At 34.0% G+C, this 72,089-nt stretch overlaps 1 protein-coding gene and 1 long non-coding RNA gene across 2 annotated transcripts; both read right to left on the bottom strand.

The window, feature by feature from the left end:
- Window positions 1-19,496: 19,496 nt before the first annotated feature.
- Window positions 19,497-37,901, bottom strand: LOC114330783 (protein hook). The gene is made up of 2 exons (XM_028280191.2): window positions 37,431-37,901; window positions 19,497-24,983 (listed from the first exon to the last, which is right to left on the bottom strand). The coding sequence occupies exons 1-2, from the start codon at window positions 37,780-37,782 to the stop codon at window positions 23,458-23,460; spliced, it is 1,878 nt and encodes a 625-aa protein (XP_028135992.1). The 5' UTR covers window positions 37,783-37,901; the 3' UTR covers window positions 19,497-23,457.
- A 29,351-nt stretch (window positions 37,902-67,252) lies between these two features.
- LOC126893440 (uncharacterized) lies at window positions 67,253-70,619 on the bottom strand. Its single transcript, XR_007701181.1, has 2 exons — window positions 70,216-70,619; window positions 67,253-70,067 (listed from the first exon to the last, which is right to left on the bottom strand). It is a non-coding gene; the product is annotated as an uncharacterized LOC126893440 (long non-coding RNA).
- Between the last annotated feature and the right edge of the window lie 1,470 nt (window positions 70,620-72,089).

The following is a 72,089-nucleotide window of genomic DNA, read 5'->3' on the forward strand; positions in this document are numbered from 1 at the left end:
AGTACATTGCTTAATAAATAAAATACAGTTCATATTGTTTAATATATTTACCGCTGAATTTAAATTTTTATAAAAATAACCATGGAAAGTGTATACGTTAAGCAAGCGGAGATAGGAGCAGAATTAGCGAAACTAGTTTCAAATACTAAAAAGGATTCTCAATCTCGGAGGACTCAACAATACATCCGGGATAGGCAGGAAAAATTAGAAGAATATTGGGCAAAATTTCTGAATAACCACGAAAAGCTGCTAGAAGGAGGTATAACGAAAGAAAAATATTTTGAAACAAAATACCATGATCAGGTATTTAAGACATATATTGAGGGGAAAACCCTGTTGGAAGAATATGGAAGGGTGCTGAAAAGAGGAAAAGCACCGAAAGTAAAGGAGATACAGATAAGGAAGCAAAGAATCGAGGAATTATTACGGCCAGAAAATGAACAAGATTTGCAGGAGGATGAAGAGCTGCAGTCAGAGTTAAGAGAATACATGGAAAAGGTGAATACACTAATAATTGAAGCAGCAGTAAATGAGGAACTAGACGCTATAGATAATGGAGAAGTAGAGAGAATAAATCAACTAAAGAGGAGAGTCAGGGAAACCTTGAAGAAAATAAGGCCAGGAATGCAACGGCCAGAAAGCACACAGAGGAGGGACGGTGTGACATTACCGCAGGTAAAAATCCCTGTGTATGAAGGCAGGTATGAAACGTGGAGAACTTTCCACGATCTGTTTACAAAAGTAATACATGAAAACGACCAGTTATCAAACGCAGAAAAAATGCAGTACCTAAAAACTCAACTAAGAGGGGAAGCCAACAGAATGATACAACACTTAAACATATCCGAGGCCAACTACGAAGTGGCCTGGAACATGCTAAAAGATAGATATGAGAATCCAAGGATGATATTGTTTAAATTGATAGACAGGATGCTACTAACACAGGAAGTAAAGGAATCTTCTGCTAGAGCATTGAAATCACTACATGACACCTTCCACGAAAGTCTGGAAGCCATAGGAGGGTTAGGAACAGACACGGAAGCGTGGAGCCCATTGGTAGCCCGAATTATCATAACGGAATGGGACAATGAAACCAGGAGGCTGTACGAAAACCACGTTGGAGACAGTAGAGAGATACCGACGTACAAATCGACACAAACATTCTTACAGCGAAGATTCCAGACACTGGAACTGCTGGAGTCAGAAAAAAGACAAGAGAAGCAAGGAGGATCTGGGAGGAAACCAAGAACACGTTGCGTGATATGCAACGGAGATCACGGAGTACCGAACTGCAGAGAATTTCAGGAACTCAATGTAAGAGACCGAAACAGGATGATAAAAGAAAAAGGATTGTGTGCAAACTGCCTAGCACATAAAAAAGAAAAACAATGTTATGTACAATATAGGTGCAGACACTGTGGCGGAGACCATCACCATATGTTGCATTATGAGAAAGGAGCCACAGGCAACAAAAGAAACTCCAATGAAACGAAAGAAGAACAAACACAAGAAAGAAATGGAAGAGATTCGAATAATAGAAGAAACGGGTATCAAGCTAATAGGTACAGAGGAGGAAATAATAATCCATACAACGCCAGAGAACAAAATAACGGAAGGCGAGAAAATACACAAGATACCAATGGGCATAGGAATATCAACGACCACCAAAGAGGACAGAATTCAGTAAACTGTGCAAGCCATAAGGAAGGTGAAGCATTACTAGCGACAGCTGTTGTACGCATAAGAGATGCGAAAGGAGATTCACACATAATGAGAGCATTAATCGACCAAGGGTCACAATGCGCATTTATAACGGAACAAGCTGCGACGACGCTAGGAACAACAAGGAAGCCCATACAGGCGACCATATCCAGGATAGGCTCGTCAGGAGAAAAAACAGCCAATTGGAGTATGAAACTTTTAATCGAAACTCATTACGAAAGTGACTTCGAGATGGAAATAGAAGCACTAGTATTACCGAAGATAACAAGGAATTTACCGGAACAGGATATAATTCTACCGGACTATAACGAGAAAAATGCAATACTGGCAGATCCAAGATATTACAAGGTAGGGAAAATAGACTTACTACTAGGAGTAAAAGAATACAGTTACATATTGACAGAAGGGATGCACAGAATAAGTAATGGACTCCTGAGTCAAAACACCAAACTAGGATGGATAGTTTCGGGGATAGCACGAGAGAAGGAGACTACAAAAGCAGAAGTATGCTGTATGATATCCAGACAAGAGATGGACATACAAATAAAGAAATTCTGGGAATTAGAAGAAGTAAATCAGGAAACAAGTTTATCAGTAGAAGAACAAGAATGTGAAGAAATGTATCGACAGACAGTAAAAAGAGATGAAGACGGGAGATACGAAGTGAGAATTCCGTTTAAGGAAGACGTAACAAAGCTAGGAGAATCTAAGCAGCAGGCATTCGCCAGATTGATGCAACTAGAAAGGAAGTTTGCAAAAGACAAACAGTTAGAAGCGAATTACAGACAATTCATGAAAGATTATGAAAACCAAGGTCATATGGTAATAGCAGAAAACCAGGGAGATGGGTACTACCTACCTCATCATCCAGTGAGAAAAGAGGACAGTACTACAACGAAAATAAGAGCCGTGTTTGATGCATCAAGTAAAAGCTCATCGGCAGTAAGCCTGAATGATATTATGCACACAGGGCCGAAATTACAACAAGATTTGACAAATATACTATTACGATGGAGATCCAATAAGATAGCATACTCAGCGGATTTGGAAAAAATGTTTAGACAAATCAGAATGGCAGAAGAAGACCAAAAATATCAAAAAATTTTGTGGAGAAAGGACACAAAGGACCCAATACAAGAATATAACTTAACGACGGTGACATACGGCACGGCCGCAGCACCATTTTTAGCGTTGAGAACAATACAGCAATTACAAGAAGACGAAGGAGCGAGGTTCCCGTTGGCATCGAAAATTGTAAAAGAAAACATGTATGTAGACGATATACTAGGAGGAGCGGAGACAGTGCAGGAAGCAGAAATAGCCCAAAAGGAATTAATACAACTGTTCAGAAAAGGAGGTTTCATTCTCAGAAAATGGTTGAGCAACGAAGAAAAAATAATGGAGAACGTACCGGAGGAAATGAGGAACGTAGACTCCAAGGCATTCAAACAAGAAGAAGTACGGAAAACGTTAGGAATACACTGGTCCCCTAAAGAAGATATAATCACATTCAAAATAGGGATAACGACAGCAAAGAAAATAACGAAAAGACACGTACGTCAGAAGTAGCAAAACTATACGACCCACTAGGGTGGATAGCACCTGTAGTAATTCAGGCGAAAATGTTCATACAGGAATTATGGGAGCAAAAAACCAGTTGGGATAAAGAATTAACTAGCAACCAACAAAGCAGGTGGAATACATACCAGGCGCAATTAGTAAATCTGGAGAAAATAACATTGCCCAGGTGGAACAACTTAAGCAAGACAAACAGAGTAGAACTACATGGATTTGCAGATGCATCTATGAAAGGATATGGAGCGGTAATCTACTCAAGGGTGTTAGGCCCAGAAATCAAAACGAATCTAATGATAGCAAAATCGAAAGTCGCACCATTGAAAGGAAAAACGACATTACCGAGGCTCGAGTTGTGTGCCGCGGTGCTATTAGCAAATTTAATGAAGAAAACCCTACAAGCATTGAATAGGGAAAACATTGAGGTATATGCATGGTCAGACTCAATGATAACCCTGGCTTGGATAAGGGGATCATCAAAAAGGTGGAAAATGTTCGTCGCCAACAGAGTAGAGAAAATAAGAGGCGTTATAGGACCGAAAAATTGGCATAAGGTAGATACGAAGGAAAACCCAGCGGACATCCTCTCACGTGGAAGTACCGCATCAGAATTATTAGAAGCAGAGCTATGGTGGAAGGGACCAACTTGGCTGACTAGTAACAAAACTTTAACGCAGGAATCAGAAGAAATACCAGAGACAAATGAGGAGGAAGTCAAAACGAAAATAACGGTGCACACGACAACGATAAAGGAGGACATATGCGAGAGATTCTCAAATTTAGAAAGAATGAGAAGAGTACTTGCATACTGTAGGAGATTTGCAGACAAATGCAGAAAAAAGAAGGACAGTGGACAAAGTCAGCTGACAGTCCAAGAATTAGAGGAAACGCTATTAAAGGTGATAAAGCACACACAGCACGCCTACTTCAAACAAGAAATAAAGAAGCTGGAGAAGAAACAGCAGTTAGACAAGAAAAATAAATTAGCGTCATTGGTACCATTCCTGGATAGACAAGGAATTCTAAGAGTCACCGGAAGACTGAGACACACGAATCTAAAGTACGGAGAAAAACATCCGATAATTTTGCCAAAGGATAGTGCATTAACAAAGTTACTTATAGCAGTTAGTCACGCAAAAAATCTACATAGCGGATTACAACAAACACTACAGTATATAAAAAGGAAATACTGGATAATCAACGGCAGAAGAACCGTGAAAGATCATCTAGCAAAATGCTTAAGGTGCAGGAGGTATAAAAGCCAAGCAGCACAACAATTAATGGGAGATCTACCGAAAGACAGAGTGAATTCGAGTCATCCCTTTACTAACACAGGGATAGATTATGCCGGGCCAATAAAAATAAGTACCACGAGAGGCAGAGGACAGAGGAGCTATAAAGGCTACATCTCAGTATTTGTGTGTCTGTCAACGAAGGCAGTACACCTCGAAGTAGTAAGCGATATGTCTACGGATGCATTCATCGCGGCGTTCAAGAGATTTACGGCACGCAGAGGACAGTGCAACAACGTATACAGCGATAACGGAACCACATTCGTAGGAACAGCAAATTTGTTGAAAAAAGAAAATCAAAAAATAGATGACGAGATAAAACAAGGATTACTGGCACTAGGTACCCAATGGCATGTCATACCTGCATATGCACCACATTTCGGAGGACTATGGGAGAGCGCAGTGCGGATAATGAAATATCACTTGAAAAGAATCATCGGGGAAACAGTTCTAACATATGAAGAATTGAGTACGGTGCTGACACAAATAGAAGCATGTATGAACTCGAGACCATTATGTGGGTCATCAGAAGACCCTGAAGGGAAAATAGCCCTGACACCAGCTCACTTCCTTATAGGGAGAGAAATTATATCACCAAATCGGGAAGAAGAGCTTACGACTTATTTGAAGATGCCGACGAGGTGGAGATTATTGGAGAAAATAAAAAGAGACTTCTGGAAAATTTGGAAACAGGAATACCTGCACCAATTACAACAGAGAAATAGATGGCATAAGGCGCACTCTAACATAAAAGAAGAAGAACTGCCACAAGGGGTCGAAATACGACGACAGCCCATTATAGAAACAGAAGTCAGTCATGACGACAGATATATAACAGTCATCGGCTATTTCATAGTGACAGGGAAAATTAAGTACAGCATGCTGAAAGTCACGGCCATACCACTTAACGTTGAGGGGTCGGTGTTGCGCACATTTGTCGCCCCAAGGAATCTACTGGTCGTAGATTATAACACACTGCACTACTTCGAATTGACCGCAGAAGATAGGGAAAGATGTTTACTGTTGACAAAGACGCAGATAGCGTGCTCACCAACGGCTATAAGGAACATGGATACCCAACCAAACTGCATACTTGAAGAAATTTATGAGCGATCTAAGAATAGCACATGTCCAGTGGTAGCCAGGACAATACAGACAGCTCAATGGAGTAAGATGGGTACCCCCAACCTCTGGCTCGTTATCACGCCAGTCACGATACACATATCCATTATTTGCGATGGAAATCGGAGCGAAAGAGTACTGGAACGAGTCACATTCCTGAAACTTTCACCCAAATGTATCGCCCAAACGAAAAATATTACATTACTCCCCACTAGCAGTGGGATGGAGAGAGCGGTAACAAGCTACCTGAAGGCGCCAATCACTCCCGTGGCCCAATTGGTGGCGAGGACACCCCGCAGGTTTAACATGCCTCTAAACACCTACCTGGACATACCAGGAGGAGAGCTACGTCACGCGTTACTTGAGGAGGAAAGTCTAGAACAAGAAATGACGCATACGCAGTGGCAATCGATTCCAGAATCTAATTGGCATTATTTTGTAGCCACCGGGACCATCACTATAATGGTAATAATTGGGATACTCACGTTATGGAAATACCGTCCTGTTGTACGACTATGTCGTTCAGGGAATCCACATACTTAGACTAACGAACAGGAAGTACCTGTATTAAGTAGTAATCGGCATAACAATGTACCGTCGACTTCAAAGGCCGACATCCCACTCTCCACATTTTCATCCAATTGCCCTAATTTTAATCTAGAGATAGAGTCGGACATTGATAGCTAGAGTACGGTTGGAAGATTGTTGATTATTCTTAAACTATTTATTTATTAACATGTTTGAATTTGACTATTTTATGTAATACTTATATGTAAACTTTGAGTATTGACACTTGGGCCAGTTTTTGCCCGATTCCGCAGTATGTCCAATATCAAATATTCAGTATTCATATCCGAAATTGGACAGTATCATTTTATCACCCAGTAGATCGAATGCATTTATTTGTTATTAAACACACACACGTAATTAATTAAATTACATACACATATGGTCAATTATCAATAATATAATTTGGACATCAGCCAAAAGTTGCTGACATAAGATAAACAATTTACCTTAATTAGATACACAAAATCACGCGGGGCCCGTGTTTACATTGACCCAATTTAAACTTATATAAAACTAAGATCTCTTGTCTAGAAATTCAATTATTATTAATTCATTAACGCGAGTGATTGTCTTCAACGCTCATCATTTAAGTCTCTACTCAAAGTACCCCGGGTCAACATCCATAGTGTAAGTCTCATCAATAAACTCTGCTACTATTATTTGGTGTTTCCATCACAACTTAAAGACCATCTACACTGAGCCAACGAAGGGATATTGTTCAGTGACCTCTATTCACCATTAAAGTATTTCCGTTTCCCAACGAAACACCCTGTATATGCTAAACGGTGACCTATATGGAATTCGAATTGAGTTGGGGGCAGTTTTCATCATCTTTCATCTTACCCGGCTAGACCCTTTGTTTTTATTTTCGATTCTTTGAACAGTTTTTATTTTTTAATTATTGTATGTATGGCGGATGCACATTTCCAAGTTTTTTAAATTTAACTAATGCAAAACATCTGTATGTATGGTTTGTTTAACAGTAAATGGTTTGAATTCAATTAGTGAGGTCGTAAATATTATTAAATTTATCTGACCTGGCCCATTGTTAAGACCCACCCGGAGCGATAAGCCACCGAGGTAGACAGAGTTGGTCTTTTGCAATTAACACTGACTAGACGGTACTCCCATAATAAAGCCTAAAATAAATTTTACCTGAAACCGGGCCTTTTATACGGTTAATCCGGGCTGTTTATAGTGGTAACTAATTGAACTTAACCATTTACTGTTTAACATACCATACTAACAAATCTTCTCTTTGTTACAGCATCCAGTACCGTGTCGTTATTTATCGGTAAAGGTAAGAGTATTTATGTCTGGTGGAGATAATGAGATACCTATATAAAAGTTTTAATAATAATTATAAAATGAAATACAAAATTACTGATATACTAATTTAAAGATCAAATATTATAATATTTATTAAAGGTAGGGACTCCACAGAGTAAGAGTGAGAGCGAGATTTTGATAACTATGAGATATAAGAGTGGATCATTGACAGTTTCTAAGTGGTCAATAAGCGTAACTAATCTGTGAGTCTTTCGAGGCCGGGGTAAGTTGTTCAAGGCTGATCCGGGTGCTGCCAAAAAGTTGTCTAAAAGAGAAATTTTGATATGAAGAAAGAAGTGGAAGTCAAGAAGTGGAATAAAAAAAGATCAACGAAGAGGAGCAAGATGGAATCGCTAAAATGTAAGAAAATTGCATTACAGCAGCACAAATATTGTAAATTGATTAGGAATCATCAAAATTTCTTGTTTAGACAATTTGATGGATAACTAATAGAAACTGTTTGGTGATGGTATGCATTTATGTCAGAATGACTTGGTCGCCGCCGGGATCAGAAGATATCCGGAGCGATTCACGCGAACGAGGTTTGAAAAGATGCAGAGAAGCGCCAGTTTACGAGTAATGTATGCTGATACAGACCAGCAGAATAGGAGATATGGTTCTACGTAGATTTTTTGTAAAGGTAAGTTTTAACAGCCTTCTTATTGAAGTTATAAAGTAGATGTTTTTATTACCTCATTTGAAAATATTCATGAATAGTTTCCACTTTGTTTGATGTGACATTATATCACCCTTTAAAAGTGGCAACAGCAGCGCAGTGGCTATGTTATTGGCTTAACAATAGGGTGAAAAAAATATTTTTTGAATATAATGAAATATAAACTTATGACATAGTTCTCTATCCGGGAGAGTTGAACATCGTGTTGGTATGAGATAAATCTAAATTAAAGGTTGAATGGGTTGCATATGTGAGTTCATTTTAAATGAAGTAAAGAAACACAGACTTACTCACAATCATTTAATTTACTTCGACGACCGGTTTCGATCTCTACAATATACAGATCATGTTCAGGTCGGCGTTACAAGTGATTAAATGCTACAATTAAAGAAAGCCAGAGTTAGAACATTGTCTGGTTGTATCAAAATGCTAATAGAAAGCCCAAATTTTGAAAGGTATGTAAATGTTGACATTTCAGAACAACAAACAAATACATACGTATGCACACATATGAGCAAACAGGTACTCATAAGCACGCACACGCGTACAGATGCATGCCGTTACAAGGGATGATTTGTAAGTTCATCAGTAACATGTTTAAACCTCCAGATTTACCAAGACATATTAACTGGGTCTTTCTCATAACTAATACATCTATCTCTATTCCACATCACACATCTGCCTTCAGGATCCATTCCAATTCACTGTGTTTTGACCTATGTAGCATGTCCGCTTCACCTAGCTATCCTACTAGCATAATCTGGACGTTTAAACATGTTACTGATGAACTTGCAAATCATCCCTTGTAACGGCATGTAAATAGATCAAAAATAAAATTTTTTTTTTAAATCTAATTTAATTTAACAAATAGTCATAAACCGCATGCATCTGTGTGCGTGCTTATGAGTACCTGTTTGCTCATATGTGTGAATACGTATGTATTTGTTTGTTGTTCTGAAATGTCAACATTTACATACCTTTCAAAATTTTGGCTTTCTATTATAGCATTTTGTTACAACCAGACAATGTTCTAACTCTGGCTTTCTTTAATTGTAGCATTTAATCACTTGTAACGCCGACCTGAAGATGATCTGTATATTGTAGAGATCGAAGCCGGTCGTCGAAGTAAATTAAATGATATTGTGAGTAAGTCTGTTATTATTCTTTTAATAATCGTGGATAAATTATAAGGACAATTTAGGTTCTTTCTTTTTTTTTTATTATGATATCGCATCGACCACGCAGGGTCATTAGCGCATTTAGGTTAATATAACAATAATTTATATAAACAATGTATATACATAAGTTAATGATGATATGTTAGTTACAATGTGGGTTTTAGATCTTTTGAAGTATTTGACAGTCTTTAAGGTACGAAAATATTTTTTTAGTATCTGTATTTTCTTCTAGGGCCTCTTTTACGGAGTTGGGTATGTTATACTTCCGTCGTTCACTGTTATATTTCGGACACTGGATTAAAAATGTTTTACCGTTAGATCACTGTTACACATTTCACACACTGGTTGATTTTTGCGTTGTATTGTAGTAAGTAGTCATGAGTAAGTCTTGTACGACCGGTACGGAGACGGGTAAGTATCACTTGTTCTCTTCTGTCTTTTATTCTTGGTTTCCAAAGATGTGGGTGTTTGTTGATTTCGTATAGTCTTGATGGGGTGTTGTTCCAAGTTTTTTGCCATTTTTGAATTATTTTTTGAAATCAATAATTTTAACATTTCTAAATGGGTATAATACCCATTTATATTCCATTAAATTAGAGAGTTGAAGATGATGTATTAATAAGTATCTGTAGATGCGTCACTGTCTATGCCAGTTTGAATGTCTTGCTTTAATATTTTATTTCTTATTCTAGTGCATTTGCCTTTAATTTTTCGATCCTTCAGTAAGGGTATATGTCAGATAATAGATCTATGACTTCTGTTGTCTCTTCTGTATACATTTTTGCGATACTCAAAGGGTCTGCTGCGTTCTCACAGTTTTCAAAAAAGTCTAATAACTGTTTGTAAGTTTATAGGGTACTTGGAGTTTGGGTTGTCGAATAATATTTTAGTGTAACTTAGCATTTCCTCCAGTGTTTTTTTTGTTGCGATATTTTTATCTGATTTTATTTTTTTCTCTATATTTATTTTGGTGTTACGAAAGTAGGTTCCTCTATAGGTGTACTAGCTGTTGGAGAGATTTGGGAGATTGTGCGTTTGTTTTGTGCTTTGTCTGTGTTTTTATGATGTGTCTTATTTTCTAGGTCGATTTTAAGAGTGTTTGTGCGAGTTTTTTGGATTGGTGGATTAGTTGTTATTTCAATCGGGTCTGTGTTTGAAAATGTATTTTTTGATGTTGGATATCTGTCGCTTTCAGTTATTGAATCTTGGGATATTTGTGGTTGTGACAAAATCTGTAGTTCTTTGTTTGTTTGTGAGGAAGTAGTTTGGTCGTTTGTGGGAGATGTTAATTTGGGATTTAGTGTGGTGTTAGGTTCCGGTTTCTTTAATATCTGGGTACCCTCTTCGTGTTCTGTTCGTGGTTGTTCTTCTAGCTGACTATATTCTTCATTGGCAGAGTTATGTATGTTCGCTTGATGGTCAGTTTCCATTTGATTAATTGGACTACTTAATGATGATAAAGAAGGACAGTCAGAATCTTGATGTCCGACCGTCTTGCATCTGGAGCAGTTTAAACCGTCTATGGAAATGTATATTCGATATGATGTATGGTCGAATGAAATTAGGAATGAATCAGGAATCGATGCATTTTCTAAAGGACTTATGAAGATTTGCCTTCTAAAGCTGAGCACGTGACTGTATTCCGGGTCTTGCATGCCTACTCGTAGAAACGTCATGTTGGAGACGGATTTTATACCCATGGTTTTTAGGTGCTCTTCAATTATGCTATTAGGTATAGTAGGAGATACACTAGATATGATTAATCTCTGGGCAGGAGTTATTAGTCTTCTTATTTCAATTTGGTTGCCGTCAATAATTACATGTTTGTGGGAGCTAAGAAATTGGTCAACTATATATTTAGACGAGAGGTAGACGCAGATGCGGTTGTTTGCGATTTTGGATGCCCAAATAACATTTTTGGGCTGCACTATTGATCCAACAGCTTTTAAATATTCAAAAACTTATATTCCTTGTAGTATGGTTGAGAGTATGATACCTTGGTTTTGTGAAGGATGTTTAAAACTGTTTAATGCTTGAGAGTAAGAGATATGTGACGTAGTCGGTGTATTTCGTGAAGTAGTAGTCATCTCCGGTTCAGCCATCGTCTCGTTGAAAATTTACATGCATTGGAACAGTGGATCCGAAGCCGGACCTGGCCACTTGACGAAATTTGACGGCAGCCTAATTACTTGAATCAGCAAAAAGTTGTTGTCGATTATCGATAAATTGGATTGAAATCGATAAAATATTGCCTTTTAACTTCTGATTTTATGGTTAGATATCAATAATGTAATTTTGTACTCACAGAATCGTTGGTTTTTTAACACACTGTCACATTTAAACTTTATCTTGCAAACAGTATAAAAATTAAATTATATTTCAACTTTTAACTACTTGAATTTATAAATTTGTCGGGACAGATTTAAAGCTGTAAGATTTGCTCGCTATCAGGGCCGGACTCCAGGTTCTTTCTTTAATTTCAGCATATATTGATTTGATTTTCCCAGTTTGATGACATGACCCTCTTCTCTCTTCTACGGTACTACAGCCAAATCGAGCCTTGGCCCTCTTTCCTCTTTATTTTTTGCCTCCATCCTTGTTTGTCTGTGGCTGCTCTTCTCCATACGCGGACTCCTAAATGTGCTTGTGCGTCGCTGCTTGCTGTGCCTTCCTAGCGCTTTCTTGGCTTTCCAACCGGTCTCTTTCCATGCATTCTAGCGTTCAGTGCTCTTTTTGGTAGTTTATCCTCTCCCATTCTTATCACATGTCCGGCCCATTGCAATCTTTGTATTCTAATGAAGTCTGACAGGGGTGTTTCCTCATAAAGTTGATAAAGCTCGTTGTTGCATCGAATTCTGAGTTTCCTCTTTCCTTCACAGGTCCTAGTATTCTCCTTAGTAAGTACTTTCTTTTCGAATGTGTATAGTTTGTTTTTTGATGTTTCTTTCAGGACCCATAATATGCTTCACAGCATGCTATTGGTCGAATTAAGGTTTTCTAGATTCTCATCTTTGTATTTCGGTGGACACTTTTAGACCGAAATATATGGAAGTGGGCAAAATAAGCTCTGTTTGTCTGCGTTATTCTCTTCCGTATTTCTCCATCTTCTGATACGTCGGCGTATATTTCTACTCCCAGGTAGGTATGTAAACTTTCCAACCGTTTCAATGTCATCTTCATGTATAATGTTTTGTGGGACGATATTTCTTCTCACCTGTATATCATTATTTTTGTTTTTTCTGTATTAATTTCCAGATCCAGCCTTTTCGTTTTTAACTCTGCGTATGTTTCCTGTGCTTCGGTTGATCAGAGGTTTCCTCGTCCCGTTTGCATTTGCCTAACCTTATAATCCACTGCCAGGTTAAACAATGTTGGTGCCAACCCATCTCCCTGCGAGATGTTGAAAAAGTCTGTCCGGTGGTTTTGTATTCGTACACATGCCCGAGTTTCATCCATTGTGGCTTTAATAAGTCTAATTAGCTTGTGTGGTATTGCCAATTCAGCCAATATAAATATAGTATAGTATGTTCCTTTTGACTGAGTCGTATGCCTGTTTGAAGTCTACAGACACATTGTGAACATCAATGTCGTGTTCCCATAATTTGCTTAAGACCTTCTTCTTCGACTAACCATTCACGTCCACATCTGAACATAAGCCTCGTCAAGTCTTCCTTTCCATTGTTTTTTGTTGTACGCTACTTGCAGCAAATTTTTCCCGGCAGTTCATTTCAGATCATCTGTCAATCTCATAAGAGGTCTGCCTCTGGATCTTTTGTGTTGGTATGGTCTCCAGGTTAGAATTGTTCTGTGCAATTTGTTTAGATCACTCCTAGCTACATGTCCAGCGTATTCCAATTTCAATTTTAATGATTTTTGTACCACATCGGTGACTTTGGTTTTCTGTCTTATCCATGTGTTTGTTTTCCTGTCCTTAAGTGATATGCCAAGCATTGCTCTTTCCATCGCGTGTTGAGTGACTCTGAGTATGTTCATATTCTTTTTTGTGATTGTCCATGTTTGTGCCCCATATGTTAATATCGGAATAATGCATGCATCAAAAACTTTAGATCCAAGATGTAGTTGAATTTGCTGATTTCTGAGTATATAATTCAGTTTGCCGAATGCTGCCCATGATAACTTTCTTCTTCTTTTTATTTCTTCCGTTTGAATTTCCCTATTTAGTATTATTTTTTGTCCTAAGTATACATATTCTTCAACTTTTTTTATAACTTTGTCGTTTAATTATTATTGTCACGGTTTCTTCGGAGTACATGACTTTTGTTTTGTTTAAATTCATTTTCAGTCCTATTTTAGAAGATTCTGTGTGTAGTTCTGAAAGCATGGTTTGCAGTTCTTGTAGGTCAGTAGCTATCAGGATTATGTCATCCGCAAATCGTAGATTACTGAGGTAGCGGCCATTGATGTTTATTCCCTTATATTTCCAATTTAGATTTTTAAACACATCCTCCAAAACTAAGGTGAACAGTTTGGGTGATAGAGTGTCTCCCTGTTTAATGGTACAGGCTTTGTGTATTCCTTTTCATTTAGGTAGTATGTAGCTGTAGCTTGGTTCATAATTTCTTTTATTAAGGTGGTATGACACAATGTTAAAATTTATACAGTTTTTAGGTACAGTTACCGTCACTATTTCAAAACCAATCTTCAACTTAGGGGTATGTACGTGAACTGTAGACTTTCTATTTTAATAGTATCTAGTTAAAATTTCCAAAGAAAGTAGTATATTTTTTATAACTGTACTTAAAGGAGTCCATGTCATAACTTACTTAGTAACTTGTAAAAATTCGTTTTGCATAATAATTTTTGAACTTGGGTAGAAAATAACTATCAGAAACGATTAACTATGCAAAAAGCTTTATTTTAAACAAAATTTCATTGTCGGTATTGCCATAATTTTTAAATTAACTGTACCTAAAGGTGAAAATTATTGTTAAAAGCTGCAATCTGGGGATTTTGTTCATATTACAGCAATAAGTTGGCATTTTTCTAGTGATAAATTAGTTCTGCTGTCACTTAATAGATGAGAAGATGAGTTCACGTTTCATTTAGTAGATGGCAGCAGTGATGTATTAAATGGCGACAGATGCGCGTTTGCCGGATTTTAAGAAAATCTGCAAACAATTGAAAACGAGTTTTGTAACCACGGAAATACGATGAATCACGCGGTTTTGTTTAGAAAAGTGGCCCCACCCCCTCCCAGTACACATTTTGGGCCTTGTTTGACTTTCAATCATGATTGTATAACGTCACAGTGTCTTAACAATACAAATATACATATTTTATGCTTGAAACCGTGACGTTATACAAATGGCTGAAAGTTAAACGAGGCTCAAAATGTCTTAAATTGTTTACTGGGAGATTATACTAGTTTTGACATAATACATAGATAACCTAAACTCTAGTATGTTATGTGGGGCGTATCTAAAAACAATTTAAGTTTTATTCACTTTCTGGCAAATTTAATTTTTATAATAACGCAAATAATGCATTGTTCGGATACAATTAGCTTTTTGTAAAGACGATGACATCGACATTTTTACACACATTACACATGCCAATGGCCATTAGTATTTGTTGAGACATTATCCTAATAAATAAATTGTAGACAAAACATGTATAATCATTGATTAATTTATGTCAAATATTTCCGTAAGTGAAAAAAAATATTGAAATTTAATGGAGTAATAATTAGATAAACCGATATGCAGACGATACAGTTGTGGTTGCTAGCAGTATTGATGAACTTCAGCATCTTATGGACAGGGTACCTATAAAGAGCGAGTGAAAAAAGAGAATATAACCTTCAACATAAATAAAACAAAAATAGACACTGGTGAGCAAAACTCAAAAACCAGCCAGACAATTGAAAATAAAAAACCAATTCAGCACTTAGAATTATATGTATACCTTGGAACAGTCGTCAACTCGAAATGGGATCAAAAAACCGAAATACGATGTAGAATTGAAAAGGCCAGAGCTACATTTAATGTGAGAAATATATTCAATCATTGCGACATATCTGTCCCACTAAAAATATGGCTGCTAAAATGCTATGTATTTCCAGTCTTGTTGTATGGAGCAGAGACCTGGACAATAACGGAAACATTATCGAAAAGGCTAGAGGTATTCGAAATGTGGGTGTACCGACGGTATCCTCAAAATATTCTGGACGACTCACACCACCAACGAATAGGTATTGCGCCGAATGGGAAAACAAAAAGAAATATCTTTAACAATTAAAAAACGAAAACGTGAACACCTCGGTCATATATTATGAGACATGATAAATATCGTATACTGCAGCTGATAATATAGGGTAAAATAGAGAGTAAACGTGGATCCGGAAGAATAAGACACTCATGGCGTCAAAACTTACGCCAATGGTTTGGACTAACATCGATCGAGTTATAGACACGCTGTAAACAAAATTAAAATTGCTATGATGATAGCCAACTTCCACAACGGACAAGGCACATGAAGAACAAGAATTAGAAATGAGATGAAAATGTAAAATTTTCCGAGGAAAAAAACTACCCGTGTTGACATTCCAACATACAAATCAATGGTATCACCCTTCAGAGTTCCCAAAGCTTCATATACCTGGGCACAGATCTAAACAGTCAGCTAGACCGCTCAAAAAAATTAGAAGACGCGTTGAAATAGCAAGATCTGGCTCCATGAACATGCTTAAAATGTCACAATAAGATTGAGAACACTAAAGTGTTATGTGTGGTCTCTATTACTATATGGCTGTGAGACCTGGACATTAAAACAGTATGATGTCAACAAACTGAATTCATTCGAAATGTGGATGTACCGCCGAATGCTAAGAATAAGCTGGACCACCAAAACTACAAATGAAGAAGTACTGGAAATAATGAACACACGTCCTCATCTGGTCAATACAATCAAAATAAGAAAGACGTCATATCTAGGACTTTTAATGCGCCATAGGGAATTTGAACAGCTTCAGGTAATATTAGAAGGCAACATCGAAGGTAAAAGGGGTATAGCAAGAAAGAAAAAATCTTGGCTCCGAAACATCAGAGATGACCCACACAACAGGGAATGACTTAATCTATCAAGCCCCGAACAGAGAGAAATTTGCCATATTGATCGCCAACCTCAATAGAGAAGGCACTTAGGAGGAGGAGGACAACGCAAGAGACCCTAAGAGGTAGTTTTCTGTCCCGATTAAACCCCGATTAGCTAACCAGGACATAAAATACCGGTCCTAAGGCTCAAAGATAGATAGAAAGTAACTTATGAAGTGGTTACGATTGATTTGATTTAAGATGATAATTAGGGGGTGATTTTCCCGAGGTTTTTGACCAAAAAAAGGGACCAACTATATTTTGAGCATTTGCTTAGTTTTGATGCTACAAACTAAAAAAAAAAAAACAAAAATAAATATTTTTTAAACACTTTAAAAAAGTTGTAATGAGTTTTCCGCGTACCTAAAAAAAGTTGATTAACAGCAAGCTGAAAATTTGTTAATAGCTTAACTTAGGTGTCTAGTCGGACAAACTTTGATGTATGGTAACACTGGAACAGGGGAAGTTTTATTTGTGGAACAGTTTAAAAATTTGGAACGTCAGACTACGAAAACGTTCCATGTATTTTGTCGGACAGAACTTCCAATTGATTGACTTTATGTCCACTTTACATCAACAATAAATTGAACAAGAAATTGACAAAGTTATTCAAGGCCAAATTTAACGTGTACAAAATGTATGGTTTGTAAAAGAAAATGAAGGAATTTGATGAAATAGAACAATTGGATATGTTTTATTTTGTCAAATTTCTTTATTTTCTTTTTATTCACGGCAAAATTGGGTGTTTTGTATAAAGTCAAATTTGACCTTGAATAACTTTGTCAATTTCTTGTTCAATTTATTGTTGATGTAAAGTGCACTTTAGAATTAGTCAGTTTATACATTTTCAGACTTATTTTGAACGTATATTTTTTCACCCCCGAGATGGGGTAAAACTCACCCTCAGGGCAAAATCTTACATCGGCACACTATCACTTTTCTTGGTTGACATGTTACCTATGTGTATGCCAAATTTCATGTTAATCCAAGCGATTATGTAAAATTTCGAGCAAAAAGTTTGATTCAATGTATATATTTACTACTTGTATTTCAAACAATTGCAAATTTCTTTATCAGTTTAAAATAAATATTTTTGACCAGGTAAAGAATTAATAATTGTCACAAAATTACAAATCACATTATTACATATATAATCTAATTACAATAAGTGATAAAATATTTCCAAATGAAACGTTTTGTATCTATTAGCATTGTTTAAAAAAAGATAAAAATTTGTCTAAGTTATACAATGCTATCTCTTAATAGTAAGAATTTACCATTTCCAGGTAAAGAATTAAAAACCCTCATCTAATAAATACAATACAAGTACGATTGAAGGCGAACGGTACCAATCGATCGGTAACGATCATAAGTTCTATTTAGTACTTGGGAATGGCAACAACGCCGTCGTTAATAGAATTAAAATTCGTCGTTATTAAAATGTTCGAATATATATACGTGCTGCCATCTACTGAAAGAATTGTTAAACGTTTAGTTCCTATGATCACCAACCATTTTGACTGTGGCGTTTACATACCCCCTTAAGTTAATATATCTGCTGTCTATTCTACAATTTTGCATTGCGTTTATTACGGCCGTGTGTTCTATAGTGTCGAAAGGTTTTTAGTAGTCTACAAATGCTATAAAAACTGGAAACTTGTATTCGTTACATTTTTCTATTAATATTTTTGTGGTTAACAGGTGATCGGAAGTTGAATAGCCTTTTCTAAAACCTGCCTGTTCATATGGTTGGTATTCATCTAATTTCCTTGTTAGTCGGGTAGTTATGACTTTTGTGAGTATTTTAAACAGGTGTGACAGTAGAGTGATGGGCCTGTAGTTTTCCAACTTTCAATTATCACCTTTCTTGTGTAATAAGATTACTTTAGAGTTGTTCCAGCTCTTAGGGACTTTGCCCTGGTGTAAACAACTGTCTATAAGCTTAGTTACAATTGCAATGAGTTCCTTACCTCCTTCTAATATCATATCTGTGGTAATACTATCTTCTCCTGCAGCTTTATTTTTCTTCATGTTTTCCAATGCTGTAGTTACCTCTGAAATTGTTACTTTTGGCATTATTTCTGGTCCAACATTTTTTATTAATTTCCGTGCTGGTCTCATGTGATCGTCTTGTTGCAGTGTTCTGTAGAGTTCCTTGTAGAATTCTTCTATTCGTTTCAGTATGTTTTCTCTAGTTGTGATTTCATTTTCGTCTTTTTCCATTAATGATATTATCTGACGTCGTCCTAGTGTCGGTCTGAAGCATTTCATACTCTTATTTTGCTCGGACTCGCTCTGGACCAGCGTGAGGAGATAACGGTCCAAACCTTCAAGTCAATGGATAGCTCAAGACCTGCTCGACTGTAAATATTTGATCCATTGATGACATGACCCAGGTGTACATAATGTTCAACATTATCTCTATGGTATGATTTTGGTATGTTCATTTTTAAGCCTACGGCTCCGGAAACTTCATTTAATTGTTGTAACATTTCATTTAGTTTCTGGATATTATCCGCTGTTAAAACGATGTCATTTGCAAATCTCAAATGGTTTAAGTATGATCCGTCGATGTTGATACCATTGTTTTTCCATTATAATTTCTTAAAAATGTCTTCTAGCACAAGAGTGAATAGTTTGGGAGAAATAGCGTCTCCTTGTCTCACTCCCGTTGAAAGTTTTATGGGATTTGCTTTTGTGCTTTCGTCCAGCTTTATTTGCATGCATGTTTTTAATAACATTAATGTATCTTGAAACTATACGTGCGTTTTATAGAGATTCAAGCACAGCCCACAATGCGATGGAGTTGAATGCGCTTTGAAAATCCACAAACGCTAAATGAATTGTAACGTTATTTTTTTTATTAGTGTTCTTACGGTGTGGGAGTAATCTGTGGTACCATGGGAAGATAATAACACAATTAATTTAAACATAAAATATATTCGCTATTACTTAAAATATATAAATTTCTATATAACTAATTTTGGTCCAGGGAATTAAAATCTCAAATCATAAAACGTATTCAGTGAATATCTTCATGATACTCTACTATTCATAATAAAAAGTCTGAATATCTAAAAATGTCATTGATAAAAACTTTTAAATTTCTAATTGTACCTATAAAAAAATTATTTACTACAAATAGGTATAAACCGATAGAGTGCCTAGAATACATTTCGTGGTTAGGCAAAATATACCTTATCCTAGACTAATAATGAGAAGGATACATAATAAAAACAAATCTAAAATATAGCTATTTAATACCATTTATCATAAAATAGTACAACAACCTGTTCAAAGTCAAATAGTTAAGTTTTATTTATTGTTTAATATGTATCTTTAAATATATCACAACAATATTAAGATTTTAATGGAGTATATATAACATTTCATTTAAAAATAAAAGAACTAGAAAATAGCAGTACTGTTTATGAGATTTGTATAACTGAACAGATTTAACTAAAACCCTCAAGGTCATTTGCACCGCATCAACGCACGTCTGTCGTGTCTTTTCCTCGCGGTTGCAGATAAATGGGTTTTACTGTACAATAGCATTTACATAAAACAAATAATAAAAAAGTGAAAAACGTATGAAAACGGTAAAAAGTAAAAGCACAACCAAAATTAACGCAAATATTGCAATTTTGTATTCAAATTAAAACACTCCTGAGAACATATCTTGAAGAAAGAAGTGGCATAGACTATTGATACAGTTAAATGAGACCTCTAACTGTAGATCTTTTTATACTTAATCTATTACATCTACTCTTAGCGAACAAATTAGTATATATTATAATGTAATACAATATATAATTCTTCATCTAACCTAATTGAAATATAAATATAACTTCAACATAATTGAAGTATAATATGTACAATTAACATTTTCCCAGGGGGAGATTTTTCCTACTGTATTAATACTGAAATGTGTGTTACTTGTTTATTAAAAATAGTTTTGTTTACTTAATTATTACAAAAAGTTTATTTCACTTGCTTCAACTATCACTTATTTTCTAGCTCTTTTAATTTTGGCACTCAAAAAGGTTTTGAAAAGTTTTTAAGCTCCCTATTTTACTTTCACATGAGACACATATTTCAAAATAGATAAAATAACGTTAATAAAAAAAATTAAAACATTTTTTTGGTATATTATGTTATTATTGATAAAATTTAAATTAGTAATTTTTAAAACATGTTCCAGTTTTTGGTTAATATCTCTGTTGTCTTAGGCACACCTTATTCTTTACCATTAGTACCAAGAATCAGTGGGTAGTGGGTATACTAGTGTTCCAGAATAAAAATGTGTTATGACTATATAAAATATACGACATATATATCGCACATCCGTTCAAAAGTGTATTAACTCAAAAAAATTCATTTTTGTGTTTATCTCACCAACAAAATGCAGCATGAATCATCATTTTCCTCAAAAAACTATAATATCGCAACCATAAAAATACTTCATAGTCCAGGGTAATAAGGTTTTTTCCATGACACTCGAGCAGCCAGAGTACTAAAGCGTTTTTTCGACAGGTAATACCTATAAGAGTAAATTGTAACTATTTACTGCGTAGAATCTGGCGGCCATTTTTATTTATAAACAATTAAGTGTCAAAAAATGGCATTTTTCCCTTTTTTTCAAATCAATGGAAAACAGTGAAACTTGGGTTTTTTTTAGTACAAATATCTTTGAGATTATGGAAAAAGCTTTAAAATGACGTATTACAAAGTTTGATATACATACTCATTTATTGTTAATATAATTGCGAAAAAAGATCGGAATTGCAAAAAAAAATTAATTTCGCAATATCTATTGTAAAAATTAGTGTACAGCTTTGAAATTTTTGTCATATAAGGGTTCTTTGGTGCTTAATATGTGATAAAAATTTCAAAGCGATTCATTCAATTGTTTAAATTTTATTCAAATTGTTTATCCCAGAGAGCATTTTTTTTATAACGAGTCAAAAAAAATGACGTTAGAACCATTCCACAGGTGTCAAATGAAAGAGCATGAGCTATATTTTCAACTTGGTTTAAAAAAAGCGAATAAAAAATGCATTTATTAGTAATAAATAATTATGCAAAAGTATCATAAATCTTTCCTTATAAACTTTTTATTTTGTTATATAAGAAATTATATATAATTATTACAATTTTTTATCAATTATGATATAAATAACATTACTTGGTAGTTGTGCACTTAAAACAGGGTAAAAAAGTTATTTTTTTGGAAAAAGTTATTCAAAAAGTTTATAAGGAAAGATTTACGATACTTTTGCATAATTATTTATTACTAATAAATGCATTTTTTATTCGCTTTCTTTAAACCAAGTTGAAAATATAGCTCATGCTCTTCCATTTGACACCTGTGGAATGGTTCTAACGTCATTTTTTTCTGACTTTGTTATTGCAAAAAAAAATGCTCTCTCGAGCATTGCTGAGATAAACAATTCGAATAAAATTTAAACAACTGAATGAATCGCTTTGAAATTTTTATCACATATTAAGCACCAAAGAACCATCATTTGACAAAAATTTCAAACCTGTACACTAATTTATACAGCAGTTATTGCGAAAATAATTTTTTTTGCAATTCCGACCTTTTTTGGCAACTATATTAACAATAAATGAGTATATAAAACTTTGTAATATGTCCTTTTAAAGCTTTTTCCATAATCTCGAAAGATATTTGTACTAAAAAAATCATAAGTTTCACTGTTTTCCATTGATTTAAAAAAAAAGGGAAAAATGCCATTTTTTGACAGTTAATTGTTTATAAATAAAAACGGTCGCCAGATCCTACGCAGGAAATAGTTACAATTTGTTCCTATAGGTATTACTTGTAGACAAAACGCTTCAGTACCCTGGCTGCTGAAGTGTCACGGACAGGGTATATTTTTGTCTTATTACCCTGGCCTATCAGTAGATGAAGCAAACCAATATGTCACAACTAAAAATTAAAGCTCATAGTCTGGTAAAAACAGGTATCATTTGAAGAGTACAGGGGAAAAACAAGGAATGTCACTTTTTCATTAATTTTGGCGTTTCTTGCCACGTGGTAGCAAAAACTAAGTGCTATCGACTAGGCTATCGATTCAGGACAATAAACAGAAAGATCAGTCTATATAAATTTTCTAAGAATTTATATCCAGGCGAAGGACCAGTATTGTCCGCATGCCACTGAACAAAAATAAGGAACGTTAACAGTTTTTTGGTGCATTATTATATTAGTAAGTTAATATAGATTCATATTATATTAAGATTATAGAATAAGAATTGCTAGAATTCTGCTAAGAATCTCCTAAGTAGTTTTTAGATATCATAAGAATTAAACCTTTATTGGTGTTTATCTCAATATGTATAAAATGTGACATTCCTTGTTTTTCCCTATACTCTTCATTTGAACCTGACAAAACTTGTGTTTCTTGTGCTAGTTTCTGGTGAAAAACGTATTAATCCACAAAGCGAGCATGTAACACATATGTGTTTTAGAATTTTTTTAGGAAAAAGTGTTGTAAATCAAATTTTTATACGACAACTGTATAATTTCAAATGAAAATGTTTTTTAGTTATTTTCTTTTAATAATATTTTTTCTATCTGACTCTAGCCCAGTTGTAACAAGTAAAATATTGACACAAAAATGAAATGTATAGTGACTAAAATAAAAAATATATTGGGATATAATCAAAGCAAATATTTTGAGTTGTTACAGTTTAGAACGAGATGTGCCATATATTATATCAACCCAATACATAAATATAATTGGGAATAATATTCTTTCCTACTAAAGTCTATAATAAATAAAAATCTTTACAACTCGTGCATAACTAGATTAAAATAAATTATTTTCACTCAGTAAACTAGCGTTACAGTACTTTTCTTATTTAGGTTTGAATCTCTGAATGGGTTTTCTTGGAGTAGGCTGTCTTTGTCTTGACAAGAAAGACTGCCCTTGTCCTCCATGTAGAACGCTTAATCTCTCATCCATACTTTCTCTGTGACAATTCAGACTTAGTTTATTAAAAGCGGCAGTAATCAGTCGCTCTTCCAGTTCTTTTATGTTAGATTGCCTTAGTGAAGCGTTATCAGAATCGCCATTGGATTTGAATTCAAGTTGTTGTGCTACTTCACGAGCTCTTCCAACATTTCTGTTGTATTTAGTTTGTAAAGATTGTAATTCATTGTCTTTAGACGCTAAAGCTTCTTGGTAGGCAATTATTTTTTGCCTATACTCTTTGACTATTGAACTGCCACTAGAAGTTCCTTGAACTTCCGATTGCTGTGTCTTAAGCTCTTCCACTTGTGCTTCTAATTTTAATACTGTCTGATTTAGAGTTCGATTTTTTTGTTGAAGTTTCTCGATTCTGTTAAGAGCACTATCGAGTTGTAGTTGTTTTGATTCCATTTCTTGACTAGAACTTCTAAGCGTTTTATTTTCTTTTTCCATAAGCTTAAGTCTTTTCTCCATTTCTGTTGGGGTCAGTTCTTGGGAAACAGCTGCTCCACTTTCCCTTGGACCAAGTTTTAATTCTTCGTTTTCTTCTTTTAAAGTATCCCTTTCTAGAATCAATCTTTCCTTTTCTCCTTGTAAACTAATTAATTTGGCTTTAATTTTATCCAAGTTAAATTGGGCTTTGTCAGCTTTTTGAGCTTCTTCATCAAGTTTTTGTTGTAATTCTACTATTTGGTTTTTGTATACCTCACACTGTGCTTTCCAAGTACTGTTTTTTGACAATTCTTCTTCAAGTTCCATATTTTTCTGGATGTATTCCATTTGTTTTTCTTCTAGCTTTTGTAGATTTCTCTTTATATCCTGGTAGTTTTCCAGACGCTTTTTATACGAGGCCACTGTTAATTCGAGATCCACAACTTTTCCTGCAGATTCTGTTAGGGCATCTATTTCATCTTTCAGTTTAGCTGATTCATTAGCAGCTATTTGAAGTTCGTTGATCTTTTCTTGGTAGGTAAGAATTTGTTTCTCTTGTTCAAAAAGTTTTCCTTTAAAATCTTCCCTTATCACTTCAGATTTAAACAGCTCATCTTTCAGGGATTCTAATTGCTTCCTTATGTTTTCTTGAGGATTCTTAGCCTCCTTTTCGATTAACATCTGGTTTTGTTCATGCAGTGACCTCTTTTCATCTAAAAGAGTTTGTATTTGTTGTTCCAAAGTTTCTACTTGTTGTGTTAAAGCTTCTCTTGACTTATTTGATGATTCCAAGTCACTGACTAGCTTCATAACTCTTGTATCACTATCTAAAATTAATAGACTTAAACCTGAACGGCCTTGTCCCCCTGTTACCTGATCCAGTTGTTGGATTGCCTGCATAATGTTTTGTTGAATAGATTCTTCCATGTCCATTATCATAGTAATATATTCTTGTTTCCTCTCACAATTTATTGCACAACCTGGAGCAAAAATTTATAATTAATAAAACAAACTTTTCCTAGAGGTAATAACAAATACACTGCACGTCAGAGAAGACGGGCACCCCACAAAATGGGTAATTTTAGATGTCTTGAATTTCCTAAACCTGTTGTCCGATTTAAGTGATTTTTCTAATATATCTTTGCAATTCTTTCACAATATCGCTGTAATAAATATTGTTGCTAATCAGATAAATTTTCATTGTATACCGGGTGTACCAATCAAACTGTGTTTTTTTCTCAAAGTTCTCCACACCCTGTGGAAGACTCTAGCATTTATAAAATACTGAAATTAAAACCCAGCTATATCCTCAATATTCTGCATGAAAAAATAATGACCGTTTGCTTTCTAAATTATGTCAGTAAATGCTTCGTTTCCAAGATACAGGATGTTGAATTTTTTCTTACAAACTGACGATTTATTTATTGCTCTAAAACCGGTTGAGACATGCAAATGGAATTTGGTATGTTTTAAGAGGTAGTTATTGCGCATTTTTATAAAGCAGACAGTCATTATTTTTTCATGCAGAATTACCCCTTAAAGCTTGTCGCATTTATTTAAAAACATACTTGATGAAGATGATGTATTGATGAAGAACATGGCTAGTTGTTAAAGTACCTAACTTTTTTATTATCCAACATAAGCGAATGACATCAAAAAACATAATGTTAATAAAACCTGAATCTATAGTTGGGTTTTAATTTCAGTACGTATTTTATAAATGCTAGAATATTCCACAGGGTCACGTGAACTTTGAGAAAAAATCACAGTTTGATTGGTACACCCGGTATACAATGACAATTTACCTGCCTAGCAACAATATTATTATAGCGATATTGTTAAAGAACATATTAAAAAATCACTTAAATCGGACAACAGGTTTAGTAAATTCGAGACATCAAAAATCACCCATTTTGTGGGGTGTCCGTTTTCTCTGGTGCTCAGTGTGTAAACTACAGTTAGAGGTAATAACAAATATAGGCAGAAATGAGCTGAAGACGAAGGGCCTGAACAATGAATCTTCAAGAACAAAATATAAGGAACTCCATTGACAAGTAAAACTACTATGTAGAGATGATAGAAACAAGAACTTGAATAAATTGTGTCAGAAAGTCGAGACACATCAAAATAAAAATGAAACCAGTGACATTACTGGGCATATAATATGTCCTGTATACCTCATTTGCCACTGTGCGTTACAGAAGAGTTGACGCAGCCAATTGTTAATGTAATATGAGGTCTATTTGTCTCATAATGCAGCCAAGGTGTTAAAATAAGGTAAATCACACTTGGGTTCTCCCCCACATCATGATATTATCAAGGCAGAAGAGAGACGCTAACAAATAAAACAAAATAATTCAAAGATGGAGGTCAGGCTGCGAAAATCTAATGATTTTAATCTGATCGTAAAACAACAACCACCACAACTGAGGCGCTCAGAGCAACAGTGGCCTAACGTCAGAAATGAAGTTTTGCGATAAATGCAATCTTTGCAATTGTACTTCCATTATGCTTATGGGATGGCGCTACAAATTATGTAGCGCCATTTAGCCAAATATAGAGTTAAGTTGTGTAGAGCCTTGTTAATTCGAAAATTTAGTGTTGCTGCTTTTTTTGATATATATTAATCTAATAATGCTCAATTTGTGGGTTAGGCCACTGTTGCTCTGAGCTCCTCAATTATAGCAAATAATATTCAATTGGAGCCAATAATTATAAGACTAGAAGTGGAAGCAGCACTCAAAAAACTGAAAGAGCGTAAAGTACCTGGTATAGATCAGGTTATTTATTTATTTATTTACGGGCCTTACCCATTATTACAAAATAATTTAAGAGCTAAAATATACATTAAACCTCAAAATAAATTATAAAAATATGTAAATATGTACATTTAATTAACATCACTAAATATCAACATATCACAGACAATGATAACATATCACAGATAATAAATTGACAAATATTTGAACACTTAACACTAAATCGCCTAACTACCTATAAATATACTTATAAATTTATAAATTAGTGTTCTACCCTAAGCCTTAAATCCCTAACAAAGCACATAAAGCATCTTTGACTTACACTGAAATCAATGTTCGGAAATAAGTTATGGGCTGTAAGACCTTGAACTAAAACTATTATACTTTACATTAGTTCTACAACAAGGTTGTTGAAACATGAGGTGAAATCTAGTATTCCTTGATGGCACTGCCAAACCAATAGAGTACAGTAGATCTGGGCAATCAGCAATACCATTAAAAATTTTGTAAAGGTTCTGTAAGTCCTTACATTGCCTGCGAATCTGAAGAGGAGGGAGACAAAATCTTGTGTGAAGTGAATCATAGTTGTAATGGTAGTTATCAGGGGGATCCACTCCAGTGTTAAAGGCCAAATACACCAAAAACCTTCTTTGCACTTGTTCTAATTTGTGTAGATGGCATGTATAGAGGGGATTCCAGACTGAAGAAGCATATTCCAACAGGGGTCTGACCAATGAACAATACAATAGGCGGATTGCTGAGAGATTTTTGAAATCTCTTGTACATCTCTTGACAAAGCCAACCATTTTAAGTGCTCTAGAAACAATCTCTGCGATATGCAATTTGAAGTTTTTATTTAAGTTATTGTAGAAATGATCCTGGCAACAGGTAAAGAGGGGTAGACATAATCTACAGAATCTGCCAAAGCATATGGCAAACACATGTCACTGGATGAGTGGACCACTTCAGTTTATTTATCAATCTACAAAAAAGGATCCAAAGAAATATCGCTGCTTTGCAAGAACGTAGGCTTAAGTCAAAAAAGACATAGGCATAACCAGGGGGTGGTTTTGGGGGGTTATAACCCCCCCCTTTTGGATGTACTTTGAGCTGTATACGCTTAACACCATTATTATTCCATACCCCCCAGAGACCTTCAAGTAGACGTAACCCCCCTTAGGATCATCCTGGTTAAACCACTGAAAAAAGATGATTTTAGAGGAGAGGCATTTTAAAATTTTATGGATATGATTATGAGCATAACTCCGAATAAGTTGTTTAATTAACTTTAAAGAAATTACCTATACAATTTTGTTAGAAATATACAGTAGGAAAAATGAAAGAATACCCATGAACGAACATATAAAACACGCTGTATTTTCCTGTCACCGTGTCACACAAAAAATTGGCCAGCGCAAGTACATGTAATAATTATTGTTACATGTACTTGCACTGGACAATTTTCTTTGTGACACGGTGCCAGGAAAATACAGCGTGTTTTATATGTTCGTTCATGGGTATTCTTTCATTTTTCCGACTGTGATAACTAGATAAATTTATAAAGTGTTTTTGTTAACCCCTATTACATTTGAGTCTTTTTTCCTCAGAAACATTTACTTCAACTTTGTTAAAACGCTGACCTAACTAAAAAAGGGTTCTTATTTTAGAGAGAATTTTCACAAAAACTAATCGTAAGTATAAGATCGGTCGTCCTTGACGAGAAGTAAACACACAAATTGCTTCACATTCTGCACTATTCTGCGGCATAACTAACTTGGGTCTCTATTCATACAAAAATGTTTTTAAATAAAGTATTTAACTAATTTCGCGCTAAACAATTATAGACACTTGTGCCATCTCTTAGCGACTACTATTATTAACGTCATATGTCTTTATTTACGCGATATACTTTTATTTTTAGTAGATCTGCATTAATAAGTCAATTTCGTCAAATTTTGACTTAAGCCTACGTTCTTGCGAAGCGGCGATATATGACAATTTATGGCCAATACATTGGAATAATTCAGACTCTACATTAAGAACGATCTTACGAAGTGTGTTGCCAGAGAAACTTTCTACTAAGAGAAGAGACAAAGTGATCATATCCAGATTGCTACTTGGCCATACTAAGATCACCCATGATTCTATATTAAACCTTCGATGTGTTATGTGTGTGATAGTGAACTAACAGTACAATAATATTAACACGTTGATGGACAGTGTGTCAAATGTATAAGCAAGTGTTGTGACACTATATATATATTTTGAAAAGTAGAATAGCGAAATTGCTGAATTTCTTTTGGTGCTTATAGTTTATGGATATAGTACTTAACCTATACTTCTTTGGATGTGTCGTGACAGTATAAATTTGTTCATATAATGTTTATATCTGAAAGCCAACATTTGCTGATTCTTTGACAGAACTTCTTATTTTAAAAATGTAGTCTATAGATGTTGTGTCACCTTACATCAATGGAAATTAAACGTCTGTAGATGTTCTGTCCATCAACATGTTAATATACTGTCCTCTCTATGTACTAGAACAACAACTAAACAGTTACCTAATGCCTTTAAAGCAGTGGCGGCCGGTCAGGGTCGTCAGTGCCGACCCACACATTTATAGATATAGATTTTTTAAATATTTGTATCTATGAAATAAAAAAAAATCTGTCAGATAATACAGACTAAATTTTATTCATGGTTTTTAAAAGGATTTGATCAATCCGAGCGTTAAGTGATCCCTGCGCATAACAGACTTCTCAAAAAATGAATGATCCGAGCCATTCATCTGACTTTTCGGCTAGCCGTCCCCAACTCATCCGTAGCTTGACGATTTACACGTAAAACTCAACGAAATAACAAGTCGATGAGCAAGCGAACATTACATTCTCTCCGTGGGCAATAGCAGATACGGCATGGCAGGTTAAGCGGCAGGTACGGCACATTTCGGTCTGCCGGTCGGTGTTTCATTTGGAAGCATGCATCGGCAGAAATTGTCAAAAATAATCACGCCGTTTTACGTCGTTTAATTAATACTGTAATTTTTTTAAGTTGTCAGGAATTATCATTTAGTGGACATGATGGATCGAAGCATTTGTTAAAAATCAAAGTAATTATAGAGAATTAATAAAATTGTTTTAGAAATACCTATTTACTTTCTGATTCGAAGTGTATTCGTAATACAGAATGAACTAATACATATAATCAAATAGTTACATTTTGAATAACGTTGTTGAATCTGAGATTTAGAAAACCATTTGCTTTTCGCTGGAAGTAGATGAAACTTCTGATTATCATGTCATTCACAATTATCAATTATTGTTGTTCGATACGCGTTACGTGGTAATATTTATGAGAGGTTTTTAGGTTTTAGAGATGTGAGTAAAAGCAATAAGGCAGAATATATTTTTGGTGTTTTAAAGAACAGATTCAAATTTTTTGACATCAAAAATAAATTGGTAGGGCAAACTGGGGCAATCTTATGACGGCGTTGCTGTGATGAGTGGTGAATTGAATGGTCTCCGGGCAAAAGTTAAAACTATTGTATCACAAGCTTCCCATGCAAATAAAAAATTACTTAAAAATAAGTTATTGAGTAAGAAATCAAAAATGAAAGTATACAAAACAATAATTCGACCGACGATGATGTATGCAGCAGAAACTCTTAGCATGACAAAAAAACAAGAGGAAAACCTTAGAATACAAGAAAGAAAAATACTAAGAGCAATACTAGGACCAATAAAAATAAGTGACAATGAATTTAGACAAAGAACGAACCTTGAGCTACTGGATGAAATTAAGGAAGATATAGTGTGTAAAATAAAACAGCAAAGAGCAAAATGGCTAGGACACATATGGAGATCCGGATCAACTACGACGATATTCTCAATATTGGAATGGACACCAGCTGGCAAGAGAAGACGTGGAAGACCAAGATCTACATGGTTACAAGAAGTAGTAAGTGATCTCAACAAGGCGGGCATACGACATTGGAAAGAAAAAACCAGAGACAGGAAAGAGTGGAGAAAAATAACCGAGAAAATTAAATAACGAACATGAGGACTGATCTACCTCAAACCATAGATCTAGAGAGCGTAACCCCTAAAGGGGTGTTTAGTCACTATATATATATATATATATATATATATATATATATATATATATATTTAAAAACATAAGATGTAGATCTTTGAAACACACTCAGTGAACCAAAGATCCAAGGTTATTGGTTTAACGACCACTCGTACGAAATCAAATAGATGAAATAGAGAATGTGGAAAAATCCCCTTACGAATAATTCACACATCCACCATTTCGGGCTGGGAAAAATTTTTTGAATAGAATCAAAGATCCAAACACTAGTTCTTAGAAATGTGTTTCGCCCTCTTCAACCTCTCTGGGCTCGTCGGTAAAGACAAGAGGATGAATATCTTTAGACACATTCTAATCAAAAAACAACATTCGAGACCTAGACATAGAAGGTGCGTAAGTCTACGGCAAATCCGACAATGACAGTCTCAAGTTTTAATTCCCTAATTACTTAAAGTAAGTAAAATATATGTTTAAAAACATAAGATGTAGATCTTTGAAACACACTCAGTGAACCAAAGATCCAAGGTTATTGGTTTAACGACCACTCGTACGAAATCAAATAGATGAAATAGAGAATGTGGAAAAATCCCCTTACGAATAATTCACACATCCACCATTTCGGGCTGGGAAAAATTTTTTGAATAGAATCAAAGATCCAAACACTAGTTCTTAGAAATGTGTTTCGCCCTCTTCAACCTCTCTGGGCTCGTCGGTAAAGACAAGAGGATGAATATCTTTAGACACATTCTAATCAAAAAACAACATTCGAGACCTAGGGTTGAAGAGGGCGAAACACATTTCTAAGAACTAGTGTTTGGATCTTTGATTCTATTCAAAAAATTTTTCCCAGCCCGAAATGGTGGATGTGTGAATTATTCGTAAGGGGATTTTTCCACATTCTCTATTTCATCTATTTGATTTCGTACGAGTGGTCGTTAAACCAATAACCTTGGATCTTTGGTTCACTGAGTGTGTTTCAAAGATCTACATCTTATGTTTTTAAACATATATTTTACTTACTTTAAGTAATTAGGGAATTAAAACTTGAGACTGTCATTGTCGGATTTGCCGTAGACTTACGCACCTTCTATGTCTAGGTCTCGAATGTTGTTTTTTGATTAGAATGTGTCTAAAGATATTCATCCTCTTGTCTTTACCGACGAGCCCAGAGAGGTTGAAGAGGGCGAAACACATTTCTAAGAACTAGTGTTTGGATCTTTGATTCTATTCAAAAAATTTTTCCCAGCCCGAAATGGTGGATGTGTGAATTATTCGTAAGGGGATTTTTCCACATTCTCTATTTCATCTATTTGATTTCGTACGAGTGGTCGTTAAACCAATAACCTTGGATCTTTGGTTCACTGAGTGTGTTTCAAAGATCTACATCTTATGTTTTTAAACATATATTTTACTTACTTTAAGTAATTAGGGAATTAAAACTTGAGACTGTCATTGTCGGATTTGCCGTAGACTTACGCACCTTCTATGTCTAGGTCTCGAATGTTGTTTTTTGATTAGAATGTGTCTAAAGATATTCATCCTCTTGTCTTTACCGACGAGCCCAGAGAGGTTGAAGAGGGCGAAACACATTTCTAAGAACTAGTGTTTGGATCTTTGATTCTATTCAAAAAATTTTTCCCAGCCCGAAATGGTGGATGTGTGAATTATTCGTAAGGGGATTTTTCCACATTCTCTATTTCATCTATTTGATATATATATATATATATATATATATATATATATATATATATATATATATATCACAAGCTTTATTTACTCACTATTATGCGCATATAATGAATTTAGTTTTACATGATACGTGTAAAAAAATAAAGAATATCGTCTTTTCTTGCCAGTTTAGCTCACCTAAACGGATTACTGCTTTAGAACAAATTTGTTTCGAAAAAAAGCGAACAGTTTGTCAGACGCGATGAAATTTTAAATCTCGGTTATTTTTATCTAAGCAGATTATCTCTGGTAGTTTTAGTATCTGTAGCAGATTTTCGTGAACAGCTTTTGGAAGTTTTTGATTTTATTATCGAAGGCGATGATTTTGAAAGTGGCGATACCTCGATCCGTGAAGCAATCGGTTTGAGAACTTTATTAAATAATAATTACTCTTTTAATATTCTTTTAAATATTTTTAAGACAGAGTTTGTCCAAGATATTTCTTGTTGATCAAAATCAGTCAACTGATATTATTTATTCCAAAAATAGAATACGAACGCTGCGCTGGTGCAAAATCTCAGAGATTTTCGTAATGATAGTAGTTTCCAATATATACGCAGTGACGTTTTGGATTCGCTTGATATTTCCGAACCATCCCAAAAAAGACAACGATATGAGACATATCTCGAAAAACGAGTAAGTATATCTTGAAATTTTGGATACCTACTATTATATGCAAATAGATACTCGGTTTTCGAATTTTGAAGATTGGCAAATTTTTGACCTCTTTGACGATTCAAAATTTAAAAGTTACCTTCGCCAAAGAATTTCCAAGATATTTATTATTACAAGTTAGGTACTTAAAAATTATGCCGATCCAAATATTTTCAGAAAGTGGGATAAGTTACAAAATATGTATGTATAATTCTATGTAGTAAGTACTGCAATTCATTACAACAAACTGTTCATCAATTTTCTTATTACCACCAATTTCTGCCTCAAATAAACGGGATTTACCCTGTATCAAAAGAATCAACACGTATTGTCGAAACACCATGAAACAAGAGAGAATGTCAAGTACATCAAATAAAAAAAAAAGCAAAAAACAACAAAATCTCCTATGATGATTTAAGCCTTTTAGTTTGATGGTATACCTATATGAGGAGACAAAAAACCTTGCCAACCCTGTCTCCAAGGCCACGAGCCGCCATTGCTTTAAAGTATGTTTAAGTGAAAATAATCCGTAAGGCTCTCATTTTTTTATGTGGCATAGGACTGATTAACCAAATTTAATATTAACTTTGTAATTTGAAGAAAATTGTAAATAAAAAAATATGCGACCATTGCGTTTATACCTCAATCTAGTAAAGTCATGCTGCAGATTATCGTAGAAAGACTCAAGATGTTTTCCTGGAGAAGAATGTTGTAAATACTCTGGACTGCAAGAAGAACCAACCAATCTATTCTTAGACAGCTGCACGTTACAAGAAGGCTTTGAAATGTTGTGACAGAAAAAATTACTGCTTTGGTCCTGTGGTGTGTAAAGATGGTCTGGAGAAGCTAACATTACAGGTACCACAGCTATTTCTCAGTTAAAATTATTTTTTTTTAATTAATTGGTTTGATTTAGTTAGAGCATGAGACATGACAGTTCAAATAAAACACTAGATAACTATAGAAAATGTAATGGCAACATAAATTTAAGCCCCTTTTTACATAAAAATATTAATGTTAATTTCAACAGTTTATAAGAAAAAAGTAGGTAATTAATTAAAAAAAAATAAACCAGAACCAGCTGTTTCCTTCACATAAATATAAAACCTTGTTATTTTAGTCCCCTTTTTAGACCCATTTAACCCAACCTAAATTGTACCTTGTTTCTTCTTGTTTTCTCCCATACCATCAAATAAAATCTGTTACTGTCCTTTTTTTCTTCAATAACAAACCATTTGCCTGCATAAACACACTGAAATCTTCCTTAAATTTGTCAAAATGTCAAATGGTTAAACATCAAATATAAAACTGCTAAATCGCTAAATGTAAATGTACTTCTCTTACAACTTCTTCAAAGCCCCAGCATCGATAAACACATACAATTATTGTATGTACTACCGGAACACCCTTTAACATGCAAAAGGGTCCATTAAACAACTCTCAGCCTGGCCATTAACAAACATCAAATTAATCTTTAGAGGTTTTTTCAAAACAAATCTTCATGTGCCCCAAATTTCCAGCACACCAACGGAAACCTCAACAAAAGAATTCCCAGTACATCCCATCAAAGGATTGAAAAACTACCATTTCAATTAAAAGAACTGGGAATACAAATCGCTGACCAGGCTTAAGTGCTTTCTCAAAAATCTTTATTGAAAAATAATGAACATTGTTGTTTTGCTACCAAGGCATTCAAAAAAACATTCTACAACAAAAATCTTCTCTCACTAACTCGTACAAAAAGCATATGCATCCATTCATACAAACTATACATCCTACAATGACAAAATAATCAGTTACAGTAGAACGTCGATTATCCGAATGTCGATCAACCGAACGACCACTTATCTGAACTCCCAACTTGTGTAAAAACTCGATTGAAAATGCCTAAACGAAAGCGTATTGTCCTTTCTATGAAATTTTTTAATGCTTAGAAATCTTCATTTTGTTGCAAATACAGCACTTTTTTGTTTAATTTCTATCCTATTTGTCACTAAAGATATTAAATAAGGCTTTCATTCGAATATGGATAAATAATATTGCTATATCAATAGAGTTCGATTATCCGAACACCTCTGTCCCCCAATTAGTTAGGATAATCAACGCTCTACTGTACTAAATAACCAAAACTCAACAAACGTTACTACCAAATTTTCAACAGTAATACAGGGCAGAGCCGTACAGTACGTCTTTTCAATATGATGCAAGTCTTCGAAATGCTGCCCCTTAAATATTATTGAAACTTATTAAATATGAAACTACAATTTCTTTTAGAAACAAAACATACTTTAAATTAAATGTAATATGTATTAACATTACATTAAGTAAAATTTACAAAAATTATAATTGAGCCCATGAGAGCCAGAGTGGCCTAACTGATTTTAACATTACTTTACATAATTAAAGAAAATGATCAGAAGCTAAAAATGTCCGATTTTTTTAGTAGTTTTATGTTAACCAAGAATTATTATTGGTCAACATAAAATTACTAAAACAATCGGACATTGATAGCTTCTGATCATTTTCTAAAATTATGTAAAGTAATGTTAAAATCAGTTAGGCCACTCTGGCTCTCATGGTCTAAATTTTACCCTTCTGACTTTAATTTTACCAAACTCGTCAATTAAATTGGTATAGACCAGTGGGGATAGATAGGTGTAGCAGCTAGTGAGAACACTATTGAAATAAGTGTTAAATTGTTTAGTTTTGTTTGTCTTAAGGACCTTCGCAAATAGTTTTTAATAATTTTTAATTTTGAAAAACTGTTTCCCCATTAGCTACCGAGACAGGGAGTGTTCATAAAACTCTTAGTGAAACAACAACATTTAGTTATAAAGAAATTAGGTAATTTTGGCACAAATAGTTCAAAATCTTTAAGGGCTGATTTATGTTAGGGCGGGGCGTGCACGATACGTGCCGTAGAACAATAGAAAGGGCAAGTCCCAGGCACTCACTGGTATCGCCCTGTTCCGTTGTATGATAAACAAGCCAATGCTTTTCATATCAGACGTTTCTTCAACGTGCCTCGTAAAACAGCTGTGCAGTCCATGTCCCTGTCCCAACATAAATCAGACCTAAAGGTTTCATGGAGTATGGTATCATTTGGGATAAATCATGCAATTTAGTGTGATATTTAATTTTAAATATTTTATTCAAAAGAAACTTTTTGTTAATTCTTAGTGACTTTTGGCTCTCAGTAATAATGTAATATTTCATTCTGCATTTAAATTTTTCAAAACTATTTATTAGTTTTCTCAGGATTCGAAAAAAAAATGAATGCATTTAAATACCATTGGACTAAGATTTTGCACCTACCCCCTTAAAAGCTCGTCCACAGATTTTTTGTAACCAATTAAACGCTTTTTTCTCCTGGTTCGAATTTCATTTTCAGGTGTAAATTAGGAACTTCAAGATTCGGATCAAGATTTTCGGCAATTTCATTAAATGAATGGTGGGCTGCAACAATGTTGTAAGCGACAGAATTAAGATTATGCAGGAGATGAAAAAAACATATTGACAAGCTATTTATGAACATACGGATACCAACATTGCGGTAGGAAAAACTCGGAAGGCAAAGTGTTTTTAGCCAGATTAAAAGATGCTCGCATTGGTCTTTGGATATATAATAATATTGCATTAAAACCTCACTTTGACCCAATATGTCGCTTACAACATTGTTGCAGCCCACCATTCAAATATTCATTTGGTCATTAACCATATTGTCTCTAACTTTTTATCTTTTTCTGTAGTTTCTAGCAACATTTTTGCACAATCTGACAGTTTTTTTTATTTTACTGATTATGCCGCCTGATGTGACTGCCTCGTCGCATCATAGCACTACACGGCTCTGATACAGGGGATGGTATAAGGAGTGCGAGACTGGTCAAGATAACCAACAAATTATGTGGACCACATTACAAAAGAGGTCGGAGCTCTACTAAACCCTTGCTTCAGAGTTGCAGAGGATAGAGAAAGATGGAGACAGTTCACGAGAAATCATTGAAAATTCAAGGTAGCACAATGTTTGAATTGGATGTCTGACGAGGAAGAAGAAGACTACAGTTGCAATTAAAATAAATAGAACAGACAATTCAAGAACAACATGCAAGATGAGTGGAACTTATCAATAAATTAATATGGTATGACACATTGTAAAAATAAATCAAATTTGATTTATAAAAAGGTGACACCTACCCAAAATTAATCTCAAAAGTTTAGCTAATTGAACAGGATCGTTATTCTCCCCGATCTGATTGACATCAGGAACTCCTATATCTAATACTTGTAGTGTAAGAACATCTTGGTAAAATTCTATCACAGCTTCCACAATCTTCTTTAAATTGCTTATTCTTAAACGCCAGTTGTTTGCTCCAACATCCCTCTTAATCTTTGATTCAAGTTTACTAAAATGCTCAGGCGAGATTTGAAGCAGAGCATCAACCATTCCAACTCCATCACATATTTCAGGAATGGTCCTCGTTTTGTTGGGGACGATTTTTTGTAACCATTTGGCTAGACTTTTGCACATGTCTTCGCTAGGGTCCATATTTGAGAATCTATCTATGCTGTGTTATTTATTATTTATACAGTAGGAATCATCTTAGTTCTTAGGTAATTTAAAGATTAAAATATAAATAAACAGCACACGTCACATTCGGTGTGACAAGTGACAATTGACATCGACCATCGACCGAATGTGGAACGAGATAAATCCGAAATATCGATTAATTAGTTACTTTCCGTTCACTCGACGATTACTAAGATTAATCGATTTATCTTCTAAAGTAGGGACTGTATAAATCCCGATGCACGTTATTATCTACGTCAGAGGTCTAAGTTAACATTGTTGCCAAATGACAAAAAAAATCCTGAATTCATTAAAGACCGCGTCCCACCATCAAATAATTTGATCAAACTGGTTTGAGCAAACTGAATGAGTGTTCATTGTGGATAATAATGAAAAATTTTAATTTTAAATAAAGTACAAACAAGTTAGACAACTCAATACAAAAAATTTGATCAAACTAGACTGATAGTGAGAGCACAGATTTTTAGAATTTCAAAAAAACTGCAATTGTGACGTCACTTTGACGTACTTCCTCAAGTACGTCAAGTTTGCTCAAACTGTTTGATCAAATTATTTGATGGTGAGACGCGGCCTTAATGCCCCACCTTAGCCTTTCTAAAATTCTCATGCCCCCTATGTAACATACATAATTTTTACTATTAAAAAAATGAATTGTTGACTTAAGAAACTTAAATAATAAGTTTTAGAAAGAAACCACTGGGAAATTGTTAACCGAATACAAAAAGTGCGCAATGGCGCACCTAGAATTTTCGTCTGGTGGGGGGAAGGGGTATTGGCTTGGGAACCGAAATTTTTTGTATTGTTTGTGAAAGACAACTTACATTTTCCTACTATTCTTTATATATTTTTCATATGCCCTGGGGGGGGGGGGGTTTAACCCCCCCATAGTGCGCTACTGCCAAGGAGGCTGTGGTCAATGCAACAAATACAAAGAAGAAAAATTACTGGTTTCGCTGGAGGATATTATAAATATTAAAAATTTTACAAAAAAGTCAGAGCAACCAAAAATACGCAAAGCAGTAAATCAAGAGGACTAAGAAACCAAAAAGGAGAAACCGTATTTGAAAACAAACAGATCAGCAGAATATGGGAAGAATATTACGAAAAGAAAAAATGCTATTCACTACGAAGGAAACACATTGTGATGAAGAAGTAAGGCCTAGGCCTAGGCTTAGGCCTTCTAGGTTTCCTAGGTTAAAACCTAGGAAACGGAAAAGCAGCAGGAAAAGATGGAATAGCAGTGGAATTATCTGACGATTTCGAGTTTTTCTAAGGATATATTTTTTTTTCGGACCCCACTTAACGAACTTCCCTGTATTAAGAGCCAATAATATGGAGAGGTACATTTACAAGGTCCAAGGTTTCTCCCCATGTGATAATCTGACGCGCTTGAATAACTGCAAAAATCCCGGATTGGGCTCCCCTACCATTATTACAGATCAACTTCAACTAGTAGCATATGCAGATGATCTAGTCATCCTAGCGAGGACGAAGATGGCACTTATAAAAGCAGTTGGAAAATTAGATCAGGAAGCGAAGAGAATAGGCCTAGAGATAAACCAGCACAAAACAAAATACATAACGATAGGGAAGGATGACACAACAACGCAAAAATATCTAATAACACAGAACGATTTTGAAACTGTATCCACCTTTATCTACTTGGTAGTAACAATAGGGAAAACCGGAAAAGAAAGAACAGAAGAAATAATTCTGAAAGGCTTTTGAGAAAGAAAAACATATGGAATGAATAGAAATCTGCTGAGAAGCAAGACTCTAAGTATAATGTGAACCTATATAATATATAAGATCTTAATAATACCTGTTGTTACATATGGGATGGAAACAATGAGGATTAACAAGGAAGAGGAAGATAGCCCTGAAATTTAAAAGATAAATAATGAGAACAATACCGGGCAACAATGTAACAAGAGAAAGGGAGAAATACGAATGAAAATAAATGCCGAAATTAAAAAAAAATAAAGAGAGAAAATACAGGGTGGGGCATTAGTGTGACAAAGTCCAATTACTCGTTTGTAGTAAGAGATACAAAAAAAAGTTATTTAGATAAAAGTTGGGGCACAGAGAGGACCATAATTTAAAAATATTTTCAGATATACAGGGTCACCCGTATTGACAGGGTGACACAAACTTATGTTTTTTTAAATGGAACACCCTGTATATTTCTACATTTTTGCATTCTCCTCGATGTCTTCTTTGTCAAAATATAGGATTTTGTAATATTATACGAGGGAGTTTAAATGATATTACGTTTTATTGTTAATTTCGTAGCAACACCCAGTAGAATTGTAGTGATTTGACATCAAAGTTTCTATTTATGGTCAAACTATTTTTAATATAGTCTACTATTGTTAAACATTAATAATATAGCGAAAAATTTAATATTAATATACAGGGTTGGTCAAAACTCGGAATGAGTATTTTCTGAGTTTTCTTAAATGGAACACCCTGTATTTTAGTATTCTATTGAAATGATATTTTATGGTACTTTTTAATTTCTTAGGCATTCCCTATACCTAAATGCTTTAATTTTTGAGTTACTCGTGATTATTTAATCCAAACATTAATTGCAACAAAGATTACGTGAAATTTTATTAGGTGGCTGTGCAAATATTCAATCAAAAATAATTTTTCAAAAAAAAGTACATATTAATCTAAACTGATCCTTAATTTATTAATATTGGATGAGATATCCAAATACCTACGTAGTTAAGATTGTTGGTGCGTAAAATATGAATAAAAACATACAAGATTCCACCTAGTTGGCTATGACAATAAATTGGCTAAAACATTTGACATTATAGTATTTTTATAGTTCCAGTTGCTTTGTTACCATTACTAATATTCATTTTTTAATAAGTAACTGATGAGTAACTGACTAAAATGGTTTTTGTGCTAGGAGAGTATAACAAAAATTAATAAGAATTTTTCATCAGCAATTCCCTGATACACGAAAACCAAGAAGAGATACTCTTGAAAGTATACTAAAACGGTTTCAATGAACTGGATACTTAATTTACCAGAAACCTGATCGAATAAAAACTATTGTAAATGAATAAAATGAATTAAATGTAATCCTTAGTGTAACTGAGGATCTGCATATTAGGAAGAACGTTCTTATAATCTAACTATCTAGACCTAGACTGTTGAAAGCGTTTTAGTGTACTTTCAAAAGTTTCTCTTCTTGGTTTTCGTCTATCAGGGAATTGCTGATGAAAAATTCTTATTGCTAGTAGCACATTTTTGTTATATTCTCCTAGCACAAAAATCATTTTGATCAGTTACTCATCAGTTACTCATTTGAAAAATTCATATTAGTAATGGTAACAAAGCAACTGGAACTATTAAAATAGTATAATGTCAACTGTTTTAGCAAATTTATTGTCATAGCCAACTAGGTAGAATCTTGTATGTTTTTATTAATATTTTACGCATCAACAGTCTTAACTACGTAGGTATTTGGATATCTCATCCAAAATTAATAAATTAAGGATCAGTCTAGATTAGTATCTACTTTCTGTTGAAAAATTATTTTTGATTGAATATTTGCACAGCCACCTAATAAAATTTCACATAATTTTTGTTGCAATTAATGTTTGGATTAAATAATCACGAATAACTCAAAAATTCACTTAGGTATAGGGAATGCTTAAGAAATAAAAAAGTACCATAAAATATCATTTCAATATAATACTAAAATACAGGGTGTTCCATTAAAGAAAACTCAGAAAATGCTCATTCCGAGTTTTGACCAACCCTGTATATTAATATTAAATTTTTCGGTATATTATTAATGTTTAACAATAGTAGACTATATTAAAAATCGTTTGGCCATAAATAGAAACTTTGATGTCGAATCACTACAATTCTATATATATACTAAGGATTTCCACAGTTTTCACTGTATTCCTTCACTCAACCGTTCTCTCCAGCTCTTTCTGTCTTGCCAGTCCCCTTCCTGTAGATTTCTTCTCTCAATTGCTTCGTCTACTTCATCTCTGAAGGATCTTCGGGGTCTGCCTCTCTTCCTTTTTCCTATCGGGCTCCACTCTGTTATTCGGTTTATCCACCGATTTTCGCCTGCTCTTCTGACATGTCCGTACCAGGTTAATCTCTTCTGTTCGATGTAGTCTATTATGTCTGAGTTCACTCCCATTGTTCTCTTAATCTCTATGTTATTTATTCTATCTCTCCTTGTTACTCTGCAGCTTCTCCTTAGGAATTCCATCTCTGTCGCTCTTATTTTATTTTTGGTTTTCTTATTTATTCTCCAATTTTCACACCCATAAGTGAGGATACTTCTTGTCATGGTATTATATATTCTTCTTTTTGTTTTTATGCTGATGTTCTTATCCCACAGTATCGGGTTCAATTTTCGTATGCAGTCTCTTGTTTGTCCTAGTCTATTTTTTATATCTTCCTCAGTTGTTCCTTTGTTTGATATTATAAAACCTAAATACTTGTACTTATCTGTTCCTCTGATTTGTTTACCTTCGTCTATTTCCAGTTGTTTTATTTCTGTATTCTCCGTTGTTAAGTATTCAATTTTCTTTAGGTTTATTTCCATCCCATTCTTTGTATATTCCTGTTCCAGTTTCCTCATCATAAAACTGTGCGATCACTATTTGGTCGTCAGCAAAACTTAGGGTATATAGATACTCATTCCTTACTGGTATACCCATTCCTTCGCACTTTCTTTTCCATGGTTTTAGGGTCTTTTCCAGGAATATTTTGAATAGGGTAGGAGATGTGGAGCAGCCCTGTAGTAGTCTCTTTGTCGTCTTAAATGGACTGCATATTCGATTGCCCATTTGATAGTTACTGTGTTACTTTTGTATTGTAGAGTGCCTTTACTGCTTTTATTAATCTTTGTGGGATTTCGATGTGTTCCATTGCTTCCCATAGCTTGGTTCTAGGTATCGAGTCATACGCCTTCTTAAGATTTATAAATGCCAGATGGACGGATCTATTTTTGGCCATTCGTTTTTCTATTAGTTGTTCGACCGTGTAGATGTGATCCAAGCATGCTTTCCCCGCTGTGAATCCTGCCTGGTCTTCTCCGATTTTATCCTGTATATATATTTCTAATTTTTCCTTTATGGTCTTTTCATACAGTCTACCTATAGATGATATTATGCTGATTCCTCGATAGTTTTCGCAGTTTTTTTCTATTTCATTTCTTATATATTGATGTCATATATGCTTGAGTCCATTCTACCGGTAAGTCTTCTCCATTCAGTGCTCTCTCAAACATTTTGTGTATCAAGCGGAATAGCTTTTCAGATCCGTTCTTTATCAATACATTTGGTATTCCGCCGGGGCCTTCTGCTTTTTTGTTCTTTAGTGTTTTGATCGTTCTTTTTACCTCAGCTAGGCTTAATTCGATTTCGTCATGTGTATAGATTTCTATTCCGTCTCTCTCTACTTCTTTGAATTGGGGGCGACTTTCGGTTAGCAATTTTTTATTGTATTCTTGCCACTCGTTTTCTTTGATTTGACCGATCTTGACCTTCTCTATCTTATTTCTTTGGAGTGACTTTAAGATACGCCATGACTCTGAATTTCTCGTTCCTCCTATGTGTTGTTCTATTTTTGTGCATGTTTTTTCCCATCTTTCATTTTTTTCTTTTGCTACTTTTCTTTTTACTTCTTTATTTTTTTCCCTGTAGAGTTCCAAGTCCTCATAGTTTTTTGTGTTTAGGTATTTTATATGGAGTTCCTTCTTCTCTTTTATGCATTTCAGTGTGTCTTCGTTTAATTTTGTATTTTGGTGGGTGTACTTTTGGTCTTTTTCTCCGCAAGAGGTTCTAGGGCTGCTGTCTTTATGCAGGTTTTTATGTGTTCGTAAGTCTGTTCTAATGATTCATACCTAAACTCTTCTAGCTTTTGGTTCAATCTTCGTTTGTATAAGTCTTTTATGGAGTCTTCTTCTACTAAGTTTATGTTGAATTTCTTTTCTTTTATTGAGCACACATTGACAGGTATTGCCGGAGTCGTAGATTCGTCCGTATCTCCCAAGGTCGGTTTCTGTTGGGTCCATATAAAGGGGAATTCCATCCGAGCGATTACTAGTTTGTGATCTGTGCCGCATTCTGCGCCTCGTTTTACTCTCACATCCTTTATTTTTTACACTACACACTCACACTACAATTCTACTGGGTGTTAATATTGCTACGAAATTAACAATAAAACGTAATTATCTTTTAAACTATCTCGTATAATATTACAAAATCTTATATTTTAAGAAAGAAGACATCGGGGAGAATCCAAAAATGTAAAAATATACAGGGTATTCCATTAAAAAAAAAATAAGTTTGTGTCACCCTGTCAATACGGGCGACTCTGTATATCTGAAAATGTTTTTAGATTATGGTCCTATCTGTGCCCCAACTTTTACCTAAATAACTTTTTTGTATCTCTTACTACAAACGACTAATTGGACTTTATCACACTAATGCCCCACCCTGTATAGTCAGATAGGAAAAGCGACCCAACGCAAATACGGGACATTTAGGCGTCCCGAGAGACTTTTTAGGGACCCCGGGACAAATCGTTAAAAACGGGACAATCCCGTTTTTACGGGACGTTTGGTCACCCTACCTTAGGCTAGTATTTAACAAGTTGATACCTCTCTAGTTTCCTGGTGGTTTTCTATCTCCATTTTTGAATAGTAGATTTTATTACGTACCTATCGAAAACATTCTACAAATTTAACTATGTGCTCGGTACACTTGTTTACTTACATAGGTACAAAAATATTTTAACACTACAGGGAAATCAAAGAATCGTAAAGATGTACATAAAGTTTTCTAACAAGAATTGTTAAGAGCAACTTTGATACTAAAAGTAAGATATTGGATTTTTACGTTTAAAAGAATAAATAAACAAGAATTTCTATTATAATTTTATATTGAAAAGAATTTGATCCAAGAAATACGTTTTTAAATAACAATATATAATATATTATGGTAAAACTCGTGAAACTTAATTTTTCAAAAATGAAAATATCTAAATTCAGACCCTCATACATTACCCGTATGCTCTCTAATGATGAATATAAAATTCTTAATTGAGTGGTCGTTTGCCAAAAGCTGATATGTCCATTTTTGCTACTTTTCAGGAGAGCAAATTCAAATTTCTACGACTTCCATAAAATCACAGTTTTAGAAATATCATATTTGGTTTTGAGTTTAATTTTCTTACAGCTATTCATATGAGTTTACATATATAATCTAGCTACAAATTTCATAAAAAATTTCTGTTAATTTTGCAAAATGCAAAAAATGTAATGATCTAAGTGCACATATCAGCTTTTGGCAAACATTTTTTAAATAAACTACTGGCAACATTGTAATAACATTTGGTGGATTTTAAGAGGTAGTTATTGCGCATTTTTTGACATACTTACAACTAACAATTTTTTATTCACCATTGTCGCGCTTACAGGTAATAGTCTATATATGTTTAAATAAGAAAAAGTACGCTACTGAGATATTTTAAATTAAAAATAATTTTTGAATTCCTCCTTAAATTTGTAACAAAACATCTAACTTCCCTTTTTTTCATACGATGTGCCGATTTTATGCAAAAAAAAATATGTTAACGTTTACAAGTATTCTAAATAAGTTTCTATACATTCATAATAAAATACAAGGTGTTTCTAAATATGTAGGTATGACAAACTTTGAGGGGTAATACATGAAAAAATAATGACAGTTTGCTCTATAAACATATGTCTGCAAATGCTTCGTTTCCGAGATACGGGGTGCTGAAATTTTTCTTACAAACTGACTATCTATTGCTCTAAAACCGATTGTAATATGCAAATGAAATTTGGTGGGTTATAAGAGGTAGTTATTGTGCATTTTTTGACATACAACTAAGAATTTTATATGGCCATTGGCGCGCATGCGGGTAATGATATGAAATTTTCTTAAGAAAAAAATTGTACGCCACTGAGATATTTTAAATTAAATTTCAAATTTCAATTTGTGACAAAAAATATATCCTTCCTTTTTTTTATACGACGCGCCGTTTTTATCCAAAAAATATCTTAACGCTTACAAAGTATAAGTTTCTATACATTCATATAAAAACTTACGCCGAATACTTTGTTAGCGTTAAGATATTTTATTTTTACAAGAAAACGGCGTATCGCATGAAAAATAAAAAAATATGAAAAAAAAATTTTTTAAGAAACGCTTTTCTTTAGTTACGAGTGACTAAAATTAAAAATATTATAAAAAAAATCAACTAAAAAGCAAAAAATAAAAAAATTGAAAAAATCTAACACATTCGTCAAAGAAAAGCGTGGTGCGTCTTCATCGAATAAACGGTTTTCGCCCCACGCTTTTCTTTAACGAATGTGTTAGATTTTTTCAAATTTTTTATTTTTTGCTTTTTAGTTGATTTTTTTTATATTTTTAATTTTAGTCACCCGTAACTAAAGAAAAGCGTTTCTTAAAAATTTTTTTTTCATATTTTTTTATTTTTTACTTTTTAGTCTTACACTTTTCAAACATTAATATATCGTCATGTTTCTTAAAATATGTATAAAACATATGATGTACTAACATGAAAAGTAGTCGGAATCGGCAAAAAATTTGAAACTTTATTGTTTATTTATGAAGCATAACGTAAACAATTAACGTAAAAAGTGAAATTAGGTATAGTTATTATCATTAGCATTCAAGTTTTTACATTGTAAAAAACAAGAGACATTAAGCATTTTCCATTAAAATCGTTTTTTTTTATTTAAACAATTAATAAACATAAATTTTTTTTTATTGATTATTCGTGTATTGTTCCCGCGAATGCATATGTCTGCAAATTTTCATTCATTTGCATTGGAGAAAAGGCACTCAAATTAACGTCTAAAGATTTGACGCAAACTATTGAACTAAATAAAAGCGTTTAAAAAAGAAAGATACGTCTTTTGTCACAAATTGAACGAGGAATTCAAAGTCTTTTATTTGAAATATCTCAGTGGCGTACTATTTTTTACCATTACCCGTATGCGCGCCAATGGTGAATATAAAATTCTTAATTGCATGTCAAAAAATGTGCAATAATTACCGATTAAAGTCGACCAAATTGTATTTGCATATCTCAATCGTTTATAGAACAATACATAAATCATCTATTCAAACTAGGCATTTACGGACATTTTATAAATTAAACTATCATTATTTTTTCATGTAGAATTACCCCTTAAAGTTTGTCATACTTATTTAGAAACACCCTGTAGAAACTATGTCGAACACTTAAGTACTTATATACTAAATGTACCTAAGCCGTAAATCTATATTATAATGTAAGCTTCCTAAATAAAAAAATATTGACAACATAATAGAGTTAAACATTTTTAAAACAAAATCTTTATACAAAATAAAAAAAAACTGCTCCTAAACAAACAAGATAAGTTCAAGAAATATAGAAAAAATGTCTGCCAAAAGCTGATAAATACATTTTAAGTGTACATATCTGCTTTTGGCATGCGCAATATTTTATGACTTACAACTGACAAGGGTACATATTAGCTTTTGACAAACGTTGATATGGTCATGTGGACATATCCAGATTTAAAAGTTGAGGGTAAACTACATTTTGCAGTACACTCGACATATCTGCTTTGGGCAGATGGAGCATATAGTCACACACTATTAACTGGCATGGAAAAGTGAAAATCACAAAAAGTGGACATATCAGCTTTTGGCAAACGGCCACAGAATTGTATTTCAAAAAAGCACATTACCTACCTCTTAAAACCCACCAGATTTCATTACAATGTCGCCAGTACTTTCGGCAAAATTGTAAAAACTGTGTAAAATTTTTTGTACTTTAATGCCCTATATCTTAAAAACGGATGGCATTACAAACATTTTTTACTAGGCAAACCCCAATTATTTTTCAGTTTTTTACCTATCCCAGAGACGGTGTTACTTTTTTCTAAAACACCCTGTAAATTCTCGACAACACATTCCTTTCCAATATCTGATGGCTTCTGTAGGGACTATTAGTCATTTGAACGTCAGTAGGTTACCACAAGACATCCGAATGTTTCATGAATTATTAATGAATAGTTTCATTAGATATCAATTAGCGCTTTATCCTGGAACAGATGATTCATTAACCTTAATTATTATTCAGTGGGAACTATTGCCAAAAAACTTGTTTTAATCCCAGTATTTTGCGTTAGTTCTATGGAACTTTGCTCGTTACATTTATAACTTTAAGTTTGGATTATTTCGTGTAGAAATCTATCTCTATTTTTTAAATATGATTCTGAGGATATTCTCTTTTGTCATTGTTATGTTATTTTCTATCTTAAATACAAATTTACTAAAATTTTCGATGAAAATACTTCTTTTTTATTAGAAATAACCCGCATCAACCATAAAAGGTTATTAGCAGTGGTACAATACATATTTAATTAATATAATATACAAACTATAGAGTTTTTACAAAGTTGATTTTAATTTATAATAAAATTGTTCTTAACGTAGCACTCATATTTGGTTATATAATTTAGTTTCTTTTAAAAAACCGAATGATTTTTAAAATGTTTTAAAAGGCAAAGTTTTCAACCTAAGGCAAGCCGCCGCACACCAACGAAACATGAAACGAAAAACATGAAACATGAAACGTAAAACACGTTTCATGAAAATTAAACACGGCTAAACAAATCTTGAAGTCCGCCTACCAATGAAACGAGTGTGAGTCATGCTCATAACACATTTTTATTTTCGGAAACTTTCATAAATGGCCGGATGTCTATTTGTTTAGCAGTGTTTTATTTCCATGAAACGTGATTTACGTTTCATGTTTCTTTGAAAATTTGTCGTTTGAGGTTTAATCACGTACCGGTTCCCAAATTTCTATTTAAAATTCGTTTAAAAACCGATCCATATTGCAATTGTGGAGAAATAGGAGACGCAGAGCATCAAATATTAAATTGCTCTCTAATACAAGCTCAAGTGAAAATCTTTTTGGACAAAATTTATAAGTTAAAGGATGTCATACATCCAATTAATTTAAAATTCTTATTAAATCAAAGTAATAATCCACAAGTGGTCATTTTATTATGTGAGCATATTAAAAATATTAAACTGGAAATATGAGTAGCTATGGTTAACTATCTGCTATGGTAGCTATGGTTAACTAAAAACATTGTAATAATAAAAAAAAACAGAAACCATTAAGAAGACGAATAACCTCCGCGAGGCTGAATCGGGTTTTAGTCTTACCGTAATGGAAAAGAAAACCAATAAACAAAAAAATAAAAATAAAAAAAAATAAACAAAAAAAAAACAAAAAACAAAAAAACAAAAAAAAAACAAAAAACAAAAAAAAAATATATAACAAAAAAAAATTAAAAAAGATACAAAAAAAAAGGAAAAAAAATGAATAATATAATGAAAAATAAAAGTAAAAAATGTGAATGTAAAATAATAATACTAATAATGATATGATGATATTGTAATGTATAAATCATCATCATCAATGGTGCTACAGCCCTATGAAAGAGCCTCGACCTTCCCAAGTCTATTACGCCAGTCAGTCCTATCCATTGCCAACCGTTGCCAGTTTGCTGCGCCTATTTTTCTCCCATCCTCATCTACACCATCTTTTCATCTAAGTTTTGGCCTACCCCTATTTCTACTTCCCACAGGTTGTGACATAAGGATTCTTCTAGGAGGGTTGTTATGCTGTGATCTTGCTAGATGTCCTGCATATCTTAGTCGTCCTATTCTTATAAGAGATACTACGTCTTTTCCACCAAATATATGTTTATATCTGTGGTATACCTCGTAGTTGTACCTCCTCCTCCAAATACCATTTTCACGGATGCCACCGAATATGCCTCTCAGGATCCTTCGTTCAAATATAAGCAGAAGGTTTTCATCTGCCTTGGAGATGGTCCATGTCTCCGATCCATATGTCAACACTGGTTGTATAAGGGTTTTGTATATGGTTATTTTTGTTTTTTGGCTTAAGTTTCTGCTTCTCATATGTCTACTCAGTCCAAAATAGCATTTGTTCGCTAGGATTATCCTTCGCTTGATTTCTTCTGTCATGACGTTTTCCTTGGTGATCAGGGAGCCTAAGTATGTGAATTTGTCCACCACTTCAAAGGTAGAGTTATCAACAGAGAATTGGTGACCGATGTTTATGGCTCTATTGTTGGGTGTTGATGCCACCATCTTAGTTTTCTCCTCGTTTACTGTCAGGCCCATATTTTTTGAGGCATTTGAGAAGGTGGTATACATTTCTTCTAGTTTGCGTGTTGTGCGGGCAACTAGGTCCACGTCATCGGCATATGCCAAAATTTGGGATGATTTATTAAAAATATTTCCTCTGTTGTCTATTCGGGCATCTCTGACCGCCTTTTCCAGAGCTATGTTGAAGAGGAGACACGCCAGCGCATCTCCCTGTCGCAGCCCAATATTCGTTTCAAACGCCTGTGATTGTTCGCCCTGTATTTCGACTTTGCAAACGACTTTACGCATTGTAGCCTTAACCAATCTTATCAGTTTGTCAGGGATGTGGAATTCATCCATGGCTTCATAAAATTTATTTCTTAGGACACTATCATAGGCCGATTTAAAATCTACGAAAAGATGGTATGTGTGGATATTGAATTCATTGGTTTTTTCCAGTATTTGTCTTAGCACAAAGATCTGGTCTGTTGTTGATCGACCAGGCCTAAAACCACTTTGATATTCTCCAAGAAGCTCCTCTGAATATGCACTTAGGCGACCATATAAGATGCTCGAAAATATTTTGTAAGCTGTATTAAGGAGGGTTATTCCCCTATAGTTTCTACATTCCAATTGATCACCCTTTTTGTGTAGCGGGCAAACGATTCCAAGACACCACTCTTCCGGGATTTGTTCCTCATTCCAGGCTCTTAGTATTATTTTATATATTTGATTAGTCAGGGTAGCACCTCCATATTTAATAAGTTCCGCGGATATACCATCACTTCCTGGAGATTTATTATTTCTTAGGTGTTTTATTACATCCCGTACTTCTTGAATTGATGGAGGCTCTAATGGTGTATTGTTGGTTGCTCTTGGGTTCGGTTGATTTGGATCTTCTACTTCGATGGTAAGTAGTTCTTTATAGTGTTCCACCCACCTTTTCAATATTTCTTCTTTTGTATTGAGTATGTGCCCCTCCTTATCCTTACATAGTCTTAGCCTTGGTTTGAATTCATTTCTTGCATTATTCAGAGTTTTATAGAATTTTCTTGTTTGATTTTCCTGTTTTAATGCCTCAAGTTCTTCTAGTATTCTATTTTCATAAGTTCTCTTTTTTCTTCTATGAATGCACTTCTCTTCTCTTCTAAGGTCTTTATATTTTTGTTGTTTTTCTCGGGTTTTCCTGTGCTGCATCTGTTTATATGCATCGTTCTTTCTTCTTGTAATGTCCTCACACTCAGCATCGAACCAGTCATTGCGTGATGGTGGTTTCTCTGGCCCTAGAATATTATTTGCTGCGTCTTTAATATTATTTTTACACATTTCCCATTGTTCGCTGATTGTTAGATTCTCATTAATTATGCAGTTAGTTTCGATATAGTTTTGAAACCTTTCTACCGTTTGCGGATTTTTGAGGAGTTCAATATTAAGGCGCGTTGTTTTGGTACTTCTCTCCTTCTTCACGTTTGAGATTCTAGCTCGAATTCTTGTGCCAACTAGAAAGTGATCTGAATCAATATTGGCGCCTCGATAGGTCCGGACATCCATCAAGTTTGAGAAATGTCTAGCATCTATGAGCATATGATCAATTTGGTTGTTCGTTAATCCATCGGGCGAGGTCCAAGTTCCCATATGTATTTTTTTGTGTAGAAAACATGTGCTTCCTACGATCATGTTCTTTGCGGCTGCGAAGGTGACTGCTCGGTGTCCATTCGAATTGGTATTATTATGGAGACTATATTTACCGATGTGCGGTAGATATATATCTTCCCTTCCGATTTTTGCATTCAGATCACCGATTACTATTTTAATGTCACTTCTGGGACAACTGTCATAAGCTCTTTCTAATTCATCATAGAATTCGTCTTTTTCTTCGTCTTCCTTGTCCTCTGTTGGGGCATGTACATTAATAAGACTTATATTAAAGAACTTGCCCCTGATCCTTAAGCAGCTCATTCGTGGATTAATCGGCTTAAAATCTATAACCAAATGCTTGACTTTGTTATTGTTACAGAACTTGCCCCTGATCCTTAAGCAGCTCATTCGTGGATTAATCGGCTTAAAATCTATAACCAAATGCTTGACTTTGTTATTGACTATAAAGGCTGTCCCAAATTCATGTCTAGTTCTATGGCAGCTATAGTACATGTTGTAGTTTGTTTTTTGGATTATGCCATGACCTGTCCATCGTACTTCTTGTATTGCAGTAATATCGGCGTTATATTGTGCTAATATGTCGCATAGTTTGCGGATATTTCCAGATTCGTTGAGTGTGCGAACGTTCCAGGTAAATATTTTAAGATCATTGTCCTTATTTCGTTGCATTGGTCGTCGTTGAGATTTCCGTCCGGCATCTTTAACTTTCGATTTCGTAACCATGGATTTTTCCTAAACCCCCTTTTCGGAGGGCCATTTCACCCGCTCTCGTCAGTTCCCGACCCAACTTTCCACCCGGGTTGGATACCGGATCTCCAGATTGGGTTGCTCGGTTAACAGGGGACACCAACGTGAAGGTGAGAGTCGGATTTGAGTAGAAGAGGCTAAGTGGAGTAAACTGGAATCAACTCCATGTTTTCGCATTCTACCCCTTTATCCCCCATTTATAATAAAATTGTTCTTAACGTAGCACTCATATTTGGTTATATAATTTAGTTTCTTTTAAAAACCGAATGATTTTTAAAATGTTTTAAAAGGCAAAGTTTTCAACTTAAGGCAAGCCGCACACCAACGAAACATGAAACGAAAAACATGAAACATGAAACGTAAAACACGTTTCATGAAAATTAAACACGGCTAAACAAATCTTGAAGTCCGCCTACCAATGAAACGAGTGTGAGTCATGCTCATAACACATTTTTATTTTCGGAAACTTTCATAAATGGCCGGATGTCTATTTGTTTAGCAGTGTTTTATTTCCATGAAACGTGATTTACGTTTCATGTTTCTTTGAAAATTTGTCATTTGAGGTTTAATCACGTACCGGTTCCCAAATTTCTATTTAAAATTCGTTTAAAAACCGATCCATATTGCAATTGTGGAGAAATAGGAGACGCAGAGCATCAAATATTAAATTGCTCTCTAATACAAGCTCAAGTGAAAATCTTTTTGGACAAAATTTATAAGTTAAAGGATGTCATACATCCAATTAATTTAAAATTCTTATTAAATCAAAGTAATAATCCACAAGTGGTCATTTTATTATGTGAGCATATTAAAAATATTAAACTGGAAATATGAGTAGCTATGGTTAACTATCTGTATTTAGAATTAGATAAATATTGTAAAAAAAAAATGTAAAAACATTGTAATAATAAAAAAAAAACAGAAACCATTAAGAAGACGAATAACCTCCGCGAGGCTGAATCGGGTTTTAGTCTTACCGTAATGGAAAAGAAAACCAATAAACAAAAAAATAAAAATAAAAAAAATAAACAAAAAAAAAAAAAAAACAAAAAACAAAAAACAAAAAAAAAACAAAAAAAATATATAACAAAAAAAAAATTAAAAAAGATACAAAAAAAAGCAAAAAAAATGAATAATATAATGAAAAATAAAAGTAAAAAATGTGAATGTAAAATAATAATAATAATAATAATGATATGATCATATTGTAATGTATAAATAGGGAAGTAAAATAAACATAGAGTAGTTAAAATTAATGTAAAAATGAGCAAAATCGGTTAGATGGGCGAATGGACCTAAAGGTCCGCAGTCATACAAACCCAAGAAAAAAAATGTTTCTTTGATGTGCGGGCCTGCTTTATAGAAACATTAAGAATATTGAAAAATATTAAAAATATTCCTAAAAGATATTTAATTGAAAACTTATTGGTCCATTTTCCTGGTAACACCTCCATGGCTTCTAAAAATTGCAAGCCAGATGGATGCTGCAGCGAAGAAGACATGAGGGAATTCAAAAATTTACAATTCACGACCCGTCCATTCAACTGGTCAATTCCAACGGAAAATGGACCTAGTTACTCAAAGGAGTAAAACCAATATAAAAATAAAATAAAAATGTATTCCATTTTCGTTCAGTTGCAATGCGAAGGCAAAGCCGTCCTATTTTTCACTTAGAACAGGGAGCGCAAAACAGCACTCTAAATCGACAATTTTCGACTCACAAAACTCCGAGAGCTTATCCCCGCACCGCAACTGAGGTTTATGGAGTAGGTGACTAGCGTCATCTGGCAACTGAAAGGCAAAGTTTTCAACCTAATAGAAACATTAAGAATATTGAAAAAATATTAAAAATATTCCTAAAAGATATTTAATTGAAAACTTGAACGAAAATGTGGAATACATTTTTATTTTATTTTATTAAAATTGGGGTTTCCTTGATAAACATCTGTATCTTCGGAGTTGTCATCATTTTCAATTTGTTCTAGATTTAGTTGACGACGTATTTTATTATTTTATTTATTTATTTATTCGTGTAATTCTAGATTTAATGCCTCTGTCTTCGAGTTTGGGGTAGATTTCTGTTAGTATTGTTTAATAGTCTTTTTATGTTTTCCGTGTATTCTTGTGCGATATTTCCAGAAAGCTGACTATCTCTTCATAGTTTAATTCAAACTGGGTTGAAACTTCATCAATAAATTTGCAGGTTGGATAAGTGTTTCTGTAGAAACTGTTTCTCCTGTTTTTGTATCAGATTTAGTGGCTCTTGGCTTTTTTGTTGATATTGTTTTTGGTTTCGTAAAATCTACTTCTGTGTTTTCTACGGATGGTGTACTAAGTGGAGTCGATATTTCAGAATGAGAACGTTTCGGTTTAGTAATTTCTGTATGGAGTTATTGTGAATCCATTACTTCACAAGTGTTTTCCATTTGATTCTGAACAGAATGATTTTTGTTTTCTGCTATTGCATTAAAGAAAGGAATAGAGTCTTGGTTAGTTTGAGATGTAGGTATGGGCGGGTTTGGCTGGATGGCATATTGGTACATGTTGAGGCTATATGCACAGAATGATAACAGAGGTAGCAGGTGAGTCCATCAGAAAGAAAGATTCGGTAAGATGTATTATCGAAGTCAATGAGAATTGATTCAGGAATGACAAGATTGTCGACAGGTGTATAGTACACCTTCCTAGGGAAGATTAATACGTGATTATATTGAGGGTCTTGAATTCCCACTCTAAAAAAAGACATAGCTGAAAGAAGATGAAAGCCCTTCTCAGCAAGATATTTTTCGACGATGTGATGAGGAATAGTCGGACAGACATAAGACAACAGTAACCTATTAGCAGGAGTGACTAATTTTCTCGCTCTAATAACATTGTCTACTATTTTTATTCCTCCGTGGTCTGTTAAAAAAGTGTCAACAACTTTTTTGCTGGAAAGGTAGATGCAGATTCTGCCGTTAGAAATTCGTGATGAAAAGAGTACATTTTTGGGCTGTACTAGTGATCCTATTGCTGTAACTTAGTCCTCTAATTTTAGTGTGTCTACTGCTGGTATAATAATGGATTGTTCTTTGGAAGGGAATGTAGCTGCTTTCTGTTGGCTAGTTGTAGATTAAGATGGTGTTTGTTGATCGGGTAACATTGGAGGACCCCTGTAGTCAGAAGTACCAGCCATCGGATAAAATTGTTGAATACTTTTTATTTTAATTTTCTTATTTCGTTTCATTATAGGTCTGTTCCAACCAACAGTCAAACTAGTCAGAAATCGTCAGCAAACATTTGGCCAGTGCGAGAACATAATGCAGTCATAAGTGCTATCCCCTCTACTCGTATTGGTCGATTATTCGCTGATAGTTTCTGACTGGTTTGACCGCTAGTTGGAACAAGCCTAATTGTAATTGGGTCAGTACGACTCTGTTACTTACAAAGTATTTAACTTATCGAAGATAAGCAAGAAAAAACAAGTTTTTGTTACTCGCTTTCGAATTTAAAAAACTGTATGACTGGATTGAAATTTGTAATTCTGTAAGATTTTGATGAAACCGTAAATATATTGATAAAAGTACTTACGGCAATCAAATCAAACTAAATTACTGGTTATGTTTCTTATAATTAATTTAAAGATTTACTATAGAAAAACGATGAAAAACTTGTAGACTAAATTTAGGTGTACTTAATCAACTAAGTTCAGGATCGCCAAATACTTTTATTTTAACGTTTTTTTGATTTCCATTTCCCAATTAGATGTAAATTAGTCGTGGACGACCATATAATCGAAGAGGTAATGGATTGTAGATACTTGGTTTCCTAAGGGATATAATCTGGCGGAATAAATATATGAGCACCGAAAGCACAGTCCGCATTTATAAGACATGTGTTAGACCCGTACTGACATACGCAGCTGAGACAAGGGCCGAGACAACAAAGATCAAACAAATAATGAGAACAACAGAGATGAAAATCCTAAGAACCATAAGAGGTATCACACTCAGAGATATAATTAATATAATTAATCTACGAAACGAAGACACATTGTGAGAGCTAGGCGTTCAAGACGTAGTGAGATGGACAAGAGCACGACGACGCATCCGGAGAGACCACGTAGATCGGATGGACCCTGAACGTATGGCGAAATGGGCGAAGACACAGAAGCCCAACACCAAGCGACCCATAGGAAGACCCAATAAACGATGGTACAAGAGCTGTAACTCCGGATCGCAGCAGAGACTGTAAGAGAAGAAACAGGACATAGTCCTATTACAACAAGAAGAAGATTTTCATTTCGGAAATCGGTCTCAAAATGCAAATTAACCAATTTATTTTGCTTTGTTACTTGGTTGTTCTTCTTCTTAAAGTACTGTAAACACTGTGTTGTCAGGTGAGATATTAGATAGTCAGGATTAAATTATTCCATTTTTAGCAGCACTGCGAAGCACTATATAATATAACTGAGGATCCCTTGTTGATCTTTTTACGTCCTAGACATCTCTTACCATCTATCCATCTTTCTAGTACTATTTGCTAAAAAGTGTATCATTCTCCTCGTAATATATTGTTGTAGAATTGTTTTTTGGAAAAATTCAGAAAATGAATTTATATCAAAGACCACGAGATCATAGATTTTCTTCACCCTGTATATGACCAAAAATTGTATAGAGTCTAATTTAGTTAGTAAACAGTGGTTCGGGGAAGGTGACATCGTTAATGTGGTTTTCGTTAATGGGTTTTTTGAAAGGATTTACAGACAATGGTTCGGAAATATTGGAAAGTGCGTCAATAGGATTTTTGTAAATAATTCGTAGAAGGTATTAAACGATAAACAAATTTTATTGAATTTAGAATGTAAGGCCTTTTGTTTAGTTTTTTTGAAACAACGATATTAATTTGATGTCTCTTAGAATTTTAACAAAATGGAAAGTTGGTATACAAATTAAGTTGGTTTCTTAGGAAAGGAAACTATGGATGTTTTGGGTAGAGAAAGATCGATGGAAGGGATGAGAATGTGGAGTCTGAATTTGAGAGAGAAAAGATGGTCACTGTGTGATTAATATCGGGAGAGAGCAGTCCCGTTTTCGAAAAGTGTGAAGTCAGTGTAAAGTGGTGAAATCGGCCTTTGCGAGCAGAATCAAGTTGAAACGAAATCGTTGACCGGTTGAGAATTGAATTTTCCTGTGTCCGAGGAAGATTCCTTTGTTCTGTCTAGAACGAGTAGCTGATTGGTATCTATTTGCACAAGATATCGAGCAAGGAGAAAACTGAGTAGAGAATTCGAGGAGTCCTGGTTTTGTTTGTTTTTGAAGCAGTTTGGATGAGAGGGACCTTTTCGCAACATCCAAAGAGTACGTGTGGGAGAATCAAGGACGAGGCAATCTGGGAAAAGAAGGAGTGAAGAAACAAAAAGGTTAGTCAAATCAACTGTCGAAACGGAGAGAGTTTGTTTATATCCACACCATATATGCTTAATTTTCTTGTATTGAACAGTTTTACAACTCAGTTAGTCATTCCAACTTATAAGTAATCAATTCAAAAGGAGAAAAGTAAATTTTATTAAATTTAGTATGAATAAACAATAATTTTTTTTTGTTAAAACAAGGAGACATCAGAATTAAAGCTTGATTTATTAAGTAAGAAACTGTTGCAACAAATTTAGAGTTTAGTATTTTTTTTTTCAAATCTTATTTATACGGCATATTGGAAAAATAAATAATAGATTACATTTATATGATATTGAATGTGTTTAATTTCCCTGTCTTATCCTGGAAGGAGTAAGCAACTAGAGATACTAGAAGCCACGAATTAAAGGTATTGCATCGAATACAAAATTAGCCCTGAGAATAAAGTTTATTAGAAAATTTAATTTGAATTTGGTTTTGTTTACATAGGCAGCAATTAAATTAATTGAGTAATTAATTAAATTAAGAATTTGCTAATCAGTCTAATAAAAGAGATAAAGTAGAGCATAACAATATATTACGAGGAGAATGATACATACCTATGTGCCTTAAATATGCAGTCTTCTGACTTTTTACATAACCAAAAAGTTCCCTATCCTGAAAGTGCGCTCTTCTTACTACTTCCCCATTTCTGATTCTGTCCTTCCATGATATTCTAAGCATTCGGCTCAGGCACCACATTTCAAAAACTTGCAAGTTTGGTAGTGTATCTGGCCTTTAACGTGTATGTTTCCATTTCTTACAAGATAACAGGTCAAACATAACACTTAAGTATCTTGTATCTCAGGTTGAAATCCACCTTGCGGTCAGTTAGAACTTTACGAAGTTTCAAAAAAGCATTTCTGGTTTGTTCTACTCTGCCCTTTATTTGAGTTTCAGGGTACCAACTCTGGTTCAGCAGACAAACCAAATATTTAAACTGACTTGTTAGATTTCTTCTCCAGCTATATACATCTTTGCGTTTGGGTAATTATTTGACCATAGGCGTAACCAGGGGGTGGTTTTGGGGGTTATAACCCCCCCCTTTTGGATGTACTTTGAGCTCTATACGCTTAACACCATTATTATTCCATACCCTCCAGAGACCTTCAAGTAGATGTAACCCCCCCTTAGGATCATCCTGGTTACACCTCTGATTATTTCTACCTATATTCATTTTTTTTATTAAACGCTTTTCTTTAGTTCACTAGTTTTGCGTCAAATCTTTAGACGTTAATTTGACTGCCTTTTCTTCAATGCAAATGAATGAAAATTTGCAGATATATGCATTCGCGGGATGTTTATTTAACGAATAGTCAATCAAATTTTTTTTATGTTTATTAATTGTTTAAATACAAAAAAAAAACGATTTTAATGGAAAATGCTTAAATTATCTTGTCTTTTACAATGCAGAAACTTGAAACTTTTACGGATTGTAGCTAATGATATGAAATATACATAATTTCACTTTTTACGTTAATTGTTTACGTTATGCTTCATAAATAAACAATAAAGTTTCAAAATTTGAACGTTCATATATTTGTTTATATAAAAATCGGCGTTTATTCGTGTCAAATTTCAATACGATACGAAACAAAATTTCAACCAAAACTCGAATTCAAAAATTCATGTTTTTATCGTAGTTTTAAAAAACCACCGGTAGAGACGTTTTGTGCTACAATTAACATTAGAATTCGTTTTGTCGAATTAATTAATTAAATGGTTTTCTTTAGTTCAATCGTTTGGGTCAAATCTTTGGACGTTAATTTGACTGCCTTTTCTTCAATGCAAATGACTAAAAATTTGCAGACAGATGCATTCGTGGGAACAATACACGAATAGTCAATAATTTTTTTTATGTTTATTAATTGTTTAAATAAAAAAAAAACGATTTTAACGGAAAATGCTTAAATTCACTTGTTTTTTTACAATGAAGAGACTTGAATCTTTTACAGATTGTAGCTAATTATATGAACTATACATAATTTTACTTTTTACGTTAATTGTTTACGTTATGTTTCATAAATAAACAATAAAGTTTAAAAATTTTTGCTGATTCCGACTACTTTTCATGTTTGTACATCATATGTTTTATACATATTTTAATAAACATGACGATATATTTTAATGTTTGAAAAGTGTAAGACTAAAAAGTAAAAAATAAAAAAATATGAAAAAAAATTGTTAAGAAACGCTTTTTCTTAGTTACGAGTGACTAAAATTAAAAATATTATAAAAAATCAACTAAAAAGCAAAAAATAAAAAAAATTTAAAGCACTCATGGGAGTGCCGACAGAAGTGAAAACTTCTTATAGTATATAAATTACAAGCTCAATGCTTTTCCACATCCAAAAAGAAGTGCTATACCTATATTATATAAGCGTTGCGTACGTTCTATGCTATTTATGTATACATACACATAATATAAATATTATGTACGTACGAAATTTATTTGGCAAAGTGAGCACGGTCGCAAACTCAATACTTTTTTCCTATCTAAAAAGTACACAACGTCCCTACAGAAGTTTTCACTTTAAAAATTTATTTCGTCAAACAATGACGGTCGCTAATTTAATACTTTTTCCCCATCTAAAAACTGCTTAACGTCCCTAAGAAGTTTTAATTTGAAAAATTTATTTCGCCGAAGCGATGACGGTCGCTAATACAACACTTATTCCCCAACTAAAAAGAGTATAACGTCCCTAAAAAAGTTTTCGCTTCAAGAATTTATTTCATCGAAGCAATGACGGTCGATAATTCAATATTTTTCTCCATCTAAAAAGGGCACAACGTACCTAAAGAAGTTTTCACTTCAAAAATTTATTTCGTCGAAGCAATAACGGTCGCTAATTAAATACCTCTTTCCCATCCAAAAAGTGCACAACGTCGCTAAGGAAGTTTTCATTTGAAAAATTTATTTCGCCGAAGCGATGACGGTCGCTAATTCAACACTTTTTCTCCATCTAAAAAGTGTATAACGTCCCCCTAACAAAGGTTTCGCTTCAAACATTTATTTCGTCGAAGCAATGACGGTCGCGATGGCGGTCGATAATTCAATATTTTTCTCCATCTAAAAAGGACACAACGTCCATAAAGAAGATTTCACTTCAAAAATTTATTTCGTCGAAGCGATGACGGTCGCTAATTTAATACTTTTTCCCCCATCTTAAAAGTGCACAACGTCCCTAAAAAAGTTTTCACTTCAAAACTTTATTTCACGTCGAACAAATACCGGTCACAAATTTAATACTTTTTCCCCATCGAAAAACTTCACAACGTCCCTAAAGAACTTTTCACTTCAAAAATTTATTTCGCTGAAGTGATGACGGTCGCTAATTCAATACTTTTTCCCCATCTAAAAAGTGCACAACGTCGTTAAAGAAGTGTTCACTTCAAAAATATATTTCGTCGAAGCAATGACGGTCGCGAAGACGGTCGCTAATTCAATACTTTTTCCCATACATTTGAAAGGGTATTAAATTCTCTATTCCATAATATAAACATTAACATAATTATTTATACAAGGTGTTCAAAAAAACATTTTATTAATTAAAATAATTGAGAAAAAAGAAGAATGTATATAATTTATCTAATTCAAAATACGTTTTAATGTTGTCAGAAAACAGGAAAAAATGTTTATTTTACAAATAAATATTGTTTTTCGCTTAAATTCAATGTTAAAGCTTCCTCCCACCTGCCTCTTGCCAGTTTGAAAATTTCGTTTAAGCGAAAATCAATGTTTATTTGTCAAATAAATTTTTTTCTATTTTCTGACAGTAGCAAAACGCATTTTGAATTAAATAAATTACATACATTCTTCTTTTTGTCTCAATTATTTTAATTTAAAAAATGTTTTTTTGAACACCCTGTATAAATAATTAGGTTAATGTTTACTTTGGTGAATAGAGAATTGAATACCCTTTCAAATGAGCTATCACATGACCCCTATTCTCATTTAAAAAAATCATCGATTACGTCATCACGCCCAGACGGATGACGTCACTAGTATGATATATATTCCAAAAATCGTAATTTAAAAATAAAAATCGACCTGTCTCGGGATTTTTTCTTGAAGTCGCCGGTTTACGAAATAACGAATTTATGCGTTACTTTATGGACGCACTGTACATACACATAATATACCTATATATGTACAAAATTTATTTCGCCGACGCGATGACGGTCGCGATGATAGTCGCGAAATCAATCCTTTTTCCCCATCCTAAAATGGGTTTTACATTTATTTTAAATTTAAATGCCTCTACACAATTTATATATACATACACATAATATATAGCATAAGCGATGACGGTCGCAATGACGGTCGCGATAACGGTCGCGATGACGATCGCGATGACGGTCGCAATGACGGTCGCGATGACGGTCGCAATAACGGTCGCCAATTCAATGCTTTTTCCCCTATCCAAAAATCGCACAACGTCCCTATAGATGAAGGTCGCGATGACTGTCGCGAATTCAATGCTTTTTCCCTTATCCAAAAATCGCACAACGTCCCTAAAGAAGTTTTCACTTCAAAAAAATTGAGAAAATCTATCACATTCGTTAAAGAAAAGCGTGGGGCGAAAACCGTTTATTCGATGAAGACGCTTTTCTTTGATGCATGTGTTAGATTTTTTCAATTTTTTTTATTTTTTGCTTTATAGTTGATTTTTTTTATAATATTTTTTTTTTAATTTTAATCACTCGTAACTAAAGAAAAGCGTTTCTTAAAATTTTTTTTTCATATTTTTTAATATATTCTTGATATTTATTTTCGAACCTAAAGCTTCACTTGTAAGGCTCGATGCACATTTGCGTATTTTCAAGCTACGGGCGATCGCTGGCGGTTCTGAAGTAAATGAGTTGAATTTATTTACTGCACACTTGTTGCACGCGAGTTTGCAGTGAATAAATTCAATTCATGTACTGCTGAACCGCCAGCGATCGCCCGTAGATTGCCCGCAGCTTGAAAACACGCAAATGTGCCTCGAGCCTAAGAGTTAGATCATTAAAAGGCGGGTATTCCCATCTCGGCTCACTATAATCCTTTAGTCCTTTATGACACCCCAGGTACATTTTAAAAACCCCTTAAGTCGGCACGAAGATTAACAGGTAGGTACTAGTACCCCATTAGTAGGTATAATAATAATTTTCTCTTGGAATTATAGATAAGGGAAGATTTCTTATTAAGATAGAAAAACATTCTATCCCTAATACTCCTACCTTCAATATTGTACATACCTTTTTGGTTCTTTGCGAATTTAAGAAAAAGTTTCTCTTGGTTGGAAATGTTGGCCGTGGACTTGATTTCGCTACTGATACATAGGATAAAGCTTGGTTAGATGTTTGAGACCTATCTACTGTTTAAGGATCTGCTTCATCACTGCTCATGTAATCAAAAATAATTATTTCTAGTTGAAGGTACACTAATGTCACTGTTTTTGCACTATGTTTTACAAAGCACGACAAAATACACAACGATGTTACTCGCTAGACACCTCGTAGTGGAATGAATTTATCTTTCAATTAACTGCTAGTTCAGTATCCAGACAAAATAGAGAAGAATGACATCTTTAAAGCCTAGCATAATTGAAATGTTTTGTCAAAGAGGAAAATTGCTATTAGTGTGTGAACGTTATAAATTTAAAGAACAAAAACGCTTCAGGTGAAACAAAGTGGGGATGTATAAAGAACAATAATTGCAAAGCTTTCATCAAAATTGAAGACAATAAGGGTCGAATTACAACTAGTATAAACAATAATCATATCCCATTGAGATGTAAATTTTTTTGATATTAGTTTTTATTTTTATTTTGCTATGTATAATTATATATCTACAGTAGAACCCCGCAAATCCGAACTAATTGGGGGGACAGCCTGTTCGGATTTCGAAAAGTTCGGATTATCCGAAAGTTACCCTTAACTAGTAGTTCAAAGCTTTCATTGTGATTTTGAGCAGCCAAACGTTCTCGCAAGAGTGTGGACAATATTTTTGGACTCAAGTTGACTACGAGAGAACCAAAGTAAGTTTGTGTTTAACCTTTATAAACACTTTATAAACCTATATATTAAAGTATAATATTTATTTTTAAGACATTTTAAATGTCAAAGTCCTAGTAATCCTACATTGTCCAATTTTCTGGCTTTACTCTGTATAATAAAACATGTTTTTAAGTTTTTGTCTTTAATTTTTAAATTTTTTTCACTTTCCGTTGGTTCGGATTTGCCGAAAGTTCGGATTCGCGGGGTTCGGATTTACGGGGTTCTACTGTATTTAATAAAGTAGTGATTCTATAAATATATCTTTTTCCATTGAGATGTAAAGTTATTTGATAGTAACAATTAATATCCCATGAGCCGAGCTGTTATATTTTATATCGAGCCGTTTTAATCTTTGCGCCGACTTGGGACATTTTTAAAAGAGCCCTGTTTCTTGGGCCGAGATAGGTACTGCCCAAAAAGGCATTGAAAATCTTCGATATTATCTGCCATTATCGCTGTGTGATCGGCATACCTAATGTTGTTAATAAATATCTCGTTTATTTGAATACGTTTATTAGAGCCTGCCACTGCTTTTGCGAAGGCTTTCTCTATGTATAAGTTGAACAACATTAGAGAAAGTATACAACTTTGCCTTATTCCCCTTTTTATTGAGAAATCTTTAGTTTCTTTGAAATTTTAAAGATGTACTGTTGCTGTCTGGTTAGACATATCCTTGGCACCCAGTCCCAACTCTTGTAGATGTTTTACCATTAGTTCGCATTTTACGTTATCGCATGCTTTCTCATAATCGATGAAACAAAGGAAAACATCCTTTCTTTCATCTAAAAAATTCTGTATTAATGTTTGCATATTGAAAATAGCCTCTGTTGTGCCAAGTTTTTTTAACGTTTATTTAGCAATCTGTTAGTTATAAAAATTCTAACAATAAGCGTCTTTGGGGTTTGGGGTATGGAACAAACATGACATTCCGATAATATGCTACATACAAACATACATTTTACATTTACAAACAATACATAATATATCTAAAATATAAACACAGTTACGGTGAGGTATAAAACTTATTTATAAATAAGGTCCAGTGGATTTTTACGTTTTAGTCTGTGAGTTTGTTGACTATTATCAAGCAAGTTTATTGCCAGGGCATTTGGATGGCTTTCTAGGCGTTTTATGTACCGAACACTGCCACAGCATAATAAACGAAACCAGCAAGGACACTCCCTGATGCCGCCTTTGAAGTTGAAAAGTACAGGGTCGCCATTTTTCGCGTAGTACATCTCAGTGGTGATGTGATGTGTTGGTTCATCAGTGTTGCCGATGTCACCAACTTTATTACCCGTAAAGTGCACTTTACATCAACAATAAAAGGTTTGTTCCAACACGACCGAGAACCGTCAGGAAACGGTAACGATCCTGCGCAGTAAAGAAAATCCGTTCCAACAAAAATATGATCGTCATCGGATCGTCCTTCCCACTGTTCCAACAAGAATTGTGATCTTTCGGTGACGGTTTCGTGATGATCATTTCAGTAATCGGGCAAATGCATAATGTGCTGGTTGGACTGACTTGAGCACTAGGATTTAATTCTTTAAATTTTTTGAGCCTTTGATCGACTAAAAGCACACAAGCTGTCACCAACAAAAATGACAAATATATGATTACCGTCATGGGACGATAACTGGGCGATACAATTACGAACATGCGCACAACAAACGGTACAAGCAGTTTCGTGACGGTTTTTGGGCCGTCCAAAAGTTCATGTTGGAACAAACCTAAATTGAACAATAAATTGACCAAGTTATTCAAGGCCAAATTTGACGTGTTCTCAAAGCACAATTTGACATCCATAATTGTTCGTTATTAACTTGACGTCAATAAATTCGTGAATTTCTTGAAAGCAAAATTTTCTTGTCCTCAAAAAAATTGAAGGAACTTGGAATAAATGTTGTAAAAATGTCAATATTTTCAGTAGTACCAATGCAATGATTTTTTTATTAGAAGCTTTTGAATGTCGTTAGTTTCTTTGTTTGAGTAAAGTGTTTGATTTGAAACAGAATATAGAATAGAACAGATTAATAAAATAGAGAGATAGATTAGAATAGATATATAGTATAGAATAAACTTGAAATAGAATAGAGTAGAATATAATAGAATAGATGTAATATATATGTAGATACTTACTAATAAAGTATTTGATTTAAAACAGAATAGAGTAGAATGTAACAGATTAAATGAAATATATAGATAGATTAGAATAGATATATAGTATAGAATAAAGTAAAATATAATATAATAGGTGAAATGATTGTGAAAGGCAATAGTTTTAAGTACCTACTATCGGTATTACAGAGTAATGGAGAAATAGATGGAGATGCATGCAGTAGAATTAGGGCTGGATGGATGAAGTGGAAAGAAGCGATAGTGGTGTGTTGTGTGACAGAAAAATTCCAATGAAGCTGAAGGGAAAATTCTATAAAACAGCCATAAGACCGGCTATGATGCACGGAACTGAATGTTGGGCAGTGAAAAAGAAAGCGGAACAACGAATGCATGTGGTGGAAATGAGAATGCTTAGATGGATGAGTGGAGTGACAAAGAAGGATAAAATTAGAAATAAGTATATTAGGGGAAGTCTAGGTGTGGCACCAATTGATGCCAAAATGAGAGAGCATAGGTTAAGATGGTTTGGTCATGTTCAACATCGAGACGTTAATCACCCAATACGAAGAATAGCTGAAGTGCAGATTCCTGGAAGGAGTAGGAGAGGAAGACCAAAGAAGACGATAAGGCAGGACATGTTGGTAAAGGGGATTAACATTGATATGACTCAAGATAGAATTGTGTAGAGAAATGCAATTAGGGAAGCCGACACTGCATAGGGATAAGGCAAAGAGAATGATGATGATGATAATAGGTGTAATGTGTAGATACTTATATAGAATAGGTTTGAAATAGAGTAGAATATAATAGAATAAAGAGACTATATACATCCCTAATAGCACAAGGATGTCCTTCACACACTTTAGGGAGGTCCGTTTTCGTCCAAGGAACGTCCTATTTTGGTCCAAATGTCGTGCTACCGAATGTCCGTTGGACGTCCACTTAAGGTCCGAAGGGACGTACTTTGGACCTTAACAGGACGTCCTATTTTGGTCCAAATGCCACGTTGCCAAACGTCCAATGGACGTCCACCTAACGTCCGAGGGGACGTTCAGTGAACGTCAATTGGACCTTCATAGGACGTCCCAGTTTGGTCCAATGTCTTGCTGCCGAACGTCCATCTAACGTCCTGAGAGGACCTCCGGTGGACGTCTAGCATCGATATTTAGACCTGTGGAGAATGTATGGTGGGAAATAAAAAATAAATTTTTAAGGAACTTATATTACATCTTATATTAAATTACAATTATTGGATATTACATTATTTACATTAAATTACAATACACTTCTCCAAGAAAACGCACCACCTTAAAAATAGGGCATTTTTGATGTCTCGAATTTTCTAAACCTGTTGTCCCATCTGAGTGATTTTTTTATAATATAGCCTAGGCTATAGGTTACATCCTTAAGCTTGTCATGCACTGGGAGCTATACTGTAATATATGTATATTATATCATATCGCTCTCTATAGTAATGAGTGAGCCTGCAGACAGGGAACTAATGGTTCCGTATGTGCAGGCTCACTCATTACTCATTACTATAGAGAGCGATGTGATATAATATATATTACAGTATAGCTCCCCGTGCATGACAAGCATAAGGCAGTAACCTATAGCCTCAGGCTATATTATTATAAAAAATCACTTAGATGGGACAACAGGTTTAGGAAATTCGAGACATCAAAAATGCCCAATTTTTAAGGTGGTGCGTAATGCACTGTATATATAGGTAAACTTATATACAGGCTGTAACAAAAATAAAATTTTTGTGTTTATTTAGTTGGCTATCTATTATAGTGTACAATCATCTAGAATATTTTGAACAAACTAAAAACACGAATATATCATCGAAAAATTAATAAAAAGGTCTTAAAATGCTTGGTTAGATATTAAGATCTAGTTAAAAAGAAACCAAAAACTGGATATTTTCTACAGAACGTAGATTATGAATTTTTAAGCCAGCTAATCCCATTTATTATACAGGGTGTCCCGAAAAGATTGGTCGTAAATTAAATCACATATTCTGGGACCAAAAATAATTTGAATGAACCTAACTTACCTTAGTATAAATATGCACACAAAAAAAGTTACAGCCCTTTGAAGATACAAAATAAAAATTGATTTTTTCGAATATATCGAAAACTATTAAAGATTTTTTATTGAAAATGGACATGAAGCAATATTATTGCAGTAACATCTTAAAGAAAAATTATAGTGAAATTTGTGCACCCCATAAAAATTTTATGGGGGTTTTGTTCCCTTTAACCCCCCCAAACTTTTGGGTACGTTCCAATTAAATTATTTCTGTGGTACCATTAGTTAAACACTGTGTTTTTAAAACTTTTTTACCTCTTTCTATTTTTTCGATAAAGCTCTTTTTATCAAGATATGGCTTCTTTTTAAAATGGTTCAAAATATACCTAAAAATGTAAATCATAAATAAATTTTCATATTATTAGTCTCTACAATCGTACTTAACCATATACAAATATGTGGTGGATTTGACAAATATTCAAAATATCACAATAAAAACTGACTTCAAAAAAGTACTAAGAGGCAAAAAAGTTTTAAAAACATTGTGTTTAATAGTACCACAATAATAATTCAATTGTAACTTACACAAAAGTTTGGGGGGGTTTAAACGAACAAAACCCCCATAAAATTTGTATGGGGTGTCGGGTGTCCAAATTTTACTATACAGTGGAACCTTGATTATCTGTCTCTCTATTAACTGTCACCTCTGTTAACCGTTTTGTAAGAGAGACTAAAAACTTTTTTTACAGTCACCTCCTGTTTTCATATGATATTTTTTGACATGTTTTGTAGTAAATTCAATTATCTATTTACTACAAAACATGTCAAAATTTACATGTGAAAACAGAGATGACCCTAAAAATGGTTTTTCGTCTCCTACAAAATTCATGAAAAAGCAGATAGGAGGTATTGTCACATCACCGACGATATACCAGAAGTATATGTGGCCATACCAAATAATACATCCTTGCTAAATATAAACATTTTTATTGCACAAAATCTTGTCATATATTTTTTCCATAATCATCACTACGATGATGATTCATTTGTATTGAATTGTACATTGCAATTCTCTGATGTTTGGGAAAAAGGGCTTGAGTCAGAATTGCACATCGATAATGTTTTGATGATTTCTGGACCAGAAAAATCGGCTCTTTTTATTGGTACATACAGTTTAAGTCTGCAACACTTTTTTATGGTCCAGAAATCATCAAAACATTATTGATGTGCAATTCTGACTTAAGCCCTTTTTGCCAAACATCAGAGAATTACAATCTGGTCATAACTGACCAATGAGCAATTTTAATTTAACCTAAATTACTACTGTTCCTTAAAATGAAGAGCTTACCCCATAGCGTCTCTTATCTAATCTAACAAGATCGTGCACTATTCTAACATACACATCAAAAACATAAATCATCAAAACATTATTGATGTGCAATTCTGACTTAAGCCCTTTTTGCCAAACATCAGAGAATTACAATCTGGTCATAACTGACCAATGAGCAATTTTAATTTAACCTAAATTACTACTGTTCCTTAAAATGAAGAGCTTACCCCATAGCGTCTCTTATCTAATCTAACAAGATCGTGCACTATTCTAACATACACAGGCACACAAGCACTACGCTCTGCTTTTCACTATCACCTATCACTCAAACTAGTTCAAAAGGCTTTGTCCTCTTCAATCTTCTAGTTTGTCCAGTAGTAGATATGAGGAGCTGGATTTCCTCAATATTCTCATACTTATGAAGTTGTTGTTGCTCATGACTTCCTGCTATCTTCTTGATGACTATATTATCCAGGTTCCATTCCTAGGTCTTGATATTTGTTTATAAAGTAATATCTTATTATGCATCGACAATGTGGAGTTTCTTCCAACTAGTCAATACACTTTTTATAGGTATCTTTCTTTTGCCTTTCATAGCCACAACAAGGCTATAATACGTTTCCTTCCTGGTTTTTTGTAGACCACTTTCAGCTGATTCTAAAAAATTAAAATGAATGGTAATTTTTCTATTCTTTACAATTAAAAATCAAAAGAAATAGGTACTACTATTTACAGGTAATAATATGCATAAATAATTCGTTTCCTAAAGAATACAGAAAATTGAAAACGTTTTTATAATACTTACATAATTGTTTAAACAAAAGAGACCCAGCCAGAGCAAAACGCAAAACTAACAGACAGAACTGCAAAAAAAGCCACCAATTTCCATTTTTCCACCCCCTTATCTTATATGCATTTTCCAATCAAAATTTTTAGGTTGTCATGAACATGAAAGACTCAACCTCAACAAATAATAATAAACAAAAAGCTCTACTTCCACTTCCCGCCAAATGGACACAGGTTGGTGACACTGAATTCACGCCAAATAAAATGAAAAAATAGAACAATTTTCTTTTTCGTCAATTTCTTCACGTGAAGTTTATAACGAACAAACTTAGATGTCAAAGTGTGCTTTTACACGTCAAATTTGGCCTTGAATAACTTGGTCAATTTCTTGTCCAATTTATTGTTGATGTAAAGTGGACTTAAGAGATTCTTTTTGAATAATTTCTGGAATTTATGCAAAAGATTAACAATACAATCGCCATTCATCGTCAATATTTTTTGTTATGTCCCAATTATTGACATAATTCCCACAGGCATACGTATAAAATTATGTTAAAAAATATGAATGTCATAAAAGTTAAGTAAATCTGATAATTATGTACAAATCGGCAACACTGTCGATTTTCTACATTGTCTGTACTACGCATAAAATGGCCGACGATCTGCGCAGTAATAAGGCGCGAACTTTTCCCGCCTACTAGTGTGTCACTGCTGTTGCGTTTTCTATGCTGTGACACTGCACTGAACTATCACTTCACTGATCGTAGGTACTTCTAGATCACAATAAATGTCTTTGTTTGACACGAATCATGGGGCGTCTGAGCGTAACACTTTGGATTGTAATCTTTCCATTATGGATATGTTGGATTTTGCTGCTGTACCCCATAGCTGGATCCCATAGGTCCAGACCGGTTTGAGTATTGTATTGTATACCAACAGTTTGTTACGTATAGACAATTTCGATGTTCTGCCCAGTATCCAATAATGTTTACGAAATTTTAAATTTAACTGTTGGCGCTTTTTCCATATATGTGTTCTCCATGTCAAAGTTTTGTCCAGGTGCATACCAAGGTATTTAACGCTTTCGGCTTGTGGAATTGCTTTGTTGTTTATTTCTATATTAGGCGATATTTTACGACATTTTGTAAATATATGTTGTGATTTTGATTCATTGATCTTTATTCGCCATTTCTTTGTCCACTTTTCAATGTTCCTAATATGCCTTTGAAGAGATTCGGTAGCTGTTGCAGGATTTTCATCTGTGACTAACATAGCTGTGTCATCTGCGAATGTTCTAGTCGTTACATTTTCGTTTGTTGGTATGTCATGTGTAAATATTAGATATAATATAGGACCCAGAACACTACCTTGAGGGACTCCAGATCGTATAGGGTAGATTTTTGATGTATCTGCTTCATGCTTGACACGGTAGTACCTTTCTTCTAAATATGATTTTAGTATAGTAAACATTGAATCAGGAACGTTCATTTTTATTTTGAAGAGCAACCCTTCATGCCAGACTTTATCAAAAGCCTGACTGACGTCAAGAAAAAGTGCAGAACAGTACTTTTTTCTTCAAAAGTTTTATTTACTATATCAACGACTCTATGAACTTGTTCTATTGTTGAATGCTTCTCTCTGAAACCAAACTGGTGATCCGGAAAAATATTATTATCAGTTATTATCTTCATTAGCGTGGTCGCTAATAGCTTCTCAAATAGTTTAGCTAGTACCGGTAAGAGACTAATAGGACGATAAGAGGTATGTTCGTGAGGTGGTTTACCATGTTTATGGATCATTATTATATCAGCAATTTTCCATTGCGTTGGTACAATTTTGAGCCTTATTGCGGCGTTGAATAGTTGTGTTATCATAACTACACCTTTATCTGGT

Source organism: Diabrotica virgifera, chromosome 10 (genome assembly GCF_917563875.1).
Source record: "Diabrotica virgifera virgifera chromosome 10, PGI_DIABVI_V3a".
Lineage (NCBI taxonomy): Eukaryota > Metazoa > Arthropoda > Insecta > Coleoptera > Chrysomelidae > Diabrotica > Diabrotica virgifera.

Excerpts from the sequence above, each read along its gene's own strand:
- LOC114330783 (XM_028280191.2), bottom strand. The coding sequence starts at position 37,782 with ATGGACCCTAGCGAAGACATGTGCAAAAGTCTAGCCAAATGGTTACAA. Across the intron at positions 24,984-37,430 it reads ACTTTTGAGATTAATTTTGG|GTTGTGCAATAAATTGTGAG; the intron begins GTAGGTGTCACC and ends TTTTTGCTCCAG.